Genomic DNA, 72,089 nt, shown 5'->3' on the forward strand with positions numbered 1-72,089 from the left:
GTCCACCCGAGAACAGTCTTCCAGATATCAGTTGATTTAATTTGTTTGTTGATACATGTTGTGATTGGGATAAAACAAAAAAACACACAAACCAAAGCTAGTTATTCGACAAGAAGAAATAGAAAATGTAGTTGAACATTTACAGTCAAATTTATGTGGTATGCATTCAGTTTGTTTTGATAGTCAGATCTAGAAAGGGTATTTGGAATAGCGTGTTTTTTATGGTGTAATCTTTGAACGTTCTAAATTACCGTAGTCGAACACAATTATCCTTACTGACTTTTCCTCTTTGATATCAAGGTTTATGTTTTTGCCAAGTAATTCAATCCATGACTTCTACCATCATGTTCAAATTAGTTTTGTTTATGATCACTTCATTTTCAGGACAAAGATATTGTAACAACAATATCCATAGAAAGCGTTGGATTGAGGTTGGTTTTCCTTTAAATTTATTTTACAATTCCCGTTTTCTTTATCTGTTTCATTTGGTGCATTTGTCTTTATTTTTCAACGATAAGTATCCGCCATTGCTCCATGAAACTTTCCTTTTATGGGTACAGTCAATAATGTGTTCTGATACACGTCACGGGTGGAACTACAGTGCCGCCAGACCCCGCAATGCGGGGGGGGGGGGCACGCCATTTAGGGGCCCATAGCCGACCATAATAAAAATTTTGTAGTTAAAAAAATAATTTTCTTGCATTTTTGACTTGACGGTAAAAGCTTTTATAAATAACAAACAGATCTACTACAGTAATTATGACATACAGTAGCTAACACATGCTGTTGCGTAAAAATACATATGCCTGAGCTGTAGGGTGAAAGATAGGCAAACGTTCAAAGCACTTCCATGATTTATTTCCCTTTTTTAAATAGTTAAATATGTGTGCTCATAAGCTCCTTTTAATATATTTTCACTAAACAAATTAACAAGCAATTACTACTCTTAATTGTTTTTTTAAACAAATACATACTAAAGAATAACATAGCATAAAAAGGAAATATATTTCAAACAAATAATATAAATACAAAAAAACATAAAAATAAATAAAACACGAGAAACCATTACACATACATAGCTTTCAGTTTTATATTCTTTTTATCGGTTAACAACTAGAGGGTAGGTAGTATTTCAGCAAACATATGGAATAAACTAGTTCTAAATTTTTAAAAATAATAATTTCAAAAAAGACTCATGCACTCACACACATAACATGATGTAATTTGTTTAAATTGAAAATAAAGACCTTTTTAAAAAAAACCGATCAGGCCAGAAATGAGTAACCAATGTTTATATTCTGTGTTTATATATATATATATATATATATATATATATATATATATATATATATATATATATATATATATATATATATATATATATATATATAGGGGAGGCAAGGAATTTTTTTTTGCGGGGTGGCCCTTTTTTTCTAGTTCCGCCACTGATACACGTACATGTATATACAAGTAAATGGTTTTTATTTTGTAAAATGTCTTTGTTTTTCATCTTTTAAAAGCTATAAAGAAATTTTAAAACATATCAAAACAATACGTTAAAAAACTCATACATTTTATACAGAGATTAACAGAATTAAGTCTTCTGAGAATAAAATAATGTGTACATTACGAATATAGTAGATAAATATGTTATCGTTACTAATTAAAATAAAATTGATTTTATCTAATAAATAGCAAATAAATACTATAGAGCTTAAGGGGCAGGCTCTGAAAAAAGGGGGAAAAATCTTTTTATCGATAAGACTTTTTTATTTACGTGTGTATCTAAGTCAAGGTATTTATAGGAGATTATTTGCGTGCATCGGGGACTCTCCTGAAAGTATCGTTACCACGGAAACTGCTTTCGCCATGGCCATGGCAACCATAATTCCAGAAGAATTCCTGATGCTTGAAATTTTTAAAGTACCCTAACTTAGATACATATGAAAAAATAAGTAAAAAAAAAAGTGTTTTTTTTTTCTTGCACCTACTCTCATAAGAGCAAAAACTTGCAATTGACGTTTATTAACTTAACTAATAAAGTTGAACTGATCTCCCCTCTACGTTAGAGTATATCTATCTTTATACATCTAAAACTTTGTCGTTTTATACATGTATTTATGTATTTATATGTATTTATATTTTGTTAGACATTTTTACATTTGTGTTGATTTTTTAAAATACATTCAAATGTAGAAACACATTTTTAATTATACAAATGGACAAACATGAATATAATTTCAAATCACCGGAAGAGAACGTAGCCTTTTAAGCTAGCTGTCTTGTTAATTTTTTTCTCTCGGATATCGACCTATCTCTTCCGCCTTGTAGGAGCGCCCCATTTAACTTCAACATTCTTGCCAATTACGTCATCAAATCTGCCGGTAATTGTGAATGTGTATTGATTTTCATTGCATAAGCTGTTGATTAAATATTCCACGTCTGTGTATGCGTTTGTTAAGTCGTTCCACAGCCACGGCAAAGAGCCGGCCACACTCTGACGCTTCAGTGCTTTGTAGAAAGGTACATCATGATCTCCAAATTTGTAGTTCAAAGTTGGACGAGCTTCACTACCGCGATGCTGATAATGGTAATTTGTATACGTATTTTCTGCTCCCCCTCCCCAACGTAGAAAACCCTGAAGATCTATAGAAAACTTTGGAATTATAGTAGCAGTGTAGTTTATAGAGGTTTTTGTAGTGTACATCAATATTGTCCAATTAGCATCGAACGTGGTTACGCTTGTTTCATAGTTAAATTTGTATGAGGCTAACCCTCCTCCTAAATCGAACGGTGTGAAAGTAACTTGGACATTGAGCTCGTGACTATTTTTCCAGGAACTGGTTGTTGTGTGTGTGACTCTACGATAACTAGTGTAAGATCGTGTTACGGACTCTGTGTCAGCTGTTGGGTGATTGTTATATACTGTTCCAGAGTCTATGCTATCCGTCGTTATGTCTTGATCTACAGCCTTTCCATATGTGATATCCTTAATCACAAAGCTCCAATCATCATACACCATGCTTAAACGTTTATCGCTCATGTAACCTTCACAACGCCCACTTTTATCGGCGACCCACTTGTCGCCATCTCTCCTAAAATCTTCTCCTACAGCTTCGGATCTACACCCTCCGCACCAAGCATAACCAAGTTTATTAGCCAATTTAGCCATGCCTGACATTGTTGTATCCATGATGCGAGATTTTACTTTATAAAGATTTTACTTCAGGTCCCGAGGCTAATTTAGAACATCGAAACTTTATGACACAAAAGATTCCATCACATGAGCTTTGATGCAATCCTGTAACATAATAAACCGTGTTACATCCATACATGTCTGTCTGATCAAAACAGCTGGAAGTGTCAATGTCGTAACGATGTTAATAGTCTGTAGGAAAATCTGCTGGCTTAACACAGCGTCCTTTCTCTATATTGTTTAGTGGATCTTTACTCTTTTCTATCTTATATAAACCATTCAAAAAGTAACCAGGTGGGCAAGCAACTAATGCATTTTCTCGACCTAAGGCGTTGGGCCAATCAACATACACCACTTGAGACTTGGTGTTGTCCCATGGTGATATCCAGCTAAAATATTCAACATCTTCCACATGCTTCAAATACGTATCATTCCAAAGTTGTTAATCACTCTTGCAGAATCCAGCGATAAAATCGTCTCTGTTGTCACACTTCGATTGCGAATGTTTTCCTTCACTTAACCACAAGAATGCTCTGTCTGTGTAAAAAACTCCTCCAACCAATACCGTGGCTAGCAGCAAGACAAATCCAGTAAAATACATTTCAAGCTCTGTGTCTGGAAATGAAACAAAGCACACTTATGATATATAATAATTTCTTTCATATCCAAGATAACAATTTTAAATATATTTTAAAGATTTAAAAACAATATTTATCAGCATCATTAAAAGTGCATCAGGCTTACCTTAGTTTTTTTTCTTGGTTCTTAGCTGTTATGTTGGAAGAATCTTCTCCAAAACAATTAAGCATTATATGTCAGTATGTTATGAGCCACATAGAATGGTTTTTAGTTTGCTTTACTTTTTTGATTGACTTCAGTCGCTAGTATCTATACAAAAATAAACAACACGGCAACAGATATATATTAATCTTTTAAAACGGGCTTGTTATTGATTTTATAAAAAATAGTAACATATTAGTTCAATGAAAGCCTATCGGTCTATTTATTCAATCTGTTAAGAACTATCTAATTCTAAATGTGTCTAGCTGTCGTTTTATCAGAATATCTGTTATTTAACACACACACAATGTTATAATACACAACGTAACAATTTCTAAGAGAAACAGGCTAACATCAGGAATTAAAATAATGCATCTATTCATGTAAATAACGTTAACCTTTTTTTTCCAGAATTTTTTCCCTGAATCAGAAACCGTGCTGCTGACAGAGTAACATCGGTAAGATCATATATTTAAATTTTATATTCTTTTAGGCAAATTAATAAACAATTTTAGTTGTAATATTAGTTGAAAACTAGCTTCACGAAAATAATGAATATCATTTTTAAACACGAAAAAAAACTTTGTATGTTAAGTAGTTTTAGTTTAGTTTCTGATTACACATCTTGTATAAATATGCAGCTATACTATGAATGTTTTGCTTATATTTAGTTCAGGTTAAAAACTGTTTTAATTTAAAGATCTTTCCAATCTGAATTTTAAGCACTAGGAGTTTTAGGAGGGGAACGGCATTTCATCATCCGGTTTTATGAGAAATGTATCAACTTTTTCTTAGAAATCTGTATTACATACAAACAGACAGATAGACAGGCAGGCAAACAGCAAGACAGACCGACAGGCAGACACACAGACACACAGACATACAGAAAGACACCAAGAAAGACAAAGAAATACGCACAGGAATACATACAGAAAGATAAAGAGAAATACACACAGAAAGACCTACAGAAAGACACACATAGTGACAGAAAAATAGACCGAGAGACAATCAGTCATAGAGCCTACAGTTAGAAAGGCTTAAAATCAGTACTTTAAAACAAACTCACCTTTCCAGACTAAGATAGTATTCGCTATGCAAGTTTGGAAACATATACACAGCGAGCTAAAGAAAACTTCACTAAACCAATCGTTTTAGAAGCGCAAAGTAAACCCACGTTAAAACAAAATGTAGCAACACCTATTTAATTTTAACATTCATGTGCCCCCTCCGTAGCAAGTCGTCATGTCTTAACACCATCCAACCTTGACGTGGTAACCTAACACACCAAACACCCAACCAACTCCAACACCAAACACCCAACCAACTCCAACACGTAACATTGCGTAGTAGGATACACATAAGTGTAATGATTGAATGCGTTGGTCTATTACTAGATATAAAAACGTGTTCTATGAATTACCAAACAATATTTACAGTCTCTCAAATGACAACCACGGTATAACAAGTTTCAGTGCGTTTTAAAACTGTTTGTGTAATAATTCATAAGGTAACACAACCGTCAAACTGAAATGACTGTTATTTATGTTATGCCTGCCTACAGGCCTACTGTCATCTTATCTTGTCCACTACGTCTATCTGCTTTCGCTGTGTCACACTCACTCTATACAAATTATATAACAAAAAACAAATATAAATATTAAATACTCTTTAACCCATACACACTGTCTTCCGTAGCTATTACTTAACGCCAAAATGTCCTCACCCAACTGTCCAAAATCTATTTTTAGTCCGTTACAGTCAACTGTACATAAACACATCTACGCCATCACACGGGTGCAGCATGTGGCAGGTCATTCAAACTCTTATACTATTGTGTGTTCATGAGATTCCTACAGAGGCGTAGCTATGCGTTGGCAAATGGGGTGACAACCCTTACATTGAAAGGGCGCCAAACGAGGCAGAAATAAGGATAAAAAGCTTATGTTTGAGCAATAAACAGTCAGAGTTATGATACCGACTGCTGATTGGCTTTACAGACTGTATTAGCTGTTACTAGATCAATTGCTTTACATCTAAATACAATCTCTTAAAGGCAGTGACTAGTAGAAAGTAACCACGACCTTTGCAGTGTGGAATGGATGTGGGGTGGGGGAGGGCGCTTTTCTCGGGCACATTGATAACTATATACGTGATGGATGAGGGGGGCGGGAGGAGCGCAAACATTGACACTTATTCCGGGACACATGAATGGATTGCTACTTAACTTGATACCTGAAATAGTTAAATTTAAAAATTATTTCTTTCTTTTGACATTAATCGTAGTTTTGCAAAATACAAATAGATCTACTACAATAATTAACTCACTCTGTTCAGTAGAAAAGTTCAAAGACACAAAGCGATTTCTAATGTGAGAGACAGGCAAACGTTCATACTACATTCAATATGTATTTTCTTTATATAGTATAATATTGGATGTACATCGAGTTCCTTTAAACGGTAATGAAGGGGGCGTTTTACAGGCACCGAATAAAATTGGTTATAACAGACATCGAAATAGTCGAGTGTGGTCCGTTAGCTGTAAAGTTTAGTTGTTATTTTTTAATGTCTTACATGGATTTTCACCCCCCCCCCCCCCACCCAGAACCTTATTACAAAGCTCGGCGCAATCTCAGTGCTTCTTCGCAAGTTCACGTGATTTTTCTGACGACTAAGAGTATTTCTTTTTGTTTGCCTTGAAGGAACTAACCAAATTCAGAAATCAGATAATATTTCCGAGCTGAGCGAACCATAGCACCGTTACTAGTAATGTATATCTGCCAATAAAAATTGTAGGTGTAATTGTATACAATCTAAGTTTTCTGCTTGGTTCATCTGATCCGGGTAGAACATACATTTGGTTATACACGGCATTACGATTTACACACAACAGAATTGTTAAACATGAATTTAAGTTTTGTGTGTGAATTCTGCATTCTATATTTTAGTGTTGTTTGTGGTAAAGATCAGGTCTAAATGTGGTGACGTGTTTGTTATTAGTAATAAACTCATACTAAAAAGCATGTTTTCGGTAATTATTTACAAAACATTACACATCTGTTAAAAACAGGTCATACAGAAAATCAAAATACGTGGAAAAAATAAACAGCCCATAAAAACATTGAATAAAAAAACAAAACCTTTTTTATGTCAAATAAACAATATAAATAAATATAAAAGAGTAAATGACAAATAATTAAGCAGTTGAACACTTAAAATAATCAACACTTTAACGTGTAGAAATCAACACTATCTACCAAAATATTAATTTTAATTTCTATTAATTTGTAGTAACACGTGGAAATATGTATAGTGATTTAAATCTAAATCCAAGAGTAAAATGTATGTAATATATATATATATATATATATATATATATATATATATATATATATATATATATATATAATTTCTGTATGTATATCTATATATCTATATATCTATCTATATATATCTATATATATATATATATATATATATATATATATATATATATATATATATATATATATATATATATTGACATTGTTTTAATAAGTAACTAATAGTAAAGCAATTTTAAAATATTATGCAGAGTTTCTTCCCGGCATCTTTTCGAGGGGTGGGGTGTGTGGGGGGGGGGGGGGGGGGGGTGGGGCTCCACCCGGAAGAAAATCTCCCGCCCCCCGAACGAAATGACATTTATATAGAACATATATACTTTTAACAGTGTCCGCCCCCCCCCCCCCCCGAAAATAAGTCTACCCCCCACCCGAAAATTTCTGGAAGAAAGAAGTCTGGAAGAAACACTGATATTATTTGTTACATTTTATAAACATGAAAACAAATGAATTAGTTCATGTGCAAAAATTAAGAAACACAAATTATCAAATTGTTGAATTAAGGAAGGATTAAAACTGCGATAGCGATGAATTTAATTTTTTTTTGAAGGTGTATTTAAAGTCCTAGAGCTATAAGGGTAGGGAGTGATGAGAAGTTGGACAATAGACAAGGGAAACATTGTATTATTTCAGTAATTTTGGACCAAAATTTGTATGTATCTACATAAAACATATTACTATATGTGAAACTTTATTCTATCCCGCGCGAGCAATTTATTAGTTTGATATTTACAGAGAATTGCCTAAAAAAATCTTTTTGTATCTTTTCAATACTTTGGACGGGATCGACCTTTCTTTATTTATTACTACATTATTTTAGATTAACTTCTTTATTTATTTTATGATGTAACTGACTTCTTTGTGTATCTTTTGGGCTTATTACAACAATGATGTTTTTAAAAGTATGCAACCAAGCTCTTTGGTGTGAAGTGGGACAAGATCTCCCAATCTCACCTCAGCCGTTCAGTATCTTACATTAAGTTTTCGTTTAAATAGAATATTTTCATCTTTTCAATCAAGCGCATTATCTTTATATAATTTATTGAAACATCTAAACATTTAATGTTTTTACTACATTACACTTCTCCATTTGCCAGTACAACTTCACACCACCCCTTTCCCACATCTCATTAATATGATACATTTTAACTTTTTTGACACAATCTTCTACATTTACAAACCAGAGTCTGAACGACAATGTTAAAGCTTCAAAAATAGCATATACAAGTGATTTGAAAAGTTTGGGATCATTCTAGAGAGATAAAAGAGAAAAAGCTTTTTTTTGTGGAGGGGTAAAATCTGTGCCCCACTTCACAACACTTTCTCCTATCTGTAGTAAATGCGGAAATCCGTGGTGGCTGCCTATACAAACTAGCTGCATATATAGGCTATATGATGGATCCCTCTATATTTAATGCATTTAACCACTTTAAAATCAGCCTATTCTTCAACTGTCCTTATAATTGGTCAGTGCTATTAAGCTGCTTAGTTAAACTTATAGCTAAAGCTGGTACCAACAGTCAGGTGAGACAGGTGCACCAAGTGACCACTGTGCCAGACTGAAATAAGTCTGCCTTAAAAACTTTTGAAAACACTTTTATAGAGAGTAATTACGGGCTTAAAACTGACGAAATTATAAATTATTAAACATGTAAAAGCCTGTTCTAAATATCATGGGGGTCATCCATAAATGACGTCACGCTTTTTTGACGATTTTTACCTCCCCACCTTAATCTTCTCCTCCTCACACATCGTCACAAAATTATGGACCTCCCCCCCCCCCCAACCCTCATTATAAGTGCGATGTCATTTATAGACGTCCCCAAGTGGTATATAACCCAAAAGTAAGAAGACAAAGACATTTTATTTTACTTGCCGCCTCCCAGTAAAAGAAAGGTATAAAATATATTGAAAAGTTTTTAAAGTGGTTAATGTTTTTAAAATCTACGATATTAAAGTGTGTATTCACAAAAAAACATAGTATAATTGCAAGTAAAATAAAAACAATCTCTGGATAAGTGTCGTCACTTAACCATCGCAAGACGGGGCGAAGTGTGGACTGCAAGGGGTGGAGCCAATTAGTAGGCTACACCTACACGAGAACGATACAATTTAATGAGAACACAATCAATTGTCATGTTAAAACCTGATATAAATTAAATAAACACTTAAGCACATATTGACATCATCGAGCACATGGAGTGACTACAATAAAAAATGTTTCATAAAAAAAATACTTATAAATACAACACAAAGCATGATCTGACATTAGAAAAGGAGAGGCTAAAAGTACTAAAAACCCTAGGTTACCGCGCCGATAGACAACAAAAGGGTGTTTTTCCGCAGCTCATGAAAGAGTGCGATGGGCGTGTCCTCTTATTTTATAACTAAATCAGAGACGCGTCTAAGAAAGAAGAGCAGCTGAATGCGGTTCTGTCACTTGTGGATCACTTACACACCAAAGGACGTCTCTACACAACTGAATATTTTGAGAGGGCTAAACAGTCTCGTGAACTTTTCTTAATAGAGTCGAAACTTCCGGTGTTGCAAGAAGCTACAATGAGAGACACAAGAATACTAATTCAGAGACTGCAGGAAATCAGCATACTCGAACCTGAGCAACAGATCTCACAACTTCGCGCCGAACGTGACAAGCCAACACCAGCAGCCAGAGGCGTAGCGACCCTTCCCGGCGCGCGGGGACAAACTTTCGATTTGCACCCTCCTCGAACTTTTGATTTGCACCCCTTCCTTCAAACTTTAAATTTGTTTTTCCAACCCATATTGGCGCCCCCCCCCCCTAAGGTCGGCGCCCGCGGACACATTTCACCCCCCCCCCGCCCCGCCCCCCTCTCTACGCCTCTGCCACTAGCACCTAACTGTTCCGGAGGTGGTTTGTTGTGTCATATTTTATAGTGGGCGGATATATTTAAACTTTAGTCGTGTACCCTAACGCCATGTTTTGTTTTTATTATTGAAGGCGATATCAATGTTTTGTAATAGTTTATCTTTAAGTTTAATATATTTTATATAAAGTATCAGTATTAACTAAGGTTTCTAGCATTGGCTCCCCTGATGATGTTGTATTTACAACATTTGATGAAATAGTTCAGTTTTATCAAAATTAGCATATATTATTTTCTTATATAGGCTTTGATTCTTTTTTATGAGTATCAACAAGTTTTGATTGTATTTTATATCTATTATTATTTTGTATGTAAGCTGCATAAAAAAGTACATACTTTAATCTACAAACGTCTGTAAAGTTTATTGTCCGGTTCCTTATCCAGGTAAACGGCAAAAAAAACTAGTGCAGCAAAAAGTTGGTATTGCTTGTTTCAAATGTGTATAGAAGAATTATATTTACATTTGAAGTTAAAAGTAAAATGTTGTTTTTCAATTTCATGTTAAAATAACACACAAAAAATCCACATATTGGGTGTGTGTAAGTTAACATGATTTGTAATAAAAGTGTTTCATGTTAATTATAAACCTCGTGTATCCCACTTTGTGGGACGGCATGGTTGTATGTAAGAGCGTTCAAATGCTAACCGAAAGTCTCTAGTCTCCTGGACGACACAATTCACCTTCAGATACAGTAAAGGCACTGGGCACACTGTTAAACAATGAAACACATACTCTAATTCATCAGTACCATAGACAGTAAGGTTTAAAAGTGAATTTTACTTTACTTTGTTTTTATAGGTGCATGCGTAGTGTTGTGAACTGCTTTCAATTGCTTGAGCCATTACAGAATAAACAAAATCAAACACAATTAAATGCATTATTAATTTTTTTTAAACGTAAGTACTTTGTTTTATTTGCAAGTTTCGCAACATATAATATATGAAATAAAATGTCAAAACGTATAGTAAAGTAACTGAAAGTTAAATATAATATACAACGCGTTACAAAATACGATAATATGTTATCTACACTTTACTTTTCAGTGTAAAAAAATTATGTTACTATGTAGAAAAACAATTACAATGTGTAAGTTACACATTAGCTGACATATGAGACAATATATTAAAATCTATACTCAAGTATCTGACTGCTAAATAAAAGGCAATACAAAAAACAATAGCAATTTAGTTACCTACACATTCTTAAAAATAATTATTACTGTTAATGTTTAAATATGTAGTTGAAATCAAAATAGGCGTAACATTCACTGAAACCCTATGTAAACAAATCTAAAAGCAAACAGAACTTATCTAATTTATAAGCATAAGAGGGATGAACTCCCCTAAACATCTATAATAATAGTTTCGCTGTCTGTCTATCTATCTATCTATCTATCTATCTATCTATCTGTCTGACAAGAACGCTCTAGAGAAAACACAAGGAATTTAAAAACCTGCACAGTAATTCGAAAAACGAAATATGACGTCGACACATTTAGCGTAGAGTAGAACATAATCTCAAACCAGAGAGTGCACACAGTAATGTAATGACGTCATTGAAACATTGAAAAAAAGGAAATGTTGTCTAATCTAAATGGTTTGCGTGAAGAGTTTCTTGCATACAATTCTTCGGGTAGGGGCGAAGCCCCACCCCCGCGTAAGAACGTCTGAGGGGGGTGGGGGTGGGGGGGGGGGTTGAGTGGGGGGGTGGTTTTAATTTAGACTTTTTCCTCACCGGAGAGGGGTGGGGGTACTTGAAATTTTCGGGGGCGGGGGTAGAATTTTCGGGGAGGGGCGGACACTGGAAAAAGTATATAATTATATTTCGTTGAATGGGACGGTAGACATGTTTTTTTAGGGGGGGGGGTTGTGGGTGGGGGTGGGGGGAGGGGGGGGGGGTGTGTGGGGGGGGATGGGGGGTGAGTGGGGGGGTGGTTTTAATTTAGACTTTTTCCTCCCCGGAGAGGGGTGGGGGTACTTGAAATTTTCGGGGGCGGGGGTAGAATTTTCGGGGAGGGGGCGGACACTGGAAAAAGTATATAATTATATTTCGTTGAATGGGACGGTAGACATGTTTTTTGGGGGGTGGGGGTGGGGTGGGGGTGGGTGGGGTGGGGGGGGGCTGGTGTGTGGGGTGGGTGTGGGGTGGGGGGTGGGGGGGTGGTGTGTGTGGGGGGGGGGGGGTGGGTTGGTTTTAGTTTAGAGAAAAGAGACAGCACTATCAACCTAGCGCCCGGTGTATCCTTCCTCAACGGGCCATTTTTCTCGTTTTGTATATTTTTATATAGCACTCAGTGTTGGGATGCCACTTCCAGTGCTATCAGGCTTTAGAAATGTCCATGTTTGTCACAGACTCGACATTTCTTGTTAGAATAAGCTTAGTAAGAGTATGATATAAAAATATTAAATACTGAAGGTTTATTGGGGGTTGGTAAAGCTCAATGCTGCTAAACTAAAATGTCAAGCTCAATCCCCCCCCTCGATAGCTAAGGGGCAGCAACCTAGGAAAGAGAAAACACTAACATCAGAAACTTCTGCCTTGAGGTTTTTTGTTGGTTGGACAAAGGCTGTGGAAGTAAATCTAGAGAGAATAGTAGGCTGAAATCGATGTCCATTACCTACATGATGCTTAATAAATTTAGAACGAATAAAAAATCTGAAAAATCAAAAATTAAAATACCCCTGCGTTGAAGGGAAATGGACAGAAGTTAAAAATGATCTACGTACAGGAAATACATTTCTTAACGTAAAATTTCGTTTGTTAAGCTGAAACGGTATTCCAATTATGGGTAAATGCATTTAGAAAAATAAGTCATGAACTCCTTGACGTAAACCCCATTACAATCTCCCTTCTCCCCACATCACCATGAAATAAACAATGTCCACTTCTGAATAATGGATGTAAAAGTAAGCTCAGTATAAAATCTTGTAGATGAAGTTGAATCTACCGAAATGATATAGTGCTTAATTTATCGTGTTCTCACGGAGTTAAAGGACTATTTCCGTTATCGATGAAAATTTGTCAAAATCACGAATTTCTAATATAATACTTATTTGTTGAATTTTCCCACCTTACGGAAATGGTACTGAACATTAAAAAAAAACCCCATAAATTCGTTTAACGCTGTAATGAGAGACAAAGCATAACGTTATACCAAAATAAATTTTAATTCAAAGATCAATGTAAAATTGCATTGAAAGCGATTTTGCAAATAAGTATTTTTTATTACAATTATATAATTGTTAAATATTTAATAGGCTCAAGATGTAATAAGCTAAGCTTAATATATATAATATATATAATGATATATTTTTATTACGGGAATCTATATTTGAAATCGCAAATGAAGCAAGCTATAAGATCGTGAATATTAAGCTTAATTTTAGAATTTCCTTACTTAAAGTACATTTCAAAAGGTATTAAGAATTTTTCTGATAATTCTTTTAAAAAATTCGAAGAGAGAGCTAAGGAAGCCAGCAGATTTTAGCTGCTCTTGGACTATGAGAAATTGTCTGTGTGTTTCTTCTTTTCTCAGCAAACTGCTGTGTCGGATAACTCTGATCTTCTCCCGCTGTACGTGAGTTAAGGTTTCCTGGACTATCTTTCTGGCGGCCACAAAATTGCTAGATGGTTCTGGAGTTACTGCTGGATATGTATCGACAGGTCCTATACCCAATTCTGCTCCTGATTCTTTGCATACTGTCTCCAGTTCATGTACTTGGTTCTCTAAATCTACCGTCACATGGTTGATAAGGCTGATGACGTTAGATAAAGCGCCGGTTTTCCTGTCTGCGTCGTGCAGTTTTTCAAGCAGTTGTTTTGTCCTCTCTCTGATGAAAGTGAGTTTTGTTAAAGAACATCCAATATTTTCTTCATCGATCTCAAAGCTATCATAATGTGCTTTGACTTCGAAGATTTCTTGCATTAGTTCGTCATCGATAAACGGTCGCTCTAACTCTCGTACCAAACTCTCTCTAAACTCTTGCGTTTGTTGAAACATCTCGTGAGAGTATCTCTCTCGTCCTGTGTTCAATCGATCAATCATCTTGATCAATTTTGTTACCTGGCTGTCGTCCTTTGATCTGTTGTTGAAAAGAATAGCTCGATAGTTGATTTCGTTGAGAAACGGAACTAGATTGATATCATTTTGTTCTTTCAGCCACTGATCAAATGATATTTTCCTCCCTTGAATGGACGGATCTGTATCAAAACAATCGCCGTATGTGTATAGCAGGATACAATGTTTTGTAATGAACTCAGCTCCAAATATGTTTTTAAAAAGTTCCACGGCGTAGACTTCTTCTTTAGTAAAACGTGAACCAAACTTCATAACAAAGATTATGGCGTGAAATCCTTTTGGGTTACAAGTTAATGCATGAGCCACGGAGTCAATAAACTTGAGAACGTCACCCTTCTGGCTTCTTCTTGTGTCGCCGATTCCTGGGCTGTCCACCACGACAATTTTCCGATCTGTGAAAATGGATACGTCAAACGCTGCCCCGGATGTGACAGAAGTAGAGGTTGGGTCGCTCTTGAAAGCTTCTTTTCTTAGGATTGTGTTTCCTGTGGCGCTTTTCCCGTGGCCCGTTTTTCCAACGATTAAAATATCGATGGACCTATCAGACGAAGTCGCCATCTTAACGAACTGTAGATAAATAAAAGGATCTGTTTATTAGAAAATAAATACACAATATGACTCTTGAGTCCACCCAGCTGTGATGGACACCAAACTATAGTAAGGAAAAGCAAAGGCTGACCATACTTTCTCTTTATATGCCCAGGACAAAGAAACAGGTGAACTTTTTTTTCTTCTTTCTAGTTGCAAATATGTACAGTAAACATCTACAGCAAATGAAAACTATTGCATGTATATAGTAACATCTAAAACAAATGGCAACAATTATAGTGATGAGATGGTAAACTGGTGAGATGATGGAGTGGTGAGATGGTAAAATGGTAAGATCGCGAGATGGTGAAGTTTGAGTAAGTGGAGGGGTGAGATGATGGACTGGTGAGGTGGCGAAGTGGTTAGATGGTGAAGTGGTTAGATGGTGAAGTGTGAATAATTGGAGTGGTGAGATGGTGAAGTAGTTATTAGGTGGAGTGGTGAGATAGTGAAGTGGTGATATGGTGGAGTGGTGAGATTGTGGTGAGTATGTGAGATGGTGGTGTTGTCAGTAGGTGGAGTCGTGATATGGTTGAGTGGTGTGATGGTGTAGTGGTGCGATGGTGTAGTTGTGAGATAATGAAGTGGCAAAATGGTGGAGTGGTGTGATGGTGGAATGGTGAGATTATGAAGTTGTGAGATGGTGGAGTGGTGATATGGTGGAGTGATGAAATAGTGGAGTGGTGTGATGGTGTATTTGTGAGACGATGGAGTGGTGAGATGGTGAAGTGGTGAGATGGTAGAGTGGTGAGATGGTGAGATGGTGAAGTAGTGAGATTATGAACTTGTGAGATGGTGGATTGGTGAGATGGTAAAGTGGTGAGATTATGAAGTTGTGTGATGGTGGAGTGGTAAGATGGTGGAGTAGGTGAGATTATGAAGCTGTGAGATAGTGGAGTGGTGATATGGTAGAGTAATGAAATGGTGCAGTGGTGTGATGGTGAAGTGGTGAGATGGTGGAGTGGTGAGATAATGAAGTGGTGAGATGGTGGAGTGGTGAGATGGTGAAGTGGTGAGATGGTGGAGTGGTGAGATGGTGAGATGGTGAAGTAGTGAGATTATGAACTTGTGAGATGGTGGAGTGGTGAGATGGTAAAGTGGTGAGATTATGAAGTTGTGAGATGGTGGAGTGGTAAGATGGTGGAGTGGTGAGATTATGAAGCTGTGAGATAGTGGAGTGGTGATATGGTAGAGTAATGAAATGGTGCAGTGGTGTGATGGTGAAGTGGTGAGATGGTGGAGTGGTGAGATAATGAAGTGGTGAGATTGTGGAGTGGTGAGATGGTGTAGTGGTGATTAGGTGATGTGGTGAGTCGGCGAAGTGTTGAGATGGTGGAGTGGTGGGATGTTGGAGTGCTGAGATATTGAGTAGATGAGATGGTGGAATGGTGAGATGGTGAGTAGGTGAGATGGTCGAGTTGTAAGATCGTGAAGTGGCGAGATAGTAAAATTGAGTAGTGTAGAGATGGTGAAATGGGGAGATGGTGGAGTGGTGAGATGGTGGAGTGTATAGATGGTGGAGTAGTAAGATGGTGGAGTGGTGAGATTTTGTAGTGGTGATTAGGTGGAGTGATGAGATAGTGAGTAGGTGAGATCGTGGAGTGATGAGATGGTGGAGTGTTTAGATGGTGGAGTTTGTGAGATGGTGGAGTGGTGAGATGTTTGAGTGGTGAGATGGTGAAGTGGTGAGATGGTGAAGTGGTGAGATGGTGAGATGGTGAGTAGGTGAGATGTTGGAGTGTGAGATGGTGAGATGGTGAAGTGGTGAGATGGTGAAGTGGTGAGATGGTGAGTAGGTGAGATGTTTGAGTGGTGAGATGGTGAAGTGGTGAGATGGTGAAGTGGTGAGATGGTGAGATGGTGAGTAGGTGAGATGTTGGAGTGTGAGATGGTGAGATGGTGAAGTGGTGAGATGGTGAAGTGGTGAGACGGTGAGTAGGTGAGATGGTGGAGTGGTGATTAGGTGGAGTGGTGAGATGGTGGAGTAGTGAGATGGTGGAGTGGTGAGATGGTGAGGAGGTGAGATGGTGGAGTGGTAAGATGGTGGAGTGGTGAGATGGTCGAGTGGTGAGATGGTGAAGTGGTGAGATGTTGGAGTAGTGAGATGGTGGAGTGAATCGAGGATGGAGTGGTGCAAAGATGTCTCTGTAATACAAAGGTTGAGCTGAGTGTTTTTGACGAAAATGCTGCAGCCAATTAACGTGCAGTTAAGTAATTAGTTATTAGCGTAGCACACTTTAATGTGATTGTTACAATACGACCTATTTCAGGCACAGCTAGAGGCGATTGTTGAAATGCTTGGTTCCAAATAATAAAAAAATAACACATCTTTAAATTGTATTAGTCATTAGTACAAGATGTGAAACTCCTGAAACCTACCACTTATCTGTTTAGGTCTTTAGTATCTGACTCATCTGTTAACAATAGCTGATTTCACTAGTAGATTTATGTAGAACAGGCAAATCATATTAAGGTAGTTAAATGCAACAAAATTAAGATTTAGGCTTTAGGCTTACTTAACTGTTTAATCTTTATGGCAACCTTAAAAAATGTAGATCTAATTTGTGATTGAAATTAGCTCATGTAAAATTATAAACATGAACAAAACATTAGAAATACCGGAAGTAAACAATCAGCCATAGAATGTATTGTTTTACCGCATTTAGGTCAAATCAGCTAAAACTCATGACGTCATTTATTTACGACTGTATAACTATTTACGACTGTATAACTATATTTATATCCCATGCCCTCAATCTAATTAGCTAACATTGTTATTGAAATAAAGTAGGGCTACACTCTCTTTATGAGCCAAGTCATTGCAATATTATTATGTGTTCAGCAGAAAATGTATTAAATCAACTTATTAACCGAATGATTTAAGCGTGGAAGACTGTTGCTTCACTGACAGCAGATGGGTGGGTGGGTGAAATAAAACCTCTGTATGACAAGTCAAATCAACTAGAGATAGTATTTTTATTTATAAGACAATATCTCACAGCAGACACAAAAAATCTTGCTTTTCATTTTTTATGCGGTCATCTGGTTAAGTTGTCGCAGATGCGTAGCGAGGGGCGGGGCGGGGTGTGCGGATGGCACTGGGTGACACCAAGGTATAATATTGCAAAATGTATTGAAGAAAAATGCCTTTTTTGCCAGTTCCGTTAATGATTAGGCCTAATTAAAATTAAATAGTCTTTTAAGTACAAATCAACAATTCTTACAAGGAGGTGGGATGACACCATGACGTAAACGTGCTAACTATAGAGAAAACTTTGCTACACACACACACACACACACAGACACACACGCACATACACACACACACACACACACACATATATATATATATATATATATATATATATATATATATATATATATATATATATATATATATATATATATATATAAACTTTGTTTCTTGGGGGGTGACACCACATTATGCCAACGGGTGACACCCGACCTAGCGACGCCACTGAGTTGTCTTCATGCTAAAAACTATCTACTAGCAAAACATTATTTAATAAATCTGCGCTAAATAAATCTAGATTTATAATTAAATGCTGCAAAATTTGAGTGTAAGAAATTTGTTTTTTTAAAGCGTAATAAGACATAATACTTTAAATTGTGTTTTCTTTAATACACTTTGTAAACCTAGCCCAATTAAGAAAAATTGAAAGATTTATAACTTTGTAATTTATATTCATGACGACATAAATTACATAATCAACCGTAAAATAAATAATATTTCTGATAATAATGTCATTTTTTAAGCTACGGAAAGATTGTGAAGTATGCCCTAGGCCAGGGGTTCCCAACCTTTTTTTACTCTAGAGCACATTCTAAAATATCGGTAGGGTGGCGGGCACCACCTATTTTAAATCGACAAACTCCTTCCATAACTTGTCATTTTCCCATAATTTATTTCTTTTTTTTTCTTATTTTCTTATGGTCATAATGTATTAATAAAAAATAAACAAAAATGTTTCAAAATAATAAAATTCTTTGGCATTTTTTTCAAATTGCATAAACACAGAGAAATGTATTTACAAAACGTAAATAGTGCAGTCTTGCTCGCCGCTAGACAAGTTTGGACAAGTATCGAACATATTTAATAAACCTAGGCAGTAAAAAAAATGTAAAACTGTAACAAATGAATAAAAATAAATCATATTTTAAAATAATGTTTATGAAAAAAAATCTGTCTCTGTCGAATAGTGAGAGGCGGGCACATACGAATCGTTCAGCGGGCGCCATGGCGCCCGCGGGCACAGGGTTGGGAACCCCTGCCCTAGGCAAATAGCAAGAGAGAAACTTACCAAGAGAGAGCTAAGCAGCAGGGAAGTAACTCTATAACACTGGTGTATGTGTCGACACACTTGGTAGAGTATGTGTTCTGTCAGCGCTACTTTTTTGCCGAATAAATACTGTCACCAGCGGTAACCTTGATCTAAATTTAGCTGCATCGTTTCCAATGGGAATTTGTTGTTACTTACGTGTTTGACTGACGACTTTATATAGTTCAAAAGCAATCGGGTGTTGATAATTCAAGCATAAAATAAAAACCCCTTTTTAAAACAAAACGTTTTTTCCCGTTTTTTTTAAATTTAATACAGATTGCAAACATATCAACATTTTGTATGTATGCATACACGAACTGAGACTAATGATTAGAATTCAAATGAATAAAATTAGGTATTATTAATGTTTCAGTTGTTTTGTGGGTACACATTTGAAAAGCTGGTACTGTAGATATTGATAGGGTCGACATCTGGACATAATGTTAGCATATAAATCAGTAGTCACAACACTCTAGTATTTGCTATGGCTGGCATTCTGTACAGTAAACTATTGTACTAGGGGCAATAGATTGTCGTCTGTAAACTGTCGTCACAGTGTGTGGGAGGGGGGTGGGGGGGTGGGAGGGGAGCGGGAGGATAATCGTCCTTCACAAGCTACTGATGGTAATTTAAAGAAAAATATTTTTAGTCGCAGCATTGGTAGTGTCGAATTCACAAAGTATGAATCACTGAAAAGTAGAAAATAAGTGCGAAATAATAATTTAGTTGCTGATTGTGAGCCAAGTTACAAAATGACGGGTTTGTGATAATGGAAGTAAGCGAAGTAATGTTTTTTTTTATATATAAACAAAGGGGTAAATACCAATAAGGGGAGTTTACTCGGGTTGATTGACAAGGGGTGCATTGTTTTGTTGAAGTAAGATTGACAAAAGGTATTTAAAAAAAATAGTGCAGCAAAAAGTTGGTATTGCTTGTTTCAAATGTGTATAGAAGAGTTATATTTACATTTGATGTTAAAAGCAAAATGTTGTTTTTCAATTTCATGTTAAAATAACACACCAAAAAATTCACATATTGGGTGTGTAAGTTAACATGATTTGTAATAAAAGCGTTTCACGTTAATTATAAACCTCGTGTATCCCACTTTGTGGGACGGCATGGTTGTATGTAAGAGCGTTCAAATGCTAACCCGAAAGTCTCTAGTCTCCTGGACTACACAGTTCACCTTCAGATAAAGTATAGGTACTGGGCACACTCCTGACCTATAAAACAGATACTCTAATTCATCAGTACCATAGACAGTAGGTTTAAAAGTGAATTTTACTTTACTTTGTTTTTATAGGTGCATGCGTAGTGTTGCGAACTGCTTTCAATTGCTTGAGCCATTACAGAATAAACAAAATCAAACACAATTAAATGCATTATTAATTTTTTTAAACGTAAGTACTTTGTTTTATTTGCAAGTTTCGCAACATATAATATATGAAATAAAATGTCAAAACGTATAGTAAAGTAACTGAAAGTTAAATATAATATACAACGCATTACAAAATACTATAATATGTTATCTACACTTTACTTTTCAGTGTAAAAAAATTATGTTACTATGTAGAAAAACAATTACAATGTGTAAGTTAAACATTAGCTGACATATGAGACAATATAATAAAATTTATACTCAAGTATCTGACAGTTAAATAAAAGGCAATACAAAAAATAATAGCAATTTAGTTACCAACACATTCTTAAAAATAATAATTATTATTAATGTTGAAAGATGTAGTTGAAAACAAAATAGACGTAACATTCACTAAAACCCTATGTAAACAAATCTAAAAGCAAACAGAACTTATCTAATTTATAAGCATAAGAGGGATGAACTCCCCTAAACATTTTGTATATTTTTATATAGCACTCAGTGTTGGGATGCCACTTCCAGTGCTATCGGGCTTTAGAAATGTCCATGTTTGTCACAGAGTCGACATTTCTTGTTAGAATAAGCTTAGTAAGAGTATGATATAAAAATATTTAATACTAAAGGTTTATTGGGGTCGGTAAAGCTCATTGCTGCTAAACTAAAATGTCAAGTTCAATCCCCCCCCCCCCCACCAGGTGAGGCTCGATAGCTAAGGGGCAGCAACCTAGGAAAGAGAAAACACTAAAATCATATAACTGCTGCCTTGAAGTTTTTTGTTGGTTGGACAAAGGCTAAGGAAGTAAATCTAGAGAGAATAGTAGGCTGAAATCGATGTCCAGAACCTACATCATGATGCTTAACAAATTTAGAACGAATAAAAAATCTGAAAAATCAAAAATTAAAATACCCCTGCGTTGAAGGGAAATGGACAGAAGTTAAAAATGATCTACGTAAAGTAAATAACTTTCTAAACGTAAAATTTCGTTTGCCAAGCTGAAACGGTATTCCAATTACGGGTAAATGTATTTAGAAAAATAAAGTCATGAACTCCTTGACGTAAACCCCATGTACAATCTCCCTTCTCCTCCACCTAACCATGAAATAAACAATGTCCATTTCTGAATAATGGATGTAAAAGTAAGTATAAAATCTTGTAGATGAAGTTGAATCTACCGAAATGATATAGTGCTCAATTTATCGTGTTCTCACGGAGTTAAAGGACTATTTCCGTTATCGATGAAAATTAGTCAAAATCATGAATGTCTAATATAATACTTATTTGTTGAATTTTCCCACCTTACGGAAATGGTACTGAACATTAAAAAAAAACAACCCATAAATTCGTTTAATGCTGTAATGAGAGACAAATCATAACGTTATACCAAAATAAATTTTAATTCAAAGATCAATGTAAAATTGCATTTGAAAGCGATTTTGCAAATAAGTATTTTTGTTACAATTACATAATTGTTAAATATTTAATAGGCCCAAGATGTAATAAGCTAAGCTTAATATATATAATATATATAATGATATATTTTTATTACGGTAATCAAAACGTAAAATTATAATTTTTTAAAATAAATTAACAGCATACACATATTTGAAACGTCTCTACAAGTTAAAAAATATTGCTAAAAGAACATTGTAATATTAATGACAACAAATTGAAATCTTTTTAGTTGCACGTAAAATGTTATTGAGGATGAATATAGTTAATATATTTGAAATCGCAAATGAAGCAAGCTATAAGATCGTGAATATTAAGCTTAGTTTTAGAATTTCCTTACTTAAAGTACATTTCAAAAGGTGTTAAGAATTTTTCTGATAATTCTTTTAAAAAATTCGAAGAGAGAGCTAAAGAAGCCAGCAGAGTTTATCTGCTCTTTGACTATGAGAAATTGTCTGTGTGTTTCTTCTTTTCTCAACAAACTGCTGTGTCGGATAACTCTGATCTTCTCCCGCTGTACGGGAGTCAAAGTTTCCTGGACGATCTTTCTGGCGGCCACAAAATTGCTGGATGGTTCTGGAGTTACTGCTGGAGTTGTATCGACAGGTCCTATACCCATTTCTGCTCCTGATTCTTTGCACACTGTCTCCAGTTCCTGCGCTTGGTTCTCTAAATCTACCGTCATTCTGTTGATAATGCTGATGACGTTAGATAAAGCTGTCGTATTCCCATTTCTGTCATGCAGTTTTTCAAGCAGTTGTTTTGCCCTCTCTCTGATGAAAGTGAGTTTTGTTAAAGAACATCCAATGTTTTCTTCATCGATCTCAAAGCCATCATAACGTGCTTTGACTTCGAAGATTTCTTGCATTAGTTCGTCATCGATAAACGGTCGCTCTAACTCTCGTACCAAACTCTCTCTAAACTCTTGCGTTTGTTGAAACATCTCGTGAGAGTATCTCTCTCGTCCTGTGTTCAATCGATCAATCATCTTGATCAATTTCGTTACCTGGTTGTCGTCCTTTGATCTGTTGTTGAAAAGGATAGCTCGATAGTTGATTTCGTTGAGAAACGGAACTAGATTGATATCATTTTGTTCTTTCAGCCACTGATCAAATGATATTTTCCTCCCTTGAATCGATGGATCTGTATCAAAACTATCGCCGTATGTGTATAGCAGGATACAATGTTTTGTAATGAACTCAGCTCCAAATATCTGTTTAAAAAGTTCAACGGCGTAGACTTCTTCTTTCGTGAAACGTGTTCCAAACTTCATAACAAAGATAATGGCGTGATATCCTTTTGGGTTGGCTGCTAAAGCATTGGCCACGGAGTCAATGAACTTTAGAATATCGTCTCGCTTGTTTCTCCGTGTGTCGCCAATACCTGGGCTATCAACTACGACAATTTTCCGATCTTTGAACATGGCTACGTCAAACGCTGCACCCGATGTGACCGAGGTGGAAGTTGGGTCGCTCTTGAAAGCTTCTTTTCTGAGGATTGTGTTTCCTGTGGCGCTTTTCCCGTGGCCCGTCTTGCCAACAAGTAAAATATCAATAGACCTATCAGACGAAGTCGCCATCTTAACGTACTGTAAATAGATAAAAGGAACTGTTTATTGGAAAATAAATACACAATATGACTCTTGAGTCCAACCAGCTGTGATGGACACCCAACTCTAGTAAGTAAAAGCAAAGGCTGCCCAAACATTCTCTTCATATGGCCAGGACAAAAAAAAACAGGTAAACTCTACTTGCCACATGGACGGTCAGTTTCGAAAAAGGAAACTTTATTTTTTCTTCTTTCGAGTTGCAAATATATAAATTAACATCTACAGCAAATAAAACTATTGCATGTATATAGTAACATCTAAAATAAATAGCAACAATTCAACTGATGAGATGGTGAAGTGGTGAGATGGTGAAATGGTGAAGTGTGAGTAAGTGGAGTGGTGAGATGGTGGAGTGGTGAGATGGTCGAGTGGTGAGATGGTGGAGTGGTGAGATGGTCCAGTGGTGAGATGGTGTAGTGTGTGTAAGTTGATTGGTGAGATGGTGGAGTGGTGAGATGGTGGAGTGGTGAGATGGTGAAGTGTGGGTAAGTGGATTGGTGAGATGGTGGATTGATGAGATGGTGGAGTGGTGAGATGGTGGAGTGGTGAGATGGTGGAGTGGTGAGATGGTGAAGTGTGGTTAAGTGGATTGGTGAGATGGTGGAGTGGTGAGATGGTGGAGTGGTGAGATGGTCCAGTGGTGAGATGGTGAAGTGTGTGTAAGTGGATTGGTGAGATGGTGGAGTGGTGAGATGGTGGAGTAGTGAGATGGTGGAGTGGTGAGATGGTGAAGTGTGTGTAAGTGGATTGGTGAGATGGTGGAGTGGTGAGATGGTGGAGTGGTGAGATGGTGAAGTGGTGAGATGGTGGAGTGGTGAGATGGTGGAGTGGTGAGATGGTGGAGTGGTGAGATAGTGGAGTAGTGAGATGGTGGAGTGGTGAGATGGTGGAGTGGTGAGATAGTGGAGTGGTGAGATGGTGGAGTGGTGAGATAGTGGAGTAGTGAGATGGTGGAGTGGTGAGATGGTGGAGTGGTGAGATGGTGGAGTGGTGAGATGGTGGAGTGGTGAGATGTGGAGTGGTGAGATGGTGAAGTGTGGGTAAGTGGATTGGTAAGATGGTGGAGTGGTGAGATGGTCGAGTGGTGAGATGGTCGAGTGGTGAGATGGTGAAGAGTGGTTAAGTGGATTGGTGAGATGGTGGAGTGGTGAGATGGTGGAGTGGTGAGATGGTCCAGTGGTGAGATGGTGAAGTGTGTGTAAGTGGATTGGTGAGATGGTGGAGTGGTGAGATGGTGGAGTAGTGAGATGGTGGAGTGGTGAGATGGTGAAGTGTGTGTAAGTAGATTGGTGAGATGGTGGAGTGGTGAGATGGTGGAGTGGTGAGATGGTGGAGTGGTGAGATGGTGGAGTGGTGAGATGGTGGAGTGGTGAGATGGTGGAGTGGTGAGATAGTGGAGTAGTGAGATGGTGGAGTGGTGAGATGGTGGAGTGGTGAGATAGTGGAGTGGTGAGATGGTGGAGTGGTGAGATAGTGGAGTAGTGAGATGGTGGAGTGGTGAGATGGTGGAGTGGTGAGATGGTGGGGTGGTGAGATGGTGGAGTGGTGAGATGTGGAGTGGTGAGATGGTGAAGTGTGGGTAAGTGGATTGGTGAGATGGTGGAGTGGTGAGATGGTGGAGTGGTGAGATGGTGAAGTGGTGAGATGGTGGAGTGGTGAGATGGTGGAGTGGTGAGATGGTGGAGTGGTGAGATGGTGGAGTGGTGAGATAGTGGAGTAGTGAGATGGTGGAGTGGTGAGATGGTGGAGTGGTGAGATGGTGGAGTGGTGAGATGGTGGAGTGGTGAGATGGTCGAGTGGTGAGATGGTGGAGTGGTGAGATGGTCGAGTGGTGAGATGGTCGAGTGGTGAGATGGTCGAGTGGTGAGATGGTAGTGTGGTGAGATGGTGGAGAGGTGAGATGGTGGAGTAGTGAGATGGTGGAGTGATGAGATAGTGAAGTGTGGGTAAGTGGAGTGGTGAGATGGTCGAGTGGTGAGATGGTCTAGTGGTGAGATGGTGGAGTGGTGAGATGGTGGAGTGGTGAGATGGTGGAGTGGTGAGATGGTGAAGTGGGAGTAAGTGGAGTGGTGAGATGATGGAGTGGTGCGAAGATGTCCGTGGAATAAAAGAGTTGAGCTGAATGTTGTTGACTGGTAAATGCTGCAGCCAATTAACGTGCAGTTAAGTAATTAGTTATTAGCATAGCACACATGAATGTGATATTTACATTACAACCTATTTCATGCACATCTCGAGGCGTGTGTTGAAATGCTTGACACATTGGGTCGCTTTTAGCAGTAAACACAGTTACGATACATTTTTATTATTTATCGACTATTTACTATTACAATCTATTTTTAAACTTGAAATGAAACATATTATGTATTACACCTACCAAGCAAGTATATGAATAGCTTTAGTTTACATTTCTGTTTCTACATCATAAACAAATAACACATCTTTAACTTTATTAGCAGTGGCGTAGCGAGGTCGGGTGTCACTCGGTGCGGCACTTAATGGTGTCACACCCTCAGAGGCGTAGCGACTCTTCCCGGAAACAAACTTTCAATTTTCGATTTGCACCCCTCGATCTTTCGATTTTCACCCCCCCCCCTCAATCTTTCTAATTTGCACCACCCCCCCCCCCTCAAACTTTCGATTTGCACCCCCGCCCCTTAAACTTTCGATTTGCACACACCCCCACCGTCTCAAATTTTTCTCTATATATTTTACTATTTTTTGCCTTGGTGTCGCCCCCCTAAATGATGTCACCCGGTGCGGTCCGCAACCCCCCCCCCCCCTCGCTACGCCTCTGTTTATTAGTCATTAGTACAAGATGTGAAACTCCTGAAACCTACCACTTATCTGTTTAGGTCTTTAGTATCTGATTCATCTATTAACAGCGTAGGCTTGTTCTTTAGTAAAGCTAGTAGATTTATGTAGAACAGGCAAATCACATTCATGGTAGTTGAATGCAACAAAAATAAGATTTAGGCTTTAGGCTTACTTAACTGTTTAATCTTTATGGCAACCTTAAAAAATGTAGATCTAATTTGCGATTGAAATTAGCCCATGTAAAATTATAAACACGAACAAAACATTAGAAAGACCGGAAGTAAACAATCAGCCATAGAATGTATTGTTTTACCGCATTTAGGTCCAAACAGCTAAAACTCATGACGTCATTTATTGACGACTGTATAACTATATTTATATCCCATGCCCTCAATCTAATTAGCTAACATTGTTATTGAAATAAAATAGTGCTACACTCTCTTTATGAGCCAAGTCAGTGCCATATTATCATGTGTTCAGCAGAAAATCTATTAAATCAACTCATTAACCGAATGATTTTAGCGTGGAAGACTTTTGTTTCACTGACAGAAGGAGAGGGGTGGGTGGGTGGCATAAAGCCTCGGTATGACAAGTCAAATCCACTAGAGATGGTATTTTTATTTATAAGACAATATCTCACAGCAGACACAAAAAAATCTTGCTGTTCATTTTTTACTTTCTCGTATATACGAAGTATAGAGAAAGTATTGTAATCGTGCAAAAAAAAATATCTAGATTTTTACAAATCTCGACGTTTTACACCTCACTGATACGGAAAAACATAATTTTGCAATCTTGTCCGTATGTCTGTGTGTGTGTGTATCTGTGTGTCTGTGTGTAAACACGATTACTTGAGTACCGTTACAGCTAGGTTGATGAAACTTCATATATAAATTTTATCAAAATCGTAGATCCGTATCAACTTTTGAGCGATTTCCGATAACCGGAAGTGGTACTTTTTCTACTTTGAATTTTTAAAAAGCCTATAACTTGAGTACTATTTGAGATAGATAAATGAAATTTGACAAGTAAGTAAAAGATCTAATTCTCTACCTTCTGTCAAATTTTGAGTAATTTCCGTTGACAGGAAGTACTAATTTATGCTATTTCCGATTTCTCAAAAAACGCACGTAAATTTATAAAGTACTTATAATGATGCGCACTATTATGCACATCTTTATTTGGCGTTCATTATGTGTGCAATTCTTTTTTCTACGAGGTTTTATTCTATTTTAAAAAGTTTAAGTATTTCAAGTGGATTAAAAATCCGAGTTGCCATTCCCCGTAGTGTTATATTGGAATATTCGAGAAAGTTTAGGGGAGATCACTCCCGGTTTATTTTTTGATGCAGTCATCTAGTTAAGTTGTCGCAGATGCGTAGCGAGGGGCGGGCCGGGGGTGCGGACCGCACTAAGTGACACAATTTAGGGGTAACACCAAGGTATAATATTGCCAAATATATAGAAGAAAAATGTCTTTTTGCCAGTTCCGTTAATGATTAGGCCTAATTAAAATTAAATAGTCTTTTAAGTACAAATCAACAATTATTACAAGGAGGTGGGATGACACCATGACGTAAACGTGCTAACTATAGAGAAAACTATGCTACACACACACACACACACAGACACACACGCATATATATATATATATATATATATATATATATATATATATATATATATATATATATATATATATATATATATATATATACATATACTCATGGATATATATAAACTTTGTTTCTTGGGGGTGACACCACGAAATGCCGCATCGGGTGATACCCGACCTAGCGACGCCACTGAGTTGTCTTCATGCTAAAAACTATCTACTAGTAAAACATAATTTAATAAATCTGCGCTAAATAAATCTAGATTTATAATTAAATACTGCAAAATGTGAGTGTAAGAAATGTTTTTTTAATAAGACATAATACTTTAAATTGTGTTTTCTTTAATACACATTTTAAAACTAGCCCAATTAAGAAAAATTGAGAGATTTATAACTTTGTAATTTATATTCATGACGACATAAATTACAAGTTCAACCGTAAAACAAAAAATATTTCCGATAATAATGTCATTTTTAAGCAACTGAAAGATTGTGAAGTATGCCCTAGGCAAATAGCAAGAGAGAAACTTACCAAGAGAGAGCTAAGCAGCAGGGAAGTAACTCTATAACGCTGGTGTATGTGTCGACACACTTGGTAGAGTATGTGTTCTGTCAGCGCTACTTTTGTGCCGAATAAATACTGTCACCAGCGGGAACCTTGATCTAAATTTAGCTGCATCGTTTCCATGGGGAATTTGTTGTTACTTACGTGTTTGACTGACGACTTTATATAGTTCAAAAGTAATCGGGTGTTGATAATTCAAGCATAAAATAAAACCCCTTTTTAAAACAATTTGCTTTTTTCCCGATTTAATTTTTTTTAAAATACAGATTGCAAACATATCAACACTTTGTATGTATGCATACACGAACTGAGACTAAAGTTTAGAATTCAAATAAATGAAATTCAACCCAAAATTACGTATTATTAGTGTTTCAGTTGTTTTGTAGGTACACATTTGAAAAGCTGGTACTGTAAATATTGATAGGGTCGACATCTGGACATAATGTTAACATATAAATCAGTCACAACACTCTAGTATTTGCTATGGCTGGCATTCTGTACAGTAAACTATTGTACTAGGGGCAATAGATTGTCGTCTGTAAACTGTCGTCACAGTGTGTGGGAGAGGGGGGGGGGGGGGTTGGGGAGGAGGGCGGGAGGATAATCGTCCTTCACAAGCTACTGATGGTAATTTAAAGAAAAATATTTTTAGTCGCAGCATTGGTAGTGTCGAATTCACAAAGTATGAACCACTGAAAAGTAGAAAATAAGTGCGAAATAATAATTTAGTTGCTGATTGTGAGCCAAGTTACAAAATGACGGGTTTGTGATAATGGAAGTAAGAGAAGTAATGTTTTTTTTTTATAAACAAAGGGGTAAATACCAATTAGGGGAGTTCACACATATTGATTGACAAGGGGTACATTGTTTTGTTGAAGTAAGATTGACAAAAGGTATTTAAGAAAGGGGTTAATGCGATAACCCTTTCACGGAACCCAACCCCAATTCTTCTTCTTCTTCTTCGTTCTTAATTTTAATGTTGGAGGGGATCGAGCTTTATCTGCCAGAGGGTTTGAACTCGAGACTTTTTCGAATTTATCAACCATGAGCTTTTGTCGACTCGACCACGCCTCCATCACAGTTAAGGATACGTGTCAACTGGTTATGCGCCATTTAGGCCATTGACTCCGATTTCAGCCTGCTTTTCTTTTTGGATTTGCTTCCATAGCCTTTGTCCAACCAAGAACAAACTACAAGGCAGCAGTTGTTTGATTTTGGAGTTGTCTCTCCTAGTAGAGTGGCTGTCACCAGCTAACGAGCCTCATCTGCCATAGGACCCCAATTCTATACCGAACACTAAGACTATCCTTAATCTTTAACGAAAACTTTAAACCTAAGCCTGAGCCAAAGGTCAACCCCATGTCTAGGGGCGTAGCGAGGGGGGGGGGGGCGGGGAGTGCGGAACGCACCGGGTGACACCATTTTGGGGGGTGACACCAAGGCAAAAAATAGCAAAAAGTGTAGAGAAAAACTCGAGGGGGGGGGGGTGCAAATCGAAAGTTTGAGGGGGGGGGGGGTGCAAATCGAAAGTTTGAGGGGAGGGGGGGTGCAAGTCGAAAATTTGAAAGTTTGTCCCTGGGAAGGGTCTCTATGCCTCTGGGGGGGTGACACCATTAAGTGCCGCACCGGGTGACACCCGACCTCGCTACGCCACTGCCCATGTCTACGCCATAATCCTTGTCCTGGCCCTAGGCCCAACCCTATCCCTGGCCAAAGCCATAGCCATATCCTAAGTCTCTGCCTTAAGCTAAGCCCCAAGACGTAGCCTTAACCCCACCTTTATATAGTGTCACACTGGACAGTGGTGTAATTGCATGTAATTGACTCGGGGCTAATGTCGATGGGTATGAAATGTCTGGAGGAGAGTTAATTGACAGAAGGGGTAAATCATTCTCCACTCACACACGCTCCCATAAACACACAGTCACTCACTCACACACACACACACACTTTAGCCTCCTCAACACACTCTCAATTAAAAGTAAAAATGTTTCCGGTTCATCAAACGAAAATTGTACTAATTAATTCACATTCGCGACATTTAATCAAAACCACTACCACAGAAATTAGCAGTCACATGCTTCCCCCCCCCCCCCCCCTCTCTAAATCACGCGCACACATAAACACTTGAACTTTAGTGTTGTCAGTACGCTGTAGCTAATGACACTTTTTACTTTCTCGTATATACGTAGTATAGAGAAAGTATTGTAATCGTGCAAAAAAAAAAAATCGAGATTTTTACAAATCTCGACGTTTTACACCTCACTGATACGGAAAAACATAATTTTGCAATCTTGTCCGTATGTCTGTGTGTGTGTGTGTCTGTCCGTGTGTGTGTCTGTCCGTGTGTAAACACGATAACTTGAGTACCGTTACAGCTAGGTTGATGAAATTTCATATATAAGTATTTTATCAAAATCGTAGATCCGTATCAACTTTTGAGCGATTTCCGATAACCGGAAGTGGTACTTTTCCTACTTTGAATTTTTTAAAAGCCTATAACTTGAGTACTATTTCAGATAGATAAATGAAATTTCACATGTAAGTAAAAGATCTAATTCTCTACCTTCTGTTAAATTTTGAGTAATTTCCGTTGACAGGAAGTAGTAATTTACGCTACTTCCGATTTCTCAAAAAACTAATGTAAATTTTAAAAGTACTAATAATATTGCGCACTATTATGCGCTTTTTTATTTCGCGTTCACTTAGTGTGCAATTAATTTGTCTACGAGATTTTATTCTATTTTTAAAACTTTAAGTATTTAAAATGGATTAAAAATCATGTCTATAGCCCGAGTTCCCATCCCCTGTTATTTTATATAAAAATATTCGAGAAAGTTTAGGGGAGATCACTACCGGTTTATTTTCAGAAATTTTATGAAGTATCTGTTTACATCATTCTTACGTGTTGGATTTTCCCAACGTTGTTAGGATACTTTTTTTGGCCTTGGTTTATAAGTGTATCAGTATAAATGTTTGGATGCTTTTTGTTGACCTTGGTTTATAAGTGGGTTAACAGGATGACTAGTTAGTGTAAAAAGTGTAACTTTCTGAAGGGTCTGTGCTGTGATACTGGATAGAAAGAAAAAGTCACTGATGCGTTCAGACACCAGGTCACGTCATTCATCCGGCAAGGTCAGACTCGCTACGTACCGTTCACGTTTCTAAATCTTACCAATACGTATGCTAACTGCAAGCTGATTTTAACTACTAAAAATAGATGTGTTCGGGAAAACCACGCTGCTACAAAAGCCAGTACTAGCTGGTTTACAAATTACAAATTGTCACTAAGCAAAATAGTCGAAATAAGGTTTTGGACAGTGTTCCGATTGTTTTTACTTTCTCGTATATACGTAGTATAGAGAAAGTATTGTAATCGTGCAAAAAAAAAAAATCGAGATTTTTACAAATCTCGACGTTTTACACCTCACTGATACGGAAAAACATAATTTTGCAATCTTGTCCGTATGTCTGTGTGTGTGTGTGTCTGTCTGTCTGTCTGTCTGTCCGTGTGTAAACACGATAACTTGAGTACCGTTACAGCTAGGTTGATGAAATTTCATATATAAGTATTTTATCAAAATCGTAGATCCGTATCAACTTTTGAGCGATTTCCGATAACCGGAAGTGGTAATTTTCCTACTTTGAATTTTTTAAAAGCCTATAACTTGAGTACTATTTCAGATAGATAAATGAAATTTCACATGTAAGTAAAAGATCTAATTCTCTACCTTCTGTTAAATTTTGAGTAATTTCCGTTGACAGGAAGTAGTAATTTACGCTACTTCCGATTTCTCAAAAAACTAATGTAAATTTTAAAAGTACTAATAATATTGCGCACTATTATACACACCTTTATTAGGCGTTCGCTTGGTGCGCAATTGTTTTTTACTGAGATTCTATTCTATTTTTAAAAGTTTTAGTATTTAAAATGGATTAAAAATCATAACTATATCCCCAGTTACCATCCCCTTGTTGTTTTATATAAGAATATTCGAGAAAGTTTAGGGGAGATCACTACCGGTTTATTTACACATAAAATAGTTGTGTTATTTGTTTATATTTGTTTGTATTTTTAGTACTAAACAAAGCGAAGTAACTGGATATCATTCATGAACCATTGTAGTCTTGTTAATAAATATCGTTGGAAGTTTTATGGCATCCAAATGCGAACCTAAGGAGAAACTCGGCCTAATGTCCATTCGCTTATTTTACCTGCTTTTGTCAAACTTTCATTCGAACATTGGTCTTAACTGGCCAAAATGTCCATCCGAGCATTGGTCTCAACTAGCCAAAACGTCCATTCGAACATTGGTCTCAACTGGCCAAAATGTCCATTCGAACATTGGTCTCAACTGGCCAAAACGTCCATTCGAACATTGGTCACAACTGACCAAAACGTCCATTCGAACATTAGTCTCAACTGACCAAAATGTCCATTCGAAGATTGGTCTCAACTGGCCAAAACGTCCTTTCGAGCATTGGTCTCAACTGGCAAAAATGTCCATTCGAGCATAGTCTCAACTGGCCAAAACGTCCTTTCGAGCATTGGTCTCAACTGGCAAAAATGTCCATTCGAGCATAGTCTCAACTGGCCAAAATGTCCATTCGAACATTGGTCTCAACTGGTCAAAATGTCCATTCGAACATTGGTCTCAACTGACCAAAATGTCCATTGGGACATAGGTCTCAACTGGCCAAAATGTCTATTCGAAATGTCCATTCGAACATTGGTCTCAACTGGCCAAAATGTCCATTCGAACATTGGTCTCAACTGGCCAAAATGTCCATTCGAACATGTGTGGTAGATCCTACACCCTACACTAGCGATAATTTAAAGTATAAAGTTAATTCAAAATTTCAGTAGTTATCAATTATGAGCAATGTAATTAAGAACTATACAATCGTTTATAATGTAATTTAAATTGAAATTTGAAAAAAAATTACTGCTAATGATCAGGAAAGACAAGCTGACCCGCGACGCCGCGCTATTTAGTTGTTTTATTTTTTACCTTTCAGTGACATTCATACTTTTTGAATTCGACACTGCCAATGCTGAGACTAAAAATATTTTGCTTTAAAACACTATCAGTAGATTGTGAAAGACGATTATCCTCCCCCCTCCCCACCCCACTCCCTCCGTCCACGTGAGAGCAGCCGTCCGTGACGACAGTTTCCAGTTGACAAAGTATTACTCGTAGTACAATAACTTACTGTAAAGAAAATTTTGATCTTAGGTAATCCAAATCAAACAACTAAAAGGTCCCGAGTTCAACCTCCGGGCAGATGAGTCTCGATAGCTGTGGACAGCTAACCAACTTGGAGAGAAACTCCACAATTAAACGACTGCTGCCTTGTAGTTTATTCTTTAGTGGACAAAGGCTATAGAAGCAAATCCAAAAAGAAAAACATGCTGAAATCGGAGTCAACAGTTCATAACCTGTTGGCACCTAATACTTAATTGCTTTGGAGGAGACGACGAAACAGCCTAAGGATTAAGTTTGAATAATTCATGTAAAGCCCCTGAGGAGCTATAACTCTCCAATGAACTCTGTTTTTTTAATGTCTTTGTGCCGATAAGAACCTGCAAGCGTTGCTTCATATTGAACTGTCTTCTTAATCTAGTCTTTGTTGTGAGCTTGAGGAGCTACATAGGCAAGAAGAGAGTTCTACTAACATGCGTCATGGGCTTTACCAGAGTAGAACTGTGACGACCAAGTTAATGCTGTATTTGAAATCTCTGTAGCTGGATTTTTTTTTTCTATAAGCTAGAATTGCTCAACACTTCTCATTTTTAACTGAGCTGGGGACAGACTTTAAGTTAATCAAGTCGAGATTGAAGTGTTTGAAATTGTATAATTTTGTGAATGTTAAATTACATAGGATTTAATAATAGTTTGCTTATAGATGTAATTATTTTATCATAATATCACTCGACAACGTAATAGATACGGAAGCATTGGGTGGAGACTACGGTTGCTCTACAAACTGCTATAACAAGTCTACAGGCGTTATAAAACTGTTACTTAATACAAATCTTCAGCCGTTTTAAAACTGTTACTTAATTAAAGTCTAGTCTACAGCCGTTTTAAAACTGTTACTTAATTAAAGTCTAGTCTACAGCTGTTTTAAAACTGTTACTTAATACAAGTCTAGTTTACAGCCGTTTTAATACCTTTACTTAATACAAGTCTAGTCTACAGCCGTCTAAAACTGTTACTTCATACAGCCGTTTTAAAACTGTGCAAGTCTATTAGTCTAGTCTACAGCCGTTTTAAAACTGTTACTTAATACAAGTCTAGTCTACATCCGTTTTAAAACTGTTACTTCATACAAGTCTAGTCTAATCCGTTTTAAAACTGTATTACGAGTCTACAGCCATTCTACCAACTGTTACTTAATATACGCACAGGCCGAGGTTACACATTCTATTGAACAATACATTCGATTAAATATGTCGACATTTGTATGTAGCTATCACTACAGGAAACTGTTTGTATGAGGGTTGCGTGGTATTTATAAGGCTAGTTGTAGAATATAACATACGGGTAATCGTCACTATCTTCATTTAGGGTCGTATATTTTAAATGGAAAATTGTCAAATGTATATTTAGGCCATAGATGTGTGGAAGAAACAAAAATAGCTATTGTATTGTGTCCAGATCTGGATAGAGCCAGAGATTGATTGGTGTGTTGAACACAGGCAGGTGGGTTATGGGGACAACAGCTGTGCTCACATAACTCACATACCGACGGCTGAGTTGTACAACTCGTGCTCGTTTTAGCACTCACGCACACACACACGCACACACACTCGCACACACATTCACATACATACATCTCAATGTAACAAAGTGAAGGGTTTGCTCTGAAACATTTACCTTACTTCTTGTGTCCCATGGATAGTACTATGGACTAAGTTAACCTCGTGGATCTGTATATCGTGCTTTCGTTGTAAGTTGAAGCGTTGTTGTACTTCAAGCGTATTAGTTTTTAATCATAAAAATCGTAGTTAAATATTTGTTTTTCTTTTCTGTTTACTTAATTAAGCAGTATTTTACTGAGGAGGAGCAAAATGTTTTATTATCTATAAATATTTCTAAAGTTTTAAGATGTAAATATTGGTAAAACGTTTTAGCATTCACAATATACCATTAGCATTTTAAAATGTGAGTTTCTGCACGTAGCATATTCCTTTGATTATATATTCACAATATTCATATATCTCAATATATATTGGGTCCCTGCTTTAATAAATCTAACGTATTATTTTGATTCTAGCTTTAAATTTTCTAGAAGAAAAACATGGCTGCCACATTTTTCGCCGCCACTACTGATATTCTACTGGTGGGTAAAACAGGACAAGGCAAGAGCGCCACAGGGAACTCTATCATACGAACTGAATCATTTAACAGCTGTTTCTATACATCGTCTGTTACAGAGGGTGTCCAGGTCGAAATGACCTTTTTCAGAGATCGAATTCTCAAGGTCGTTGACTGCCCTGGGATTGGAGACACCCGCCTCAACAAGAGGGAAGACGCCCTCAAGTTTATCGAATCCATCTCCCAGGCTATGGCAATCAACGTTATAGGCTATCACGCTATGTTGTTTATTGTAAGGTTCGGGAACAGATTCACTAAGGAGGAAGTGTACGCGGCTGAGCTGTTTAAGACAACGTTTGGTCCAGATTTTATTGCCAAACATGGGATTATCGTCATGACAGGCGGAGACAACTTTGTTACAGATCCTGGAGTCAGGAAGAGAAATCTGAAATTTGCAGACTGGGTGTCTGAACAGACGGATCCTAACTTTACTGCTTTACTCCGTGAGATGAACAATAGGATTGTGTTGTTTAATAACATCACAGAGGATGAAGGTTTAATAGACTCACAACTACAAGACTTAGTTGAGATGATTGACGAGCTACCTACAGAGGGATTAAGGTACACGAACGAAGACTTCGAGTCAACTCAACAGCAGAGAGAACATTTTATTAAGCAAATGCCAAGACCGTGTCTAAATGATGACCTGTTTCTAAATATATGCACCCTGAAAAACAGTTTTCTGAGGCTCAATTTGGAGACGTGCGACGAGCGAGATTTGGTTTTAAAACTTGAGAGTTTGCGAGATAACGCGGCCAATTTATGCGCGAGTGTCGTTGATGCAGATCAGAACACAGGTGCCCTACAAGCAGCCGTACAACTGGTCACGTGTGTCAAGGAATCGATTGAGGAACAGATTAAACTAGTGCGTGCTAACTATCAGGAGAAAAAACGTAACTTTTTCTCTAAACAAAACGATGATAAATCAGAAGAAGCTGAACAAAGCTTTGATGAAGGGGGCTTGAACGTAATGGTGGTCGACAAACTCAAAATTGAAAAAACAAACGAAACAAACGCAGGTGATGATGAAACTCCGGATGTGAAGCCAAAAGCTAAGCCCGTCCCCCCACCCAAGCCGGCTAAGCTTTATCTAAAAATAGACACCAGTGGTAAAAAATATTACCGGGTCAAGGTCGAAAAGGAGGTGAGGATACGAATCGAGGAAAAGTTTTTTCTGCTAAACGAGGATCAGAAGAAGTCAGGGGTGTTCGTCTCTTTGTTGAATTTCGTGAGAAATAATTTGAGGAAACGCGTCGTAATAAATGTGTAAAATGCAAACATTGGTTAGTGTGGTGACTTATAAACTAATGATATTTGTAGGTGTTACACACTAGGATCATTCAACACCTGAGATCATTATTAAACTAGTTCAAATACAAACCACCAAAATTAGGAATAATGCAGTAGAAAGACGAATAAAGAAAACCAGGGTGGAAATCTGTAATTTTACAACTATAATTCTCATGCCACTTTATCATTTTACTTTAGGCAAGATGTTAGCCTTTTGCAATCAACATTCCCGTTTATTTTGGGTTTATATATATATATATATATATATATATATATATATATATATATATATATATATATATATATATATATATATATATATATATATATATATAATTTTCTATACAATTACTACTTTGGGCTTTGCTTTTGGTAATTCGCTATTGTTACTTTTTGTAAGTTGTATTCATAGTCTGACGCATCTCACAATTGTTTTTAGCCGACTGTGTATTGTTGTTTGGTACAAACTGTGTCGATATATAAAAATATGCAATGTATATTATTAATCTATCGATACAATCAAGTTCAGCGATTCTACGGTCTAGTCCGTAACAAAATAAACATTCGCAAGCTGTGCCCGTACATATGATATCGACCTATCTTTATAAAGAAATGTTCATTTGTGATGTTTTTTTCTAATTTAGTTAAATTAATGTAATTAAATTACCTACAGTATTTCTTCCAGACTTTTTTCTCCAGGGGGGGGGGGGGCACTTGAAATTTTCCGAGGGGCGGTAGACTTCCTTGGGGGGGGGGCGGACACTTACAAGTATATATTTTCTACATGAATTTTATTTCGTTCTGAGGAGGGGGGTAGACTTTCTTCGGGGGCGGGGGGGGGGGGGTGAGGGGTGTTTCCCCCCCCCCCCCCGAAGAGATGCATGGAAGAGTCTTTGATTACCCAAACACTAATGGTGTCCTGCTTGTTTTTGTTTATATTTTTACGCTGTTATTCTAATTAACCAAATAAAACGTTAAAATTAAAACAAGACTTAGTATTTTTTAAACTAGTTTTTTGTCAAAGGTAACAATAATAGAAAAATGTTCTTTGAAAATCAATAGTAAATAGCGATAGTAACACTTTTGTCATGTATAAAGGACGTATTGTATCGTGACGATGTTGAATTGAACTGAACAGCCTTACAAGTTTTAAAGAAAAATATTTACACACTGCAAAATGCGGTTGCCGAAACTGAACTTCAATTACCTAGCAAAAAAAATATTTTCTCTTTCAAAATACCAGTATAAATCAACATATTATCATAATAAATAACTTAAAAAGAACGGTATTTAACATAATCTCATTACATACACTTGATAAACTCAGCATATGCACAAAATTTGCATTGCATGAATTCACCACCTTGTTGACCTACATAACACATACAAAACACATACACGGACGTACAGACACATGACACATACACAACTCATACACGGACGTAGCAACACACGCATTTAACTTTCTCTCTCTCACACACACACCAGATACGATATATCCTTAATATTTACGGAATATTCATTTCCCAAGCAATACATGCAACTGTCATTTAAAAAACTTAACAGAACAATGTAGTAATTAGCACTAGCAAAGATTAATATTACACCAGAGTGTTATATAATGTAAATTGAAAGTTGGTTATTAAAAATAAACTACCCATCTGGACCAGTGGGCAGATGGAGTAGAGTTAACCTGTTTCAGTGACCTCGGCATAGAAATAAATACAGTTGGCAACAATACGACCAGTCGCTTAAGTCTGGTGTCCATCAGAGCTAGGTGAACAAAGGGATATAAGAAACTTACGCCCGTGTTTCGGAATTAAGGATTGTCATCCGACCATGTCTTCGGAACATATCATCTGAACACGTCATTCGAACATGTAATCCCACCATTTCATCCAAAATGTAATCGGGACATGTCATTCGAACTTGTCATCCGAATATGTCATCCAACCATGCAACTCAACCATGTCATCCAACCATGTCATCCAACCATGTCATCCAACCATGTCATTGAACCATGTCATACAACAATGTCATCCAATCATATCATCCAACCATGTCATCTGACCATGTCATTCCTTCAATTAACAGCATTGCTTCATTTGGAGATAATAAATCTTGAACATCAATCAGCAGGCTGTTCATTTAATATTGTTAATTAATTACTAATTCAAATCTTATCTAAAATCCGCATCTGACAGGATAGAATAATTTATGGGATTTAATAAAGATAAGCTGGTAATAATGCATTTTCAAGCTTTTATTTAACTCACTTCCTCGTCGGTCTGTCTGTCTGTCTAGATCGAAACGCCCGAGCGATACGGTTCGTAGTTGGAAAGTAGGTCAAGACATGAAGACAATTCATCGTGGCATTAAATTTGATTTAATTGGATGGCTAATTAATTTTTTTTATGAATAAATTAAAATTTTGACCAAACTAGTAGGCAGTTCTATTCTACTACTCCACACGCGTCATCAAGTTCAATAGCGCGTCATCACGTTCAATAGGCACGCATGGTTTTTAGTCATGTAACTCTATTGTACATAAAACCATGTAAAGTACTAAAAACAAATTTCATAAAAAACGTTTTAATATCAAGCTTTTATGTAATAATGCACTAAAAAGGAGAAAATAAATTATAAATTATACACTACTATTTAAATTACAATAAAGAAAACCGTGGGTTTCTTCCTAAATATTAGTAAAGGTATCTAAAGTGACCCACTTTATAGTAAATTAAATAGTACTGTATAATTTATTTTCTACTTTTTAGTGCATTTTTACATAGTTTATTGTTATTAAAACGTTTTTTATGATTTATTTTTCACGGAACAGACAAGTAGCCTGGTAGTTACAAGTTTACAACAAGAAAAAATGTCTTAATAAAAGTTTGGTATGGTAACAAAAAAGGTTTTAAAATATTAGAGGCACTAAAGATGTTGTAGGACTGAGCTAAAGGAAGGCTAAAGACTATGGGAATAAGGAAAATATAACATTGAAATAGAGTCTGCTGACAATAAAATATAAAGGGATTTCTCGCATCGATTTTATGTTATCCAGCACACCACAGCTGTTACGGCAGATTATTATATTTTCCTGTAAAATGCAGAATGTATTATAGAGCTCACTGTTTTCTGTCTTCAATGTGCTGAAATAAATAGTGTGTGTAATTCTTGTTTAACCAAGGCTTTTATTATTTTATTCTTTTACACGATTTACTGGAGCTTCCATTATCAACGATAGACCAGGTCAGACACATTTTGTGTTTAATGTGTTATGTGTTGTGCTGTTAAAAAAAATTGATGGTAAATGTAGATTTTTTTAGTCAAGAGATAAGTGTTCTAAAAAAAAAAACTCATACATTTATGTGTTTTGTTAATTAAAAAAAATCTTGAAAGTAAATGTAGATTTTTTTTTAGTCCAGAGATAAGATTTTTTTTTTTAAAAATTCATGCATTTATGATGATGATGATTGATGTGGAGAACTTTCTAAAACATCCTGATGTGGGATAAAAATATATTTATTAAAGGTAATTAAATTGCATGTGGTGACTTTGCAAACCCGAAAGTCTCTAGTTCGAATCCGGGTTCAAGTGAGTAGAAAGTCCCCGAGTCCAACCAGCTCTGATGAAACATAACTAACCTAAATAAGGCATCTGGTCATAGCGTTGACCACACTATCCTTTCATAAACCAAAGTCTCTGTAGCAGATGAACTCTATTTTTTTGCCATATGCGTCGTTTGCATGAACGGGAAAAGTTAATGACTAAATTGCTGTTTATGAATGAATTGAGAAATTGGAAAATCAAGCTCGTGTAAAGAAAAAAAAATACAATTGGAAACAAATCTAGATTTTAAAATCAATGTTTAGTAATGTATTAACATTTAAGTATATAAAGAAGGAAAATATTGAAATCGATTCATACAATTATGTAACTAGTTTTTTATTTTTACTGATTAAGATACCATGGAAAAATGGAAGAAGAAAAAACAACAGATATATTGCTTGTGGGCAAAACTGGACAAGGAAAGAGTGCTACAGGCAATTCAATCTTAAGGAAAATAAGTTTCACTAGCAACTCACAACTAACTTCTGTAACTGATGAGGCTAAGATGGATGTATCGTACTTCGAGAATCGTCTACTCAAGGTCGTGGACAGTCCTGGGATCGGTGACACCCGCTACAACAAGAGGGAAGACGCCCTCAAGTTTATCGAGAAAATTTCTCATGCTATGACGATTAATGTGATAGGCTATCACGCTCTGTTGTTCATTGTAAGGTTTGGGAACCGATTCACTAAGGAGGACGTGTACGCGGCTGAGCTGTTTAAGACAACGTTTGGTCCAGATTTTATTGCCAAACATGGGATTATCGTCATGACAGGCGGAGACAACTTTGCAACAGATCCTGGAGTCAGGAAGAGAAATCTGAAATTTGTAGACTGGGTGTCTGAACAGACGGATCCTAACTTTACTGCATTACTTCGTGAGGTAGACAACCGAATCGTCCTCTTTGACAACATTACAGAAGATAAATCTGTGATCATATTACAACTGAGGCAATTGATTTTAATGATCGATAACTTACCAATCAATGGAAAGAGGTACACGAATGAGGTATTTCGATCGATTAAAAAAGCCAGAGATGATTTCATCAGACAGATGGAAAGGCCACTACTTAGTGACGAACTGTTTCTTAGAATTTGTATTCTCAGAGAAAAATTTTCTAAAGCTATTTTCGAAGCACAAGACACCACGACCCTGCTCTCTAAACTTGAGAACATTCGGGATAACGCTGAATATTTTTACAAGCGTATTCTTGAGGAAGATAAAGGTACTGGTTCATTAAATGCCGCTAAAAATCTCCTCACGTTTTTGAAGGAGACCCTCGACAAAGAGATAAGAGAACTGAGAAGAACTAAAGATGTGTCGCCTAGAGCTGAAACAATGCCCCACATAGAAACCTCTGAGAAGTCGTCAACAGATTTTGTGGAAGAAGATGGCGAAATGGAACCTGTAGCTTTTGAAAGAGGAGGAACCACGCAAAAATCGGTACGAGATATAGCTAAAGCGTTTGAATCCCCCCGCTTGACAACGCAGCAAAGTGTGAGATTGCCTAGGCCATCTAAAGTAAAGGGAATTCAGCGAAGTTTTTCTATTCCTGCGGGTAATGATGGGACGCAATCGCCGAGAATATGTACTGACAACTATGAAGAGGGAGGAGATGATATGTGTCCTGGTACTGTGGGGTCAACAAAGGAAAAATGTATTTTAACACTGAACGATGAAGTGGTCAAGGAGATGGAGAGCAAATTTGATCGTGTGAGGCAGGACCAGGTCAAATCCCCAGTTCGTGTCTCAGTCTTGCAGTTTGTGAAAAAAATTTTAACTAGCTGTATAAGGTGACTGAAATACAATTCCAGTTAAAGTGTGTTTTCTTTATAAATGTAACAATTATTAAGGATTACTTAATATGTTATCCTTATATTAATATTATAATTCTTAAAATAAAACATAAACTATAATACTATTATTCGTATTTTAAAGAATATGTCATTTAAAAATCAATGTTTTACTTGAAAGTTTGATATTAATTTTAAATGAATAAAATTCAAAGTACAAATTGAGTTTAAATAGTGAAATAAATAGACGAATATGTTGTGACCAGGGTTTCATTATATCTATAAAATATATCAGCTATAAGATTATCTTCATTTTAATGGTTATGAAATTTATGCCTAGATGTTGTTTGAAAACACCAATCAAACTGTTTTCGTTTGATTTTACTTTTGCTAAAGTTTTATTTCTATTGAAGTTTAGGTTTCAAAAGTTATAACAAAAATAAAGGGAAACAATAAAGGGACATCACCGAGATAACTTTTTATGTGTGATATTTTAACATAGGTAAAACGTTAGGTACGAAACCAACGTACTAGACTAGAATATACTTCTAAAATCGTTAAAATTTAGTTAATAATGTAGGTATGAACCTTTAACCTCACTGTTTGCCAGTAATCGTATGTAATACATATTTAAACATACAGCAATGTATTAAGTAACAACCAAAATTAAAATTGTAACTATGTAATATATTATATACTCAGTTAGCGCTAAACAGTTAAGCGACTACTACATAATCCATTTCTTAGCACTTTGAAATTTTAATTATAAATTATATTCTACATTTGTAGAGAATCGTTGTACTTTGTAATTTAATATAATACAATTTAATTTTTACAATAATTAGAATATCAATTCACTTGATCTTGATTAACATTACATCAAATATATTTCCATCTATATATTACTAAAATTCATGTTTGTTTACATGTTTGAATATTTATTTTTTGTTTATTTGTTTGTCTGATTGACTATTGTAAATGGGTCTACTCTATGTGGAGAGCTGTAAAATAGTATGTAGGTAGAGAACAATTTTTGTTTTCAGACAGACTGTTATTCAGAAATTTATTTAAAGACGTTAATTAATTTATTGTTTTATTCATAGGTAGATTAACCACATTAATTTTAAAGTTTTAGAACAATGGCTTAACACGACTGAAAAGTGACGTCACAAGTTTTGTTTACTTTTTAGTACAATAAGATGGCGGCTTCCATCAAAGGACCATTCAAAAGTTTAACGCGTTCTAAATCTAATTTTCTGTCGGCCATAACTTTAACAATATGTCCGTTTGCTGTTTTTATTGCGTTCCAAAACTTATATAAATTTTCAACTGTCTTTTTCATTTAGGTTTACAATAAATTTCTCTAGCTCTACAATCTGTCCAAGAAAGTTATTTATAGATCTAGATCTAGAATCTAGGTCAAACAAAAGATTAATTAGATACATACCAAAGATTAATTAGATACAAATACAATCCATTTTATAATCATAATACATTTTTCAGTCCTTAAATATTTGATATAAATCTTTGTGATTTATCTATTTAGATCTAGATCTATCTAGCTAGAATAGGTCTATCAATCTAATGATTAGATCTAGATTAAAGATCTAGAATTTCTAGATCTAGCAAGAGTTACGCAAATACTAGACTTAAGAATTAAGCAAACGAGTCGTATAATCTAGATCTAGACAATTCTATCTAGATCTAGATAGTTTCAGATCTTCGTTATTTTATATAAATCTTTGTTTGGTGAATTTAAGATAAAATTTAATTTAAAAGTTACTACTACTAGACTAGATCTAGATCTATGTGCGTAAATCAAGTTGCATAAGGAGACTTAAAGTATTAAAGTATATTATAAAAATACATCTGTGACTTCATTAGTTAATTAGCTAAGTTGTTAGTGTAATTGGCTTGCATGCGGGTGGCACAGGTTCTAGACCAATACATCAATGGTAATTATTTTTTTTTTCAATTTTTTTTTTATTTTTTAGATGTGAATGGCAGGTGAAGTAGAGTTAATCTGTTTCTTTGTCCTAAGCATATGAAGGGATAGTGTGGTCAGAGACATGCTCGGCTGGAATCGTTTTTTTAAACGATAAAAACATGTTGTCTGAGACTTGGCGGGACACTGGGCAGGTGAAGTAGAGTTGAGTAGGTCAACTGTGACGTCAGTATATGAAGGGATATTAAGAAATCGGTGTTTTCGGTGTTTTTAAAAGATAAAAATAATCTTTTTGAATGTGGGGTCTGGTTTTTTGTGACTATAAGTGACAGACGTGATGTTTTTTATGGATGACCTCCGAAACCCACAGTTATCCAACGGATGACGGGTAGTCTAGTGTTATTTAAATTTAACAAAATGTTGACAATTAATCATTTACATGCATGGGATTTTGAAAGTAATGTAAACTAGTACTAGGTTTTCCTAGAAAACAGTATCGATAGAATCTGCTTTCTACAACTTTACATTGCCAGATCAATAAACTCACTACGTCAGCTAATCTGCTCTATGTTATTATTAAGGCCATATGTTACGGTAGTGTGTTTCACGTTCTACATTTACTTGCCAACAAGTAAAAGGATCTGTCCATATGGTAAATCGACCCATACTTGCGTCCATTAAACTTAAACAGTAACATTTCTAGTTGGTTTTCAAGTAAGCCGATGCTTATATTTTACAAATAGCGGCCTCCTTACATGAATCATAATCTTACAAACTAGCGGTCTCTTTACATTAATCATAGAGCTTCCCCCAGTGGTCGTTTGAAGATTTTCTTTCAAATGTTATTTTTTTCCGTGAGGCACTTAAAATTTTGGGAGTGCATACATAAATTTTCAGAATGGTAGGAGGGGGTGATGGGGAGGACATTGGTACAAGTATATATTTATACAAGTAAATATTTATATATATATTTAGTATAGAAAGTACATACTTTTTTGTATTTCGTAGAGAAGTGGGCTGCATTGGGTGGATGTTTGGAGCGATATACTTGCTATGTTGGGGAAGGGAAGAGTGGTTGGAGGTGGGGGGGGCGGAGTGGATTCGGTGATCCCATTCCCCCGCAGAGATGTATGAAGGAAATCTAGTCATCCTTTCAGTCGCGGCTTGGCTCATGCAGCTAACTGCGGATAATCTGATGTTAGTTTATTTTAAAACAAGTTTTAAATTTTAAAATTATTTGCATGGCAAAATGCGTTTGTCGAAAACTGCACTTTATTTACAAAGCAAAAAACAAATGACAAAGAATAATGTTATCTTCCCAAACACATGTACAAAGCTGTTATTACGTTTAAAATCTAAAAAAGCAATATTTAACAAAATCTCACTTAATATACTTGATATACTCAGAATATACACAAAAATTGCACTGCACGAACTCAACACATTGTTCACTTACATAACACACACAAAGCACATACACAGACTTACTGACACGGACACATGCACATAACACATACAAAAAAAAATATTCAGACGTACTGACACATAAAAGCTGACAGACATACACCATATACGAAATAAGCTCTATATTTACGGAATATTCATATCCCAAACATCAAGTACAGATCCAATGCATGCAACAGTCATTCTAAAAACCAAACAGAACTATGTAGTAATAAGCATTTGCAACGATACAATTAATACCTGCTTGCAATATAAGTTATTTGAATGTTGGTAATTTTAAGGAATTCACCCACCTTGAACAGTGGGCAGATGGAGTAGAGTAGAGTTAAATTTTTTGTGTTGTCTCGGCATAGAAATAAATACTGTTGAAAGCATTATGGCCAGCCGCATTAGTCTCGTATCCATTAGAGCTGGGTGACCCGAGGATTGTCAGCCGACTATGTCATCGGACAATGTCATCCGACTATGCAATCACACCATGTCTTCCAAACATGTCATCTGATCATGTCATCCAACCATGATCATCCGACCTTGTAATCCGAACATGTCATCCCACCATGTCATCCGGCTATGTCATCCGACCATGTCATCCAACCATGTCATCCGACCGTGTCATCCAGCCATGTCATCCAACCATAACATCCGACCATGTCATCCGAACATTTAATCCGATCATGTCATCCCACCATGTCACCCGTACATGTCATCCGACCATGTCATCCGAACATATCATCCCACTATGTCATCCAATTATGTCATCGGACCATGTCATCCAACCTTGTCATTCCACCATGTCATCCGAACTAGTCATCCGACCATGACATCCGGCCATGTCATCCGAAATTTTCATACCACCATGTCTTCCAAACATGTCATCTGACCATGTCATCCGACCATGCCATCCGACACTAGCATCCGACAATGTCATCCAACCTTGACATCCCATCAATTAACAGCTTTGCTTTATTGGGAGGTACTATAGAACATCAACCAGCGGGCTGTTCATTTAATATTGTTAATTAAATACTAATTCAATTGTTAATTGAAGACCGCATCTTTAATAGTCTGACAGTATCGTATGATTTATGGCAGTAAATAAAGATAAGCTGGTTAGAATGCATGTTTTTTCACGGAACAGACAAGTGGCATGATAATTACGAGTTTACAACAAGAAACAAAAAAATGCATTAAAGAAAGGTTAAAAAATAACAATAAAAAAGGTTTTAAAATATTAGAAGGTACCAAAGAGAGAGCTTAACGAAGGCTGCAGACTATGGGAAAATGGAAAAAAATAAAAATATAAAGGGATTTCTCACATCGATTTATTTTATCCAGCATACCACAGCTGTTATTGCGGATTAATATATTTTCCTGTAAAATGCAGAATGTGTTTAATGCCCACTGTTTCTGCATTCAATGTGCTGTAATAAATAGTGTGTGTGTAATTCTTGTTTAACTAAAGCTTTTGTTATTTTATTCTTTTACACGATTTACTGGAGCTTCCATTATCAACGATAGACCAGGTCAGACACATTTTGTGTTTAACGTGTTATGTGTTTTGTTGTTAAAAAAAGCTTGATTTTTTAAAGTCAAGAGATAAGTGTTCTAAAAAACAACTCATGCATTTATGACGAATGATGTGGATAAATTTCTAAAAGATCCTGATGTGGGATACTGTTACGTTCAGGTTTAGTTTCAACTCAAGAACGACTCGTGTTAACGTTCACTACTTTTATTCCGTCTCAATTCTTTACAGTAACCGCTCACCTACCACAATCGTTAACTCACGCTTTTATACCCGCATTCGACCTTGGGATTACAATACATAAACACACCGGGGTTATTACACAGTAGGGTGAACTCAACTCACACACGCACTCCCCCCACCCTAGTTCGAGACTATTCTACCCTATTCTAACCTGACCTCAAATAACCCGTAACAACGACCCGTAACAGATACAAATATATACTTTTAAAGGGCTATTAAATTGCATGTGGTGGCGTTGACTAGTGATGGACAGATAGACTGCTAACCCGAAAGTCTCTAGTTCGAATCCGGGTTCAAGTGAGTAGAATGTCCTCGAGTCCACCCAACTAACCTAAATAAGGCAGCTGCTCCTAGTGTTGACCACACTATCTCTTCATTTGCCTTATGTGTCTTGGGCACGAACGGGAAATGTTAAGGACTAAATTGTTGTTTATGAATGAATTGAGAAATTCTAAACTCAAGGTTGTGTAAAAATGAAACTGGAAACAAATCTAGATTTTTAAATCATTGTATAGTAATGTATTAACATTTATGTATATAAAGAAGGAAAATATTGAAATCGATTCATACAATTATGTAACTACTTTTTTTTAATTTTTACTAATTAAGATACCATGGAAACAATGGAGGAAGAAAAAACAACAGATATATTGCTTGTGGGCAAAACTGGACAAGGAAAGAGTGCTACAGGCAATTCAATTTTAAGGAAAATAAGTTTCACTAGCAACTCACAACTAACCTCTGTAACTGATGAGGCTAAGATGGATGTATCGTACTTCGAGAATCGTCTACTCAAGGTCGTGGACAGTCCTGGGATCGGTGACACCCGCTACAACAAGAGGGAAGACGCCCTCAAGTTTATCGAGAAAATTTCTCATGCTATGACGATTAATGTGATAGGCTATCACGCTCTGTTGTTCATTGTAAGGTGTGGGAACCGATTCACTAAGGAGGACGTGTATGCGGCGGAGTTGTTTAAGACAACGTTTGGTCCAGATTTTATTGCCAAACATGGGATTATCGTCATGACAGGCGGAGACAACTTTGTTACAGATCCTGAAGTCAGGAAGAGAAATCTGAAATTTGTAGACTGGGTGTCTCAACAGACGGATCAGAACTTTACTGCATTACTCCGTGAGGTAGACAACCGAATCGTCCTCTTTGACAACATCACAGAAGATAAATCTGTGCTGATATTGCAACTGAGGCAATTGATTTTAATGATCGATAACTTACCTATCAATGGAAAAAGGTACACGAATGAGGTATTTCGATCGATTAAAAAAGCCAGAGATGATTTCATCAGACAGATGGAAAGGCCACTCCTTAGTGACGAACTCTTCCTTAGAATTTGTATTCTAAGAGAAAAATTTTACAATGCTGTTAATGAAGCACATGACACCATGACCCTGCTCTCTAATTTTGAGGACATTCGGGATAACGCTGAATATTTTTACAAACTTATTCTTGAGGAAGATAAAGGTACTGGTTCATTAAATGCCGCTAAAAATCTCCTCACTTTTCTAAAAGAGGACCTCGACAATGAGATAAGAGAACTGAGAGAAAGTAAGATTTTCTCGCCTGAAACAAATTCCCGCGAAGAAACCTCGGAGAAGTCGTCAACAGATTTTGTGGAAGAAGATGGCGAAATGGAACCTGTAGCTTTTGAAAGAGGAGGAAACACGCAAACGTCTGTACGAAAATTGGCGAAGAAGTTTGAAGCCCGCATGGGGATGCAACAAATTACATTGCCTAGGCCGTCTAAAGTAAAGGGAATTAAGCGAAGTTTTTCTTCTCCTGCGGGTAGTGATGGGACGCAATCGCCGAGAATATGTAATGACGACTGTGTGGAGGGAGAAGATGATGTGTGTCCTGGTACTGTGGAGCCGCCAAATGAAAAATGTATTTTAACATTAAACGATGGAGTGGTCAAGGAGATAGAAAGCAAGTTTAATCGTGTGAGGCAGGACCAGACCGAGTCCCCAGTTCGAGTCTCCATCTTACAGTTTGTGAGAAAAAGTTTGACACAGAGATTAACGTAGCTAAAATATAGCTCTAAATATTTCTTTTGTATTATCAACATTTTAATTTTATCAAGAATTACTTAGTAATTTATCAGAATACTATAAGTACCATGCTTAAGTTAAAATACATTTTACAATAGAATTTACTTAAACAGATTGAATATAATTCAGATTTTTAACATGCACAATTTAGAATGAACAACTTAACAAATGTTCGTTTAGAAATGTTCTATTGAAATTTTTAAATTAATTGGAGAGAAACAATTTAAAGAAACAAATGAGTTTAAATAGTGTAATACATATGTCAGTAATAATATCTGTTTTGTTTGAATTTCGATATTTTTAAAGTTGTTTTTCGTTGAAAATTGGGTTCCAAAAATAAAGGAAAAAATAAAGAAAATTTAAACAAATCAGATACAATTAGCTCAACTATTATTTGTGTTATCTCTACATAGGTAAAAGTTGGATTGGAACTATTAAGGGGACAATCATTTCAGATTGATGAAATAGTTAAAGTTTAATATCAAATCTGAGTTATGTCTTTTATAGGCTATCTGTAAAGATTCTTTATATTTAATTTCTTAATTTAAGCTTTAACTCTTACAATAAATATTTTATTAATTCACTTCACTATGCTTAACAATGCATCACATATATTTCCATTTTATTTAAACTTTATTTTTACAATTAGTTATTTAAATGCATGTGATCTTGAAAGTAATGTAAAATACTACTAGGCTTTCCTGGAAAACAGTATCAGCTAGAAACTGCTATCTATAATTTAATACTGCCTGATCAATAAATTCATTACGTCAGCTAATCTGTTATGTGGGCCATATGTTACGGGAGTGTGTTTCACGTTCTACATTAAGTTGAGAAAACGACCATGATCAGCAAATGTGGTGGATCGAACTTAACTCTCGCTCCAGAAACGTACACGGCCCACACATCTTACAAACTAGCGGTCTCCACACAAGGCCCACACATCTTACACGGCCCACACATCTTACCAGCTAGCTCTCTCTTTACACGGCCCACACATCTTACCAGCTAGCTCTCTCTTTACACGGCCCACACATCTTACACGGCCCACACATCTTACACGGCCCACACATCTTACACGGCCCACACATCTTACACGGCCCACACATCTTACACGGCCCACACATCTTACACAGCCCACACATCTTACAAACTAGCGGTCTCCTTACACGGCCCACACATCTTACACGGCCCACACGTCTTACACGGCCCACACATCTTACACGGCCCACACATCTTACACAGCCCACACATCTTACAAACTAGCGGTCTCCCTACACGGCCCACCCATCTTACACGGCCCACACATCTTACATGGCCCACACATCTTACACGGCCCACACATCTTACATGGCCCACACATCTTACATGGCCCACACATCTTACAAACTAGCGGTCTCCTTACACGGCCCACCCATCTTACATGGCCCACACATCTTACACGGCCCACACATCTTACACGGCCCACACATCTTACATGGCCCACACATCTTACACGGCCCACACATCTTACACGGCCCACACATCTTACACGGCCCTCACATCTTACACGGCCCACCCATCTTACATGGCCCACACATCTTACATGGCCCACACATCTTACACGGCCCACACATCTTACATGGCCCACACATCTTACACGGCCCACACATCTTACACGGCCCACACATCTTACACGGCCCACACATCTTACACGGCCCACACATCTTACAAGCTAGCTCTCTCTTTACATGGCCCACACATCTTACAAGCTAGCTCTCTCTTTACATGGCCCACACATCTTACACGGCCCACACATCTTACAAGCTAGCTCTCTCTTTACATGGCGCACACATCTTACAAGCTAGCTCTCTCTTTACATGGCCCACACATCTTACACGGCCCACACATCTTACAAGCTAGCTCTCTCTTTACATGGCCCACACATCTTACAAACTAGCGGTCTCCTTACACGGCACACACATCTTACACGGCCCACACATCTTACACGGCCCACACGTCTTACACGGCCCACAAATCTTACACGGCCCACCCATCTTACATGGCCCACACATCTTACAAGCTAGCTCTCTCTTTACATGGCCCACACATCTTACACGGCCCACACATCTTACAAGCTAGGTCTCTCTTTACATGGCCCACACATCTTACAAACTAGCGGTCTCCTTACACGGCACACACATCTTACACGGCCCACACATCTTACACGGCCCACACATCTTACACGGCCCACACATCTTACACGGCCCACACGTCTTACACGGCACACACATCTTACACGGCCCACACATCTTACCAGCTAGCTCTCTCTTTACATGGCCCACGCATCTTACATGGCCCACGCATCTTACAAACTAGCGGTCTCCTTACATGGCCCACACATCTTTGCTCTCTTCTTACATCTTCATTCATGTTAACCCCAGTGACTTTCCGACCCAACTCGTCTTAACCTATACCACTAATTGTCGTTATATGGTGAAGTCGTTACGCCGAATGACATCTAAAAAAAAGGTTTTTTAATAGCTTAACCTAAACAACACATTTTTTATATTTTTGAATTAAAAAATATAACAAGACAAAATATTTTTCGTTAATATCGAATGCTAGTCGCATTCAATAATTATTCAACAGATTAATAATCACACGGAAAATCAATACAAACATGGGACCTGCTTTTTACGATTTGACATTGATCTCGAAGTGATTGCCATATCCTGTCAAAGGATTAGTTACCTTTACACCTCAGGTAATCGATCATTGGAATATACCTGGAACTGGCTTTCTCCAGGTAGGGTTGTGTCATTCACGTAACATTTACCGAAAAATATCGACTTTCTAGGAAAACGAAACAATAGGTGTCGTAAGCATTACTTAAAACTTAGCTGACTTGAAAACTTCACATACAGAATGGAACGTAACGGATATTTCTATGTATGAAACAGATGTTGCTATCATAGGTAAGACCTTTAAATAATTTAAATAAGAAAAGTTACCATGCCTACTTATTGTAATAAAAAACAACGATTATGGAACTTTATTATGTTTAAAGCCATTCTTTTTTTTTAAATTTATGTATGAACAAGAATGCCTAAAAAAGGGAGACTGAAGCTAGATGATGAAAGGAAAATACAGAAGAACTTCAGGTTTTTACTGCATGAGTTAGAGGCTAAGGATATCACAGATGTGCTGTTTGAGGAAGACGTGATAAGCGCTGAAGACATGGCGGAAGTTGAGTCGGCGCCTAACAAAACAGATCGAGCGAAAGCTCTGGTGCAGAAGTTACTCAACGCTGGACCTGGAGAGGCGTACTCACGTTTTATAGAGTCACTTCAAGATAAGTACTCACACGTGGTGGACAGACTGAAGGGACAGGGCTGCTCACGTTCTACAAGCCTGGAAGACGGTAAGTTTTATGTCTGTAACACAAAACAGTTGACCGCCAAACAGAGTTAACGTTCTTGATATTTGTGATACTAGACCACATGGCAGTGGTAAATTTCTTGATGTTTGTAATAAACTGTAGTAAAGGGTTAATTTTCTTGTTGTCTATAACAAGAAGACCACATGGAAGTGGTAAATTTGTTAATGTCTTTAACATGTAGTCCACATAACAGTGGTATCGTCAAAAAGCTGTATTTGTAAGATTGTAGGTTAAGACATAACGACGTGACCTCAATTAGTTGAAGCGTATTCAAACTGTATGTTCTGTATGCTCGTGGTTTAACAATTAATCTATGTCACACAACTGTAAATAAATCATTGTCCTCATCCTATTAGTGTTGATTAGAATATTAGTTTGCATAGCACTTTACGTTATTTATACTTTGATTAATTTAAAACAGTTAACACATTTATATTTAAGTACATCGTTTGCAAATTAACTTATGTTTTAACTTTTTTTACATATTACAAAAACAAAAAGATACATGTTCTAAGATTTTATGTGGGCCTATTTACTTTAAACAATTACTTTACATAATATATTAAAAGCAATTTTGTTGATTACTTTTTAATTATTTTCAACAGTAGATTTTGATTGCGAAGCCTCAATCAGTTCACAAATGTAAGTTATTTCTTTGTTTTTTAAATGTTCCTTAAGTGGATATATCGAAATTTGGTCAGCAAAGTCTGAAGGTTGTATACAAAATACTTATATTTGACTTACTTGTAAAAAGATAATTGTCGATACATTGTTGTGTCCAAATTTTCATTTATTTTATTAATATTCTTTTGTTTCTTTTTTTTATAAACCACAGGACAAATATGCAGATACGTGAATCAAAACCACGAACCCAGACAAAAAATTCAAAATTCGCGGGGAAATTAAGAGACATCTTTTTAGCATTTATAAAACCAAACCAGGTTCTTCCGCATTTTCATACATACAACTCAAATGTTCTGACTGGGGATGATATGGTAAGAAAATGTGTGTTGCATTGTACCAATATTTTTTTCCTAATTGTTCTCAATTCACTATTTAAGTTTACTTACAATTTCAAAGTTTTTAACTAGATGTTGTATGTTTAAATCATAGTGTTGCTTATTATTCTTTATGTAACGATATTTACTTTTATTGTTTTCTTTAAGTTGTTTGATTGGAAATAAAATATTATGTTAACTTTTATTTAAATACTTTTTTTAAAAGTAGCTCATTAAATAATATTCAAGTTTTATGTTTTAAACTAAGAAATACTTTTGAATATTCAACATCTTGAAATAATATTCAAGGTTTATGTTTTAAATTAAGAAATACATACGAATAACATCTTGAGTACATCGTGTCAACTTGCAGGCGTACATCACACATATAACAAAAGACAGAGGAGATAGAGATGGGTCTATCTGTCTGCTGGAGAGGTTAAGTTTGTACGATGGATGGACGGACTGTCTACTCTCTGTGTTAAGAGACGAACATGTCCAACTGAACAATGTTGCTGAATGGATAAGGCAGGTATTTCCCTAGCTTATTGACGAAGGTGAAACTATGGATAGTCTTTGGGGGAAATATGGATACATAATAATTGTAAAATATTTTACAGCTTAATGAATTGTACTAAGTATATGAAACGCCGTCTCTTAGAGGTAGAGCGCTAGACTGGTAACCGAAAGTATTGAGTTCGAATCCGAGTTTAAATCAGTAGAACATCCCAGCTTTCATGGGTACCGAACTCATGTTAGGGAGAGTAAACAGGTGAACCCTTCTTCAATTGCCGTATGTTTTGAAAATTGTAAATTATAAAAAAAAAATTTAGGTTCATGGGCGGAGTCTTGACAGAGACTTACGACGAGTCTAACAGTACATTTTACGTACTTTTTCATTAACGAAATTTTATCGACGGTCTCCTCGGGCAGATGAGGCTCGTTAGCTGGGGACAGCCACTCTTCTAGGAGAGACAATTCCAAATGAAACAACTGCTGCCTTGTAGTTTGTTCTTGGTTGGATAAAGGCTGTGGAAGCAAATCCAAAAAGAAAAGCAGGCTGAAATCGAAGGCAATAACCTCAATGGCGCATAATCAGCTGACACGTATCCTTAATTGTGTTGTAGGCGTGGTCGAGTCGGCAAAGCTCATGGTTGTTAAAGTCGAAAAAAAAAGTCTCGAGTTGAAACACTCTTGCAGATAAGGCTCGATCCTTTCCAACACTATTAATAAAGAACGAAGAAGAAGAAGTACGCACTGCCGATCTGGGTTTAGGAGTAAAGTATTGCTTTATCGGGCTTGGAGATTTATAACTCTAACCGAGTACTGCGGGTTCAAAAAGTTAAGAAGAAATTTTCCTTTGAATTAATGTATTCTGTAAATTTTAAATTTGTTTCATATTCTTGTAATAAATAAAATCTTCATATTTTAATTGCATCACATCAGATGCTACGCATATAATCATAATGATTGTGTTTACAACTGGTTTTAGCTTCTGTATGAGCCTGTTAAAAGAGACTACAAAACTGAGACTGTCAATAAGTTAGCTCCCATTATTGAAGCTTTTGTCAAGCCGCTAAACGTTCTGGAGTATTTTCATCAGTACAGCACAAGCGTGTTGACAGATAAAGACTTGGTAATTATTTCATAAATTTGTAAATTTTAATCAGTATACCACCAGCGTGCTAACAGATAAAGATGTGGTAATTGTTCATTCATTTGTAAACTTTCATTACCTTCTATATTAAATAGAACCATTCATTAAACTCTTTGTTTTTGAAAGATTGAAAGTGATATAAAATATTAAATTTAATGTAATTGTTTTTACAGCAACAAGCGTAGAAAATGTAGAGTAAATTTTAAACAAATTTTACAAAACATTTACACCAAATTTTACAAAATTTGCTATAACTTACAGAACCAGTGGTTCACTCAAGTATTGGTATTACTAATGCCCAAGAATAGACTTCCGAAAAAGTTGTCTTAAGTTGTTTGTAGTATTGTAATTTCAAATTTTGTTTACGCTCAGAAAATTAGGATCAAGACTTTAGTAAGAATTGGGTAAGAGTTTGGGTTAGGGAAATGGTTATGAAATAGGCATATATTAGCTAGACATATTTATATTTAGTTAACTATCAGTAATCGAATATGTTTTTTATACAAGCTTCTGTTATAATGGTATTACTGGACTGATTTAACACATACACTGGTTCACGTAGTGAACTGTAGTTTGTTATTTCTGCTATTACAATAATAAATGTAACCCTAGTGTACAGAGTATTACAACTTACTTTACAGAAGGAGATAAGGGAAGCTACCGTATCTTCAGGTGACAAGGAAGGTGCTAAGTTCCTGTTAGACCGTCTGCTGCTACACGACGGATGGTACCAGTGCCTGCTGTCTGTGTTGCAGGATGGGAGGGTGGGGCTACATCACGTGGCTACGTGGATTAACCAGGTATGTGCACAAGGTGCAGGTATATGTGTGGGGTACTTTCAATTATCATATCATTATGTTTTAAAACAAAGTATAAATTAAAATAATCTATGATTTTAGACGACTGTAACGTAAATATATAGAACGGCTTGGTCGGATAGTAGATTGTATGATTGTTAACATGAAAGCCTTGAGTTTGGGTCCCTGTCTTGAATCAATAGAACGTCTGTGAGTCCATCCAACTCTAATGAGTACCTAGCGTACGCAATGGAAAAAAAAAATCTGAGTGGGCATGGTGCTGACCTCACTATATCTACACATGCTGAGTTGAAAGTAAAAGGTGAACATTACTTCATCTTTCCATAATGCAAATATACATTTTTTGGAAATGAAAAAAAACAATACAGTTAAAAAATAATGGGTCTAAAAGATAAACCGAAACAAAAATGTTTCTACTACATATAGCGTGTTGAAATATTTAAATCAATCATCGGGGCGGCTTCACAATGTTGTATAAAATAGTATTCCGATACATTACTAAGATGTTAACAGTGAATCCTTATAGCACAAAAAATACTTTATCATGTAGAATTAAATGTCAATGACGAATAATAAAAACTTATTTAATTAAACAATATGCATTAATACGTTATTAACCTTGAAATAATTTTTGCATGCATTTTCTAAATACATTATTAGGTTATGTATGATCCTATTAAAGTGAAACCCACCTCAGACCTCTACAACAAAAAACTTTTAGCTAAGATGGAGATCATGTTTCTGGCTTTCGTCAAGCCTTCAGTTTTTGTCAATTGTATACACAAGCACAACAAGAATGTCCTGACACAGAAAGACATTGTGAGTATTGTTGTACCATCTGTTGGGTTTTACAAAATGCATCTCTAATAATGCAAAAACTATGGGAATTTCTTTTTAAAAAATCTGGTTAATAAATTTAACATATTTCTAAAAATAAAAACTACATACATATCTCACTGAACATACGAACTTGGTTTTAGTCTTTGTTTTTAAAATATAACAATTTCATTTTCTAATGGTGTTGTCAGTAGGTAAAAATAAAGGAAAGTTACATAGGTATGGATACTTAAATATATACGTAATATATATATATATATATATATATATATATATATATATATATATATATATATATATATATATATATAAGCAAATCGTTGTTTCTTAAATTTCTGTTCAGGATCTAGTCACCAAAATAACAAAAACCAAAGGGGACACTGAAGGAGCAAGATCACTCCTGCATCAACTTGTAAAATACGAGGGTTGGTTCCCCTGTCTGCTCTCTGTACTGCGAGACAGTGACGTCAATTTACCCAACGTCGCGACATGGATGACACAGGTTAGGGGTCATCCATAAATGACGACACGCTTTTTTGACGATTGTACCTCCCCACCTCCCCTCCGACACACTTCGTTACAAAAATCTAGACCCTCCACCCCTAAAATGACGTTACACTTCAGCTAACAACGCCCCCCCCCCCCCTCAAAATTGCAGTTGAAATTTTCTTAAAACAGATATTTTTTTCCCAAAATCTGGTTTAAACTCTGTCAACATACAGTATTTTAATCAATTCCTTTTACAATTTATTAAAACCGTTTTCTAAAACGCGAAATAACGGCTAAAACACTTTTTTCTAACATTGCTTTTTTTATAATGCAAACGTATGACGCCACACCATCTGAACCCCCTCACCCCTCATCAAACACCCTCACAAAATTATGGACCCCCCTCCTGCTACTAGTGTGGCGCCATTTATGGACGCCTCCGTAATGAGGGGACAATTTCTCTTAATATTATTTCACACACGTTTGTTTGCTTGTAAAGCTGACTAGTCTCAAATATATTGTAATTTGCGGGTCAGCGTTAAATGGCTTCATGTTTTTTAATGATACTACAGAAAACCAACTCTTCAACATAGTTAAACTTCGGTATCATTAGCCTCGCCTCTTTCTAACAATTGAAAACTTTCATAAAAATGAAGATTATATTCTGAAATATCAATTAAGCTGAGACTGAATTTCGTCAAATGATTGATTTCTATTACTATTGACAAAATATGTAATGCAAATACTAAATAACTACAACGTGTTGAAAGGAATTCTCCGACCTCTACTCCCATCAACATGAAGACATTTATGAACAGTGAAATTAAGATCAGTTCAATATTATTATATTAGCAATGTTTAAAAATATATGTTATATTGTTTGAATTATTTTTATGATACTGATAAAATTCAACAAAGTAACTGACATTTAACTCATAATTTATGTTATATATGCAGATACAGATGCAAGTCAAGGCAGAGGGGAGCTAATCTAGCTTTAATTTTCTAGTCGTTGTTATTTTACATGTACATAGTTATAATTAGAAAACACCTACAGTTTTTTTTAATCAAAAAGTTTTTATAAAATTGCATGAAACCCGCTATGGTCATGGAAAATTTGTGTAAGTGTTAAATAATTTTTATAGCGTTATTTTACACAGCTTTGTTTCAAATTAAAAAGTTAATTTAAAAAATGCCTTTATATTAGTAATATTTTATTGCGTCTGTCTTTCTAGACCAATACATTTTTAACATATCACAGAAGAAAAAAAATGTTAGTCATATTTTACTTTGCTTTTTATTTTCGGCAAGAGGTTAAAAACGAAAAACACATTCAAAGCAGCCAGAGATTGTATCATACTCTGGTAAAAATTTAATTTATATTGCAAAATAAAAACATTTGAGTACAGTGGCCTCCAGGTTTATTGATAATGGCAGTTGGTTAACATGAAATGTATCTGTAATTTAGTTGTGATTGAACATTCATTTGTTGTTGCGTATGATTTTGAAATCACATTTGATTACTATTTATGAATAATTTAAAAATAATTGATTTAGTAATTATAATATACATGTGTGAATATATTAATTTGAGCTATCTATTCATAAGTTTTACTTTCTGTAAAGATTTTAAGCAGTGGAAATGTCAAATGAAAATATGAGATCTCTTATATTCAATGCAAAAGTACATAAGAACAACTCAACATTTATTTAATACATACTGTCAATAAAAAAAAAAGGATTATCAGAACGGTAAAAACGTTACTCAAATTAAACATAAACTACGTGCAATTTTTTACTCATCATTTCAAATTAAGAAAGAGTTTTATGCAACATTGCAATATTATTTAACAAGATAAATCATCTAATGAAAATTATCACCATTTAAACATCAAAAGAAAAGAAACAATTGGACTTTGAGTACTTCATTATGAAGTCAAACGTTTTCTAAAAAATTTTTTATTTTACATGGCTTAATAGCTATCCATTCTATTCTCACAGAAAAAAAAATTCAGTAAATTGTCTGCTGTTGTAGCCTACTATATACTACGTTTACTCAGTACCCCAATAAAAATATTAAAATATCTGCTAAAATATGAGCTATAAAATCAATGAGCAATAACATAAATAAATGAGCAAAGCACATTTTAGTGGGCAGATAAAATTGCATTTCTATTGTTAAGATTGTAGTAAAACTAAAAGTAAGATAAATAACTTTGTATTATCAAGACACAACACAAATCTTCGAATTTGTTAAGCTACATTTACTTATTAAAGTTTGCTCATGATTTTTAAGAATAATCACTAATACTAGCAAGATACTTAGTAAGAGCCTTATAAAGATGCCCTTTTTTTCATAAAAAAAAAGTAATTTTGCTCTTAGAAAATAATTATTCGAAAATATGTTAGTATCAGTAAGAAAAACAAAACAATTACAAAAAGTGTAAGGGAAGGTCAATTTACACAAATGAATCAATACTTTTAATTATATTTCTAATCACAAATCAAAATTGTAAAACATGGGGACTCTAAAAAATTTTATTTTTTATTTTTTTATTTTTATATTTATTTTTTTTTAAATTTTTTTTTATTATTAAATTAATAAAAAATAAATTTAAAAAAATAAAAATAAATAAAAAAAAATTTTAAAAAATAAAAAAAAAATAAAAAAAAAAATAAAAAAAAAAAAAACATGGGGACTCTAAAGATTACTAAATATATTCCATAGTGCAATTCGCTGATATAATAAAACATCCACGGAGAGACATCGTTAATGTTTGGCATTTAGTTTTACAAATTTTACTGTTTAGAATATTTGATTCATCGCATTTTTCATATAGACTCAATAATATGTTTTCATGTTTGTAAAGTCATTGAGATCTGCAAAGTTGGTTTTGATCTTTCGTGTAAATGATGGTAATTATAACACTAACATTTATATCAAAGGAATGTATGACATCTGATTTGTTCTTATTTTTCGGGTTATGCCCCCTACTTGCATAGAAAACACATCGATGGCGTCCCCGTCCTCCAGGCCGAGCTTGCTAGGCGTGTCATCCTCCAAGACACGATTCCCGTCATACATGAACTTGAGGGTATTCATCTGGTAGCCGTACTTGTCGCAGTAGGCTCGCATCAGGAGCACCATCTGATCGTACTTGTCAAGCTCCACATTGATACACTTGTGTTGCTGGTCCACACATTTGATGTCGATCTTGTTGGGATCTTTCTTAGGTGGCCGGGCATTCTCTTGGATTTCTTCCAGTTTTTCTAGAATAAAAAAAATATGTAGTTTGAGAAAGTAGATCTATATAAAATTGGAAATGTTAATTATAAGATTTAAGAATGAAAAGCGGAAAGGAAAAAAAATGTGTGTGCAGCAATATAATTAGTTATAAACACATTGACATTTCCTTATATTAATTGTCTCTGTTTAAAATACTCATTCATTTTAAACATTACTTAATACGGCTGGTAAGTAGGTCACCAAACAGTTCTATGGCTCATGCAGGTTTTATTGAGCCGTAGAACTGGTTGGTGACCTACTTACCAGCCCTATTGCTCTGTTGTACAAAAGACATCCAAGACTTACCCGTCAGTTCCCTGATCTGTTCCTGCATGGCCGTCTCGTTCATCCTCGCCATGTCTGTGTAGTGTTGTTGTAATGTGACCATCTGTTTATCGTGTGTTTTCTGAAGTGTTTTTATATTTTCTTGCCATCTCCTGTCGTCCTCTTCCTTAGATTTCTGCATTTTCTCGTTAAATTCTTTGATGATTCGTTCCTCTCGTTCCTTAGCGGCGATTTCATTGTCTTGCATTTTTTGCAAAATAACACTTTTCTCTTCTTCACTGGCGTTTCGTAGTTTTTCTAAGTACATATTTGCCTCCTCTGCTTGTTTTCTTTTCATTTCTTCCATCTTGATCTGGTGTTCTTGATCAAGCAGTTTTCTTTTCATCAAATCATCCCTCTTCCTTTGTTTAAATTCTTTTATCTCTGTAAGATTTGATTTGAGTTTGGTGATCTCTTCAGTTAAGTAATTCAGCGCCCCTGTCTCTTGATCTTCAGTTTTAATTACATCAATCATTTTTTCAATTTTTTCATCAATTGATGAAATTTCAGGATCAATTTCGTCCATACTTTCATCGGATATTTTCAAACGCCCCATTGCTTCGATAATTAAGTTTGTTTCTTTCATAATTTCAACTTTAATTTGCGGGGCTTTAGCTTCAACGATGAGTCTATCTCTGTCTTTCTTGAACTCGTCAAACAGAGAGTTCGTGTACCGGACATCTCGGTGTTTCAACTTTCTGACCATCTGCAGTAGATCTATCACCTGGTCCCGTTTTTCTTTCTCCTCCCTCGTTCTGTTCCTGAACAAAATACACCTGTAGCTGCACTCAATCAACAGGTGTTTAAGCGCACCAGGCTGCTGACTTAACCATTCAGAAAAACTTTCCACCTTCAGATCTTCTTGATTCAGGTCAAAACTATCTCCATGCGTCATGACGATAATGCAGTAATCGCGTACAATATTTTCACCGAAAATCTTTTTCAGCAATACGATTGACTCTTGTTCTTCTTTAGTAAAACGACCTCCGAATTTCAAAACCAACAACAATGCATGGAACCCGTTTGGACATTTGGTCATAGCTTTAGCCATATCTGAACAAGCCTTTTCTGTGGCTTCAACATCATCTAGTCTAGTTTCTCCTACTCCTGGTCCGTCGACAACGTGCACTGTAAAGTCTTCTATGTCTGTCCACAGCTCCTGGACATCGTATGTATCCGAGGACGCCCCAGACGACGTATTGAAAGCTTTTCTCCGAGCGATTGAGTTTCCAGTTGCGCTTTTGCCATGTCCTGTTTTCCCGATAAGCAAAAGATCGATTTCTTGCCTGTTGATTACAGGTTGTGTTTGTGGATTTGGGACAGATTCTTCACCGTCATTTTCTAAGGACACGTCATCGCCGCCGTTGGAGGAAACATCAGAATGGATGCCACTCGTGTCGTCAGGCATGCTGGAATCTGAAGCTCTTCTTACCATGGTCTCCAGGCCTTCTGGTGAAGGTCTGATGAGAGAGTCGTCCTTGTCTGGGGAGCTGCTCACATGACCGCCACGTGTCTGGTCTGTTGACGTCACGTCATTACCTTCTCTGATTGTTGAGGAAGCTTCATGTGAGAATTTAATTTTGTTGTCACTACAGCTTTCCGGTCTCGCCAGATCGACTTCATCAACATCTCTGATACCAGAAGTTGAAGTTCCCTCAGCTCCTACTTGTCCAGAAACTTTCTTGACACTTATATAGTATCCTAATCCAGCAGCCAAAACAGCTGTGGCAACATATATCAAAACACCACCGTACCATGTTGTAAGACAGGCAAATATAGCAAGTCCTACGGCTGAAATTTTCTTTATTTTCACCATGACTGCAGATATTTCCTTATTTATCAGGTTTTTTATTTACTTCCTGGGTCTAAAATAAAACAGTGAAATTAAGACGGATAATATGTGTGATGCTATTATGGTTAACAATGGAGTACGTAAATAAAGACATTTAAAGCACTAGATAATTGTTGGAGTCTGCAAAACTGAATTTTCTATGAGGGGAGACAAAAACGTTTACCTTTAAGAAAAACAAATTAATATACTAGAAAGTATGTCTTTGACAGAAACAAACATAAGCTTAAACTATCAAACAAAGTATGTCTTTGACAGAAACATAAGCTTAAACTATCACACAAAATAAATGTTGCGTGCAAAAGGTTTCAAATGCTCTTTCTTTATCGGGGTTGTCTTGAAGGTCGGCGGTGTTACAGGTGTGTTATCTGTTTGTACACGGTAATTCATCGATTGTCGAGGCTTTTGTGTAATGTGTGTATTACTACATGCCCTGTTAAATACATGGTGAATGATCGATTGTGGAGGCTTTAGGCAGTGTAATCGGTGTGTTTCTACATGAAGTGTTCAATACACGTTCAATGATTGAATCACTTAATGAAAAGACAAACTTGTACAAGGATACGAAGCTATACATACAGCACAACATATAGAACAACAGAAGAACTGTAGGTACTAATGGAAAACTTCTTAATCTTAATTTCTATCATCTCGGAAACACCCAAAGCTTACAATCCGCTTTGCAGCTTACACAAATTTGGTATTTTCCTGACCCACCTTTCGTTACTTTTGGCTGTTTTTCTCAGTTTGCAGATTTTTAACAACGAAAAGCCTACTACATTTTTTTTCCTAAACAATAGCCACCATATTTTCAGTAATTGTTCTTTATGCCAAAATACAACTTTCGTCACGAGGTAATTGTGATGGCTTTTATAGAAAAAAATTATTTGGGAAAATTTTTACTAGTATCTATTTCAAAAAGTTGTCGTTACAAAAGTTTTAATATACACTGAAATATAAGCAGTTTAAATTTGATTGTTATAGGTGCATAGGCCTACATAAAAAAAAAGCCTTAGCATTTTCAGAAGTACTGAAAAATTCAAAATCGCGGAGGTTTTTTGGGTTTCCATGACAACCAAAATTGTTTTCAGTCCTTTTTTTTTGCTATATAATACTTACTTTCATGTGCAAAACACGATAAAAGTATTCAAAAGGCTTTAGGTCTTAAATTGTAAAAATAGAAAAGAAAACGCGCATATCCCCTTAAATATCTAGACACAAATGCATACATAAAAATAAATTCAAGCATTGAAGGATATTTGTAAATCGCGTTTACAATCGAGGATAAAATATTGATCCTTTTGGTTAATAGTATTACAACAATGTCAACTTATTTATTATTTCATGAAGTTAAAAAATGTCAAGTATTAAACGTTACTGGTATACACTTATGTAAGAAATGTTATAGTGTAAGAAACAGCCACCTACCTTCCTAAACAGCTAAGCTCAATACAGTCTGATCTAACACAGTGCATGACCATCGTTTCTTAGAAGTACACATTCCCACAGAAACTGAAACTTAAAGTGTTTACTAAAACATAAAAAAGTGAACATAATATTTTTCGTAACAGCGATTTTAAAGTAAATATATAGATTAAAAAAAAATTTAACGATTTTTTATTGTAAAACGTTTAAAAAATTTAATTACGATTTAGTGTGACAGTGGTTTTTTTTTTGTACAACATAACTTGACGTCATGATGTAATGTAAATAGGTCATTCCTAGAAACAGTTCAGTTAAACTTACGTGTTTTTCAAACCGAAACTAAAGAAGCAACTTTATTCGCGTCTATGTCTTTTTAGAAAGTAATCAAGTTTAGTGAGGTAAGATTATAATTAGTAAGATTCTTTAGTAATGTGTATGTTTCAACTGGTATTTTAACATTCATCAATCAAGAGATGGTAAATATTATTTTTAAATTCAATTAGTTACAAGCGTATTACTAAGACCTATTATAGTTTTATATTTGCAGTCTTTATTGAAGTTAGAAATGTGTAGGTCAAAACTGGTATAAAGTAATTAGGTAGATTGGGTCACAACAAAGTATTTCTGTATATGCGTCTCATACTGTTCATGTTAGCACTACCACTGCACCACTCGGTAACGTCGCACATTTGATTTTTAGTATGTTGTTTTAAATTATATTATAATCAAATTCAAGCCAAACTATTATTCTGCAGCAAAATCGACTAAAATGGGAAACAAAACACTAATTGGTGGGGGGATAATACCCTTTTCAATCCAGACGCTCCACGAGTCAGATGAAGTAGAGTCCACCTGATTTTGTGAGCTCAGCATACGAAGGGATAAAATAGCAAAAAAAGGCAAAAAAATAGAAAAATTTATACAGGAAAATGATAATTCCACTTAATTAAGTGATTAATTAGATTGAGTTTAATAGTCTTTTAAGAGCAAATTTGACAAATCCCTACAAAGGTGGAGGGGGGGGGGGGCAGGGCAGAGGGTGGGGGTGACACCATCACGTAAACCTGCTAATGAGAGAGAAAATACGCTACATCAAGCTGTATTTATAACCGACTATAGCTAAAAATCGTTAGTATTATCTGCGCACAGTTTAAATCAACTGCTGTGGGGGTGGGGAGGGGGTGAATGAGGGAAAGTTACATTAACTGAACGTTGCAAAATATACCTTAGCTGAACGGTGTGGTTGAGAATTGTAATAATTTATATGTTAATCCATATATGGGGTGAGGTAAAAAAATTAAATACATTTAGAAAAAAAAATATATGTGAATACATATACACATGCGTATACACATACTTACACAAGTATATGGAGTATATATATATATATATATATATATATATATATATATATATATATATATATATATATATATATATATATTTATTTATTTACTTATTTATTTATTTATATATATGTATATAGACTATATATTTACATTACAATATATTTTTCCCGGGGGGGGGGGGGCGGGGGGGGGGGGGGGGGGTAACACCAGACCTCGATACGCCACTAGGTTGTATTGAACGTACACACTTTATTTTATTTAAACGCATCAGTGGAATAAGAGATAATCGAATTTAGAAAAAAATTTAACTACGAAAGAAATAGTTATATTCAAAACAAAAACATGCAGAGTTTCTTCCGGGTATCTCTTTGCCCCTTACCCCCCCCCCCTCTACCCCCCGCAGAAAAACGCCAACCCCCCCCCCCCCCCCCCCCACCCCGAACGAAATATAATATATATAGAAAATATATACTTTTACCAGTGTACGCCCTCCTGGAGGTTTCAGTACGCCCTCCCCACCCTTCAAAAAAATTTAAGTGCCCCTCCCCCCAGGAAAACATGGCGTCCTAACAAAAATGACAAAATACTACTTGATTTGCCAATTAAAAAAATCCCTGCTTTATAAAGCATTTTTATAGCTTTAACGATACACTCTTATAAAATTGATATTGTCTTCCAATAATAGTATAAATTTTGAATATTGACAGATCATCCAATTCGAGAGTATAAAGACATTAATTAGCGCAAAAAATGATAGATTTTTCTTTTTTGCCAGGCGAAAAAAAAAGTGAGTTCCGACCTGAAATTAATTGAATTTTTAAGGCATTAGCTTTACTGTAAAATATAGGGAGAAAGCACTATAGCAATATGAAAATAATTTTGCTACTAGTCATGCTAAATGAATAATAAATTTAATTTAACATAATTTAAAATAGAGAGTAATTTAGCTGAGGCTAAGCTTTTACTGCCCCCAATGACAAATTATTTACGAATGTAAAATGTATGTTTTGCATAACATTAGTGTCAATGTGTAAAACGTGTATCTATATAATAACATATCCTGGCGTCTTACCAAGGACAATCTATTTTTGACAAGCGGACTAATTAATCGATACATCGATTCAACTGATCATTGCGCCGTAGACGGTTTAGCCATATAAACATTACTTTGTTTACACAATTCCTTGGCTACCAACGATTAAGTATCGATCGAATTTGGGTTTTTTCTCATACCACATTATACACGACTGAAACTAAAAAACCCAGCTAGTAGGCCCAATTTATTTGAAATTTGAAACTTCCTGGAAGAATTCATATCCAAAATACCCGATATTAACAAAAGGGTGTTTACCCGTAACCTAGGACAGACATAGACTAAATTATGCTTGTATTTAAATTTGTATTTTTGTTGATAATTAAAATTTGATTTAACTATAGTAATTGCTTAAGTAATGGAGAAAATATATTGCAAATACATTAAAATATGTAGCTAATTCTATCCTTCTTTACTGAATTATAGAAACAATATAGGCCTATTTCTAATATTATTCTTTTTAAAATATTAATATATTAATAGTTAGGTGTTTGAATAATGTTAACTTGCAAATTGTTAATAGATTTTGAGCCGATGCTAGATAGAGAAACAATAATTAAGTATGTTCAATAAATGATGTTGATGAATGGATAGCAGTAATGGTATTTGAACAAAACAAAACAACAACAGTAAATCATTTGTTTTCAGTGCCAATAAACGCGCTGTAAACTACACAAGTGATGGAACTTATCACAGGAAACATAAGCCGCCTGACTCGGGAGTTGAAGACAGGTTTGGATGTGACACGCCGTTACAGAGGTGGCAAAACCCTGCTGATTCTAGCAGCAGAACACGGTAAACCAGAGCATCTTCAGGAGTTACTTAAACACCATGCCGAGGTCAATGCTGCAGACGACAGTGGTATGACGTCATTGATGTACGCGGCCGATGAACCTCATGTTGGAAACGTGAGTACTCTACTGAAGCGCGGAGCTAGTGTAGATCTACTCAACACTCGCGGCCAAACAGCGTTAATACTTGCTGTATACAAATCAAGTAAAAAATGTGTGGACTTGTTGGTGAAACATGGTACTGATGTGAACATTTTCGATTTCTCGAAGAATACAGCATTGACCATTGCAGTTTCTAAGAAAGACATCATACTTATTGATATTCTATTAAATACAAAGACAAATGACACGAATATAAAAGCTGCGTTTGATATAGCAAAGAAAATGGACTTTCAAGAGATTGTTGTTAAAATTAAAACCAAGTTTCCCAATGTAGAGTTATTTACCTCTTGTGATGCACGCAGTCAGTCGGTAGAAAAGCCTGTTTATGTTGTTTCACATACCAGTCTCCAGCGGGACAATAATTACGGTACATTGTCGCTTACATCTTCTACTGGAAGAGGTAACGTAAAATCTCAAGGAGACATGTTGTTAAGTGCTGCTTATAGAGGGGATTACAGATCAGTTTGTCAAATGTTTGAAAATGGCGCTGAAGTGAACTATCAAAGCGTGAATGGCATGACAGCCTTAATGTTGGCTGCGAAAAGCGGACATTTAGATTGCATGCAGAGTCTATTAAAATATAGAGCTAATGTAAATGCTACCAATAAAGACTGTGTTACTGCCTTAATGTTTGCAGTATGCGGCAACTTTGATAGGTGTGTACAATTGTTGATAAACAATAACGCCAATGTAAATATGTACGATGTCAATGGCGATACCGCTCTTACTTTGGCTGCCACAAAATCTGGCATTGAATGCAATGCATTACTTTTAGAAGCGGGTGCTGAATTGACCCATCGGAACTCTAGTGGTTGTTCAGCATTAGACATTGCACACAGTAAACAACGAACGATTCTGTTGAAAACATATACATGCCATCTCTCTAGACAAACGATAACAGATAGTGCTAAACCACAAGCGAGGCCTAACATAGCCTTGTACAACAAAACACAAGATAATTGTTTGATGTGTTTACACAACACTTCAAAGAATACACAGGCTTATGCCAAATGTGTATGGAATTCTATTCAGGATTTCGAAAACTGGATCATTAATCAACTGAGGCCTGCAAGTGGCAACTTAGTGGAATTTTTAAAAGGATGGATTACTCTTATTTATAAAACACTGCTAGGCAATAGTCAGTCTTCTGAAGTATTTTTCAACGTTTTATCTCAGTTCTCACAAGTTAAGTGTGAAATAAATGAGTACAGTTGTTTTTTAACTCTCATAAAAGAACGACTTATAATAAGGGTGTCTATTGCACCGAACTGTGCAACAGATCGACTTGTGCGTATAACTGTATCAGAAATTAGCCAAAGTGCACCTACTTGTGAGAAAACATTGATAGATGTTAATTCATATATAAGAGTTCAACTATGTACAGAAAAAAAATCAGAGCATAGAAGAACGTCCCTTACACTTGCACCAGCTATTACCAACAATAATAAAGTTGAAATGAATGTGGCACTTACATCGCAAGCTGGTTTAAGCAAACTAACCACACAAGATGCTACACCATTAGCACGGGAGGAGATATCAGCCATTACACTTGTATCAGCTATTGCTAACAATAACAACATTGAAATCAATGCAGTTATCACATCACTAACTGATGTAAACAAACCAAACTCACAGGAAGCTACTCCTTTGATGTAAGCAGCTTTAAAGGGGAATAATTTTAGTATCGTAACACTAATCAAATTGGGCGCTAATGTGGATGTGTGTGGTAGGCACGGCTGTACGGCTCTCATGTTCGCTGTCCTGGCTAATCAACCAAAAACTGTCAATCTTCTGCTACAGCGAGGTGCCAGTTTTAACATTATGGACACGGACAAAATCACTGCACTCAAGATCGCTGTATTCAAAGGTCATTGTGAATGTACACAATTTTTAATATCTGCTTCCAAAAATAAGATAAACAGAAACATGTGCGAGAATTGGAGCTCTGAAATCATTCTTGCAGTTAGAAACAATCATACAGATTGCTTATCTAATATTATTGAAGCTGGTTTTAACACTGAAGTAAGAGACGAAGACGGAATGACTCCTCTTATCTGTGCGATCATCACCCTGAATACTGATATATTTGATCTTCTCATAAGTAAGGGGACAAGTGTTAATTTCACAGCAGGCGAGGGGAAGACGCCGTTAATGGCTGCAGCCTGGGTAGGAGATGTCCACATGCTTACAAATCTTGTGAGACTGAAGGCTGATGTTAACAGTATAGATTGTAACGGATATACGGCCTTGATGTTCTCATGCAAGGAAGGACATTTAGAGTGTGTAAAATGTCTTGTAGAAAGTGGGGCTGATGTTGATAAGGAAAATAATTTTGGAGAAACTGCTCTTGATATAGCTATCTACAATGGACATACTGAATGCGCAGATGCATTGCACTTAAAAAAGCAAAATGATATTTTCGAGATAGGTAAAAACACTCTCTTTAATGTTTCTTGTTCGGCCTTGTTAGAGGCAACATTCAATGGAGAAGAGACCAGACTTCAAAAGATTCTGAATGAAGGTGTATCTACTGATGAGAAAAATAAAGCGTTGCTGGTTGCTTCAGCTTTGGGCAGACTTCAGTTTCTTAAGCTGTTGATTCGTAACGGTGCTGAAGTCAACGTATGTGATACATATGGAGTCACCCCATTAATGGAGAGCGCGATGGGAGATCATGTAGATTGTCTGAGTGAGTTAATTAATCACAAGGCTGACCTCGACATTCAAAATATTAATGGCGCAACAGCCTTAATGCTGGCAGCTATGTATGGGCACGAAAAGTGTTTAAAGATGTTGATTAGATCTAAATCGAAACTTATCATTCAGGATAATGATGGACTTTCTGCTCTGATGCACGCTACAAAACAAAATGGCTTAAAATGTGTGGAGATATTGTTAGAAGCTAAGGCATCTGTGTGGCCGAGAGACAAGGAGAGTAATAATACAGTAACAATGTACGCGGCTGAGAGAGGGTTTGCTGATTGTCTGAAGCTACTTCTTAAACATAATGCACCCAGATATTGCCCTAACAATAAATTTTTAAGTGCTTACCAACTTGCTCAAAGAAATAATCATACTGAGTGTTGTGAAATTTTAAAATAAACATTTGAAATTATTTCTAAAACTTCTTTAAAAGTCTAATTGGTTAAGATTGAACAAATCGTTTTATTAAGCAATCACTTGTGTCATAAAATAAAAACAAAATTCGTCAGGCTAGACTCTTTAATTTAAAGTTTTAACCGATGTCTTTTAGAATATTGCTTTTTATATTTCATTAACATTTGTTTTAGTTATTACGCCCGGGCAGCTTACATTATGATTCTCCTAGTATCCAAAGCTAGTATATGTATTATTATTATAGTTATTAATGTAATCATTAGCTTTAAGAGGAATACTTTTTAATTACTTTTAAAAATCTAAACATAGTAAAGAAAATTAAGGCGAATGTTTATGTTTGTATAACAATAGCACAAAAAAGGAACCAATTTTCTTTGCAAAATGTATTTAAGAGTGCTTAAAAAATTTAAGGTATATAACATATTATCAAAACAACGAGTATACCTTTGT

At 36.0% G+C, this 72,089-nt stretch overlaps 8 protein-coding genes across 8 annotated transcripts; 4 read left to right on the forward strand and 4 right to left on the reverse strand.

Moving 5' to 3' along the window:
• Positions 1 to 2,311: 2,311 nt before the first annotated feature.
• On the reverse strand, positions 2,312 to 3,193 carry LOC131931768 (aerolysin-like). The gene has a single exon (XM_059288942.1). The coding sequence runs from the start codon at positions 3,191 to 3,193 to the stop codon at positions 2,312 to 2,314; it is 882 nt and encodes a 293-aa protein (XP_059144925.1).
• A 10,476-nt stretch (positions 3,194 to 13,669) lies between these two features.
• LOC131932674 (uncharacterized) lies at positions 13,670 to 14,590 on the reverse strand. Its single transcript, XM_059289891.1, has one exon. It carries the CDS (start codon positions 14,588 to 14,590, stop codon positions 13,670 to 13,672), a length of 921 nt encoding a protein of 306 aa, XP_059145874.1.
• Positions 14,591 to 21,345: 6,755 nt separating this feature from the next.
• On the reverse strand, positions 21,346 to 28,790 carry LOC131935813 (GTPase IMAP family member 7-like). Its single transcript, XM_059292514.1, has 2 exons — positions 28,670 to 28,790; positions 21,346 to 23,685 (listed from the first exon to the last, which is right to left on the reverse strand). The coding sequence occupies exon 2, from the start codon at positions 23,674 to 23,676 to the stop codon at positions 22,450 to 22,452; it is 1,227 nt and encodes a 408-aa protein (XP_059148497.1). The 5' UTR covers positions 23,677 to 23,685; positions 28,670 to 28,790; the 3' UTR covers positions 21,346 to 22,449.
• Positions 28,791 to 36,007: 7,217 nt separating this feature from the next.
• On the forward strand, positions 36,008 to 37,354 carry LOC131933793 (uncharacterized). Its single transcript, XM_059290488.1, has one exon. The coding sequence runs from the start codon at positions 36,008 to 36,010 to the stop codon at positions 37,352 to 37,354; it is 1,347 nt and encodes a 448-aa protein (XP_059146471.1).
• Positions 37,355 to 41,353: 3,999 nt separating this feature from the next.
• On the forward strand, positions 41,354 to 43,499 carry LOC131934562 (GTPase IMAP family member 7-like). Its single transcript, XM_059290652.1, has one exon. The coding sequence runs from the start codon at positions 41,354 to 41,356 to the stop codon at positions 42,782 to 42,784; it is 1,431 nt and encodes a 476-aa protein (XP_059146635.1). The 3' UTR covers positions 42,785 to 43,499.
• A 9,608-nt stretch (positions 43,500 to 53,107) lies between these two features.
• On the forward strand, positions 53,108 to 57,784 carry LOC131934650 (uncharacterized). The gene is made up of 7 exons (XM_059290761.1): positions 53,108 to 53,426; positions 54,050 to 54,086; positions 54,280 to 54,439; positions 54,816 to 54,974; positions 55,935 to 56,078; positions 56,741 to 56,899; positions 57,578 to 57,784. Exons 1-7 carry the CDS (start codon positions 53,108 to 53,110, stop codon positions 57,782 to 57,784), a joined length of 1,185 nt encoding a protein of 394 aa, XP_059146744.1.
• Positions 57,785 to 60,943: 3,159 nt separating this feature from the next.
• Positions 60,944 to 63,671, reverse strand: LOC131956648 (golgin subfamily B member 1-like). The gene is made up of 2 exons (XM_059321562.1): positions 61,836 to 63,671; positions 60,944 to 61,513 (listed from the first exon to the last, which is right to left on the reverse strand). Exons 1-2 carry the CDS (start codon positions 63,667 to 63,669, stop codon positions 61,179 to 61,181), a joined length of 2,169 nt encoding a protein of 722 aa, XP_059177545.1. The 5' UTR covers positions 63,670 to 63,671; the 3' UTR covers positions 60,944 to 61,178.
• A 6,533-nt stretch (positions 63,672 to 70,204) lies between these two features.
• On the forward strand, positions 70,205 to 71,624 carry LOC131934725 (ankyrin repeat domain-containing protein 29-like). Its single transcript, XM_059290873.1, has one exon. The coding sequence runs from the start codon at positions 70,272 to 70,274 to the stop codon at positions 71,622 to 71,624; it is 1,353 nt and encodes a 450-aa protein (XP_059146856.1). The 5' UTR covers positions 70,205 to 70,271.
• Positions 71,625 to 72,089: the final 465 nt, after the last annotated feature.

The sequence above is a fragment of the Physella acuta genome, unplaced genomic scaffold (genome assembly GCF_028476545.2).
Source record: "Physella acuta isolate Inbredline_101_S28 unplaced genomic scaffold, ASM2847654v3 ptg000004l, whole genome shotgun sequence".
Lineage (NCBI taxonomy): Eukaryota > Metazoa > Mollusca > Gastropoda > Physidae > Physella > Physella acuta.

What these genes read in the sequence shown, in the direction of transcription:
- LOC131931768 (XM_059288942.1), bottom strand. Translation starts at nt 3,193, where the DNA reads ATGGATACAACAATGTCAGGCATGGCTAAATTGGCTAATAAACTTGGT.
- LOC131932674 (XM_059289891.1), bottom strand. Translation starts at nt 14,590, where the DNA reads ATGAAGTTTGGTTCACGTTTTACTAAAGAAGAAGTCTACGCCGTGGAA.
- LOC131935813 (XM_059292514.1), bottom strand. Translation starts at nt 23,676, where the DNA reads ATGGCGACTTCGTCTGATAGGTCTATTGATATTTTACTTGTTGGCAAG.
- LOC131933793 (XM_059290488.1), top strand. Translation starts at nt 36,008, where the DNA reads ATGGCTGCCACATTTTTCGCCGCCACTACTGATATTCTACTGGTGGGT.
- LOC131934562 (XM_059290652.1), top strand. Translation starts at nt 41,354, where the DNA reads ATGGAAGAAGAAAAAACAACAGATATATTGCTTGTGGGCAAAACTGGA.
- LOC131934650 (XM_059290761.1), top strand. Translation starts at nt 53,108, where the DNA reads ATGCCTAAAAAAGGGAGACTGAAGCTAGATGATGAAAGGAAAATACAG. An exon ending in TTCTGACTGGGGATGATATG is followed by an intron (nt 54,440 to 54,815) that starts GTAAGAAAATGT and finishes GTCAACTTGCAG; the next exon opens with GCGTACATCACACATATAAC. An exon ending in TTGCTGAATGGATAAGGCAG is followed by an intron (nt 54,975 to 55,934) that starts GTATTTCCCTAG and finishes AACTGGTTTTAG; the next exon opens with CTTCTGTATGAGCCTGTTAA.
- LOC131956648 (XM_059321562.1), bottom strand. Translation starts at nt 63,669, where the DNA reads ATGGTGAAAATAAAGAAAATTTCAGCCGTAGGACTTGCTATATTTGCC. An exon ending in ACAGATCAGGGAACTGACGG is followed by an intron (nt 61,514 to 61,835) that starts GTAAGTCTTGGA and finishes TTTTTATTCTAG; the next exon opens with AAAAACTGGAAGAAATCCAA.
- LOC131934725 (XM_059290873.1), top strand. Translation starts at nt 70,272, where the DNA reads ATGTTCGCTGTCCTGGCTAATCAACCAAAAACTGTCAATCTTCTGCTA.